The 72,089-nt window shown below is 40.5% G+C and overlaps 1 pseudogene; it reads left to right on the top strand.

Moving 5' to 3' along the window:
- The first annotated feature begins 47,676 nt into the window (after positions 1-47,676).
- LOC101442001 (E3 ubiquitin-protein ligase Mdm2-like) lies at positions 47,677-51,052 on the top strand (annotated as a pseudogene).
- Positions 51,053-72,089: the final 21,037 nt, after the last annotated feature.

The raw sequence follows: 72,089 nt of genomic DNA, 5'->3' as shown, positions 1-72,089 counted from the left end.
ATTTGGGGAGGCAAATGGGGTTTTTTTTTGTGAATCGGGGAATTTTTGATTGCGGACACAAGTAATGGTGCTTCCGCCTGGAGCCCAGCCCCCCCCCCCCCCAAGCCTGGCTGCCGATCTACAGCAGACTTAGATTGCTGGCAATAAATGGATGTAACCGGGAGGCTGTTACAGAGTGTGGCGGGGTGGGGGGGGGGCACACGTCTAGAAGCCAATTGGAGGAATATTTTCTGAAGCTTAGGAATTTTGGCTTTGGACTCTGTTGTTGGCATTTCTGGCTGGAGCCCCACACCCGGGCCTGGCTTCTGATCTGTGTCATTAAATGGGCTGCAGTGTAGAGGCACCCTCAGGTGGCCATTCCGGGGGCTTACAGGGTGGGAGCTGTCCTGAAGCTGAATTGATGATACATCCACAGAATAGACCCTGGTGAGTGAGTGAATTGTGGGGTTCAGACACATAAGATAGTGTTTGCGGATCTGAATTCCCCCATAGGACTGACACCCAGCTGTGGGGATCCCTGAAGGCTGTGTTACACTGTGGTGCTCCCAGGCTCCCTGTTGACCAGATTTGAGGTTGCCAGGTCTTAGTTCCCTAAACCCTGGTGGCCCACACCCCAGAGACTCACACCTCTTGAGTCTTCAATATCTCAGACTTTCCACCCCTGAATCCATCATGCCCTGAGGTCCATCTGAGGTCTTTGAATGTCCTAGTCCTCAACGTTTGTGTTTTTTCTTTTTTGTTTTGTTTTTATTTTCATTTTCTCTTATTTTTTATTTTTTTAAAAGTCCTGATTGTTAACATTGCATTATCTCCTAGACTTTTCTCCCAGCGTATCCCCCAAAGTCTTTTTTTTTTCAGTTATTTAGTGTTTTGTTGTTGTTGTTGTTGTTGCTGTTGTGGTTGGTGTATATCTTTTTTTTCTTTTCCCTACCTGATCTGCGCCCTTTACCCACCCCCTTTTTCTTTCATCCTTTGTTCTCTTTTTTTTTCTGTTTTTTCTCTCTCTCTTGTCCCTCATTTTCTTCTTATTTTATTTTATCTTAATTATACAACAGGTGCTGCAGGGAACACCTCACATTTGCTAGGTTTCCTCATCCTCCACTGCCTCATTTCTGTGTGAATTGATTTTGGCTACCTACACTATGATGTGTCCCCAACATCTTGATATCCTCCATCATCTACTGTCTCTCCTAAATTCCACCTCCCTTTCTTTGATCCACAAAGTGTTTAACTCTTAATTTCTAATACCTTTCTTTTGTTTTCTGTCTGTTACCCACTCTTGAAATGATTACATTTCTTTTCTCTTTCCCTCCCTCACAAAAATACTAGCTTTTTAATTCATACCATATTCCTCCCATGTTCAGTTGACTACCTCATTATCGGTACTCTACCTACTGCTATAACTCTACACAACTTACATGAATCTAATATCTATCCTCCCAGATTGCAGATTGTTGCTCTGTTAACATTTATCACCAATACTACTTTACACTTTTTCCTTGCTTACACGATTGTGTTTCCCTGGCCCTAATATTCTCCTTTAAAGTGAACTCAACCCTCAATAAGAAATTAGAATAAGTAGAACAAAGTGACAAAGAGAAGATATAACACTTATGCAAAAACAACAGCTAATTAATCCCCAAGACTAGACAAAGAAGCTAAGGAACTGATTAAACCTGTGAAGATAAAATGATGATGAGACAGCAACAAAAATCTACAAACCAAACCAGTAATCAGGAAAACATGGCTTAATCCAATGAACAAACTAAAAATCAGGAAGAGGAGCAGAACTTCACACAAGTAATGAAAGATCTCAGAACATTTATCACTGACAAATTTAATGAAGTAAAGGAAGAGGTTAACAACATGAAGACAACATTTGGAGGGGAAATTGCAGACATACGCAAAAAGATAACAGATATGATGGGAATGAACACCACAGCTCAAGAAATCAAAAATACATTTGCAGCAAATATCAGCAGACTAGAAGAGGCAGAGCAGAGAATTAGTGATGTGGAAGGCAGTACATCGGAAATCAAACAGATAGTAGAATTGGTCGATAAAAGGAGAGAAAAAATCCAGCTAGGACTTAGGGGCCTGAATGATAATACAAAACACTCAAACATACATATTATAGGCATTCCAGAAGGAGAAGAGAAGGAAAAGGGGTCAGAAGGTGTGTTGCAGGAAATAATGGCTGAAAATTTCCCAAATCTACTGTAAGAGACAAATGTACATATTCAAGAAGCACAGCACACCCCAAACGTCATAATCCCCAACAGGCCCACCGCAAGACATGTACTTGTCAAATTATCCAAAGCTCAAGACAAACAGAAAATTCTAAAAGCAGCAAGAGAAAAGAAAACTGTCATATACAATGGAAGCTCCATAAGATTAAGTGCTGATTTCTCGTCTGAAGCCATGGACGCAAGAAGGCAGTGGTATGATATAGTCAAGGTACTAAAGGAAAAAAATTTCAAATCAAGAATACTCTATCCTGCTAAACTAGCACTCAAAAATGATGGAGAGTTCAAAATATTCACAGATAAACAAAAACTGAAAGAGCATGCCAACAAGAAACCTCCCCTTCAAGAAATTCTAAAGGGAGTTCTGCAGGAAGAAAGGACAAAACAGGACAGGCAGAGTTGGAGGAGAGTGTAAGAGAATAAAAAGGACAAAAAGAGAAGGAAAAAAAAGCAAACAAAATATGACAAACACAAGTCCAATCAAAATATGGCTAATACAAATAATTCCTTGAAAGTAATAACACGAATGTCAATGGATTAAACTCACCTATCAAGAGATTCAGACTGGGACATTGGATAAGGAAATATGACCCATCTATATGCTGTATACAAGAGACACATCTTAGATCCAGAGACTCATGGCAGTTGAAAGTGAATGGTTGGAAAACAATCATACAAGCAAACAATAACCAAAAAAATGCCAGGAGTAGCTATATTAATATCAGACAAAATAGACATTAAATGCGAAACAATTGTGAGAGACAAAGAAGGTTGCTACATTTTAGTGAAAGGGACAATCTGTCAAGAAGATCAAACAGTCATAAAAACTTATGTTCCTAACCAGGGCACCTCTAAATACGTGAGGCAAACGCTGGTAAAACTAAGTGAAAGAATAGATGCATCTACAATTATAGTGGGGGACTTTAATACACCACTATCAACTCTGGACAGAAAATCTCAAAAGAGAATCACTAAAGAAACAAAATATTTGAACACTATATTAGAGGAGCTGGATCTAATAGAGATATATAGAACACTACAAACAAAGACAGCAGGATATACATTTTTCTCAAGCGCACATGGATCATTCTCCAAGATACACCATATGTAGGCCACAAAGAAAGGATTAATGAATTCAGAAAGATTGAAATCATACACAATAATATCTCTGAGCACAGTGGAGTAAAGCTGGATATTTGCAAGAACCCGAAGCCCAGATTTCACACCATGATTTGGAAATTAAACAGCATACTCTTAGAAAAACAATGGGTCAAAGAGGAAATCTCAAAAGAATTCAATGACTACCTTGAAACAAATGACAATGATAACACAACATACCAAAATTTATGGGATGCAGCAAAAGCATTACTGAGAGGGAAATTTATAGCCATAAATTCATATATCAAAAAAGAAGAAAGAACAAAAATTGAAGAACTAACTGTATATTTGGAGGAATTAGGGGAAAAAAACAACAAAGCAATCCAACAGGAAGAAGAAGGAAGGAAATAACAAAGATAAGAGCAGAACTAAATGAAATAGAAAATAAGAAAGCACTTGAAAAGATAAACAAGACCAAGAACTGGTTTTTTGAGAAGATCAACAAAATTGACAAACCTTTAGCAAGACTAACAAAGAAAAAAAGAGAGAAGATGCAAATATGCAAAATAAGAAATGAGAAAGGAGGTATCACCACTGACCCCACAGAAATAAAGACTATCATAATGGGATACTTTGAAAAACTATATTCCTACAAAAATGACAATTCAGAGGAAATGGACAAATTCCTAGAAACACATAAGCAGCCCATATTGATGAGAAAAGGAATTGATGTTCTCAACAAACCAATCACAAGTAAAGAGATAGAATCCATCATTAAAAACCTCCCAATTAAGAAGAGCCCAGGGCCAGATGGTTTCACAGGTGAATTCTACAAAACATTCCGGAAAGAACTAACACCAATCCTGCTGAAACTCTTCCAAAAAATCGAAACAGAAGGAACATTGCCTAACTCCTTCTATAATGCCAACATTACCCTAGTACCGAAGCCAAACAAAGACACCACAAGAAAGGAAAATTACAGACCAATTTCTCTAATGAACCTAGATGCAAAAATACTTAACAAAACACTTGCTAATCATATTCAGAAACACATTAAACAAATTATACACCACGACCAAGTGGGATACATTCCAGGTATGCAAGGATGGTTCAACATAAGAAAATCAATCAATGTAATACACCATATAAACAGAGTGAAGGAAAAACATCACATGATTATATCTATAGTTGCAGAAAAAGCATTTGACAAAATACAGCACCCTTTCTTGATAAAAACACTCCAAAAGATCGGAATACAAGGAAATTTTTTGAACATGATAAAAAGTAAAAATGAAAAACCTACAGCCAACATTGTTTACAAAGGAGAAATCCTAAAATCCTTTCCTCTATTCTCAGGAACAAGACAAGAATGCCCACTCTCCCCTTCTATTTAACATTGTCTTAGAAGTACTTGCTCAAGCACTGATGCAAGAACCAGATATAAAAGGCAATCAAATTGGAAAGGAAGAAGTCAAAATTTCACTATTTGCAGATGACATGATCCTATACATAGAAAACCCTGAGAGATCTACAACAAAGCTTCTAGAACTCATAAATGAGTTTAGTAAATCAGTAGCATTTCTGTATACCAATAATGAGCAAGATCAGGAGGAAATCAAGAAACAAATACCATTTACAATAGTAAATTAAAAAATCAAATACTTAGGAATAAATTTAACTAAAGATGTAAAAAAATTATACACTGAGAACTATACAAGACTGTTCAAGGAAATCAAAGAAAACCTAAATAAATGGAAGAATATTCCTTGTTCAGGGATAGGAAGACTAAATATTATTAAGATGTCTACCCTACCAAAACTGATCTACACATTCAATGCAATCCCCCAAAAAAATCAACACAGCCTTCTTTAAGGAACTAGAAAAACTAACTATGAAATTTATTTGGAAAAGAAAGAGGCCCCGAATAGCCAAAGACATATTGAAAAAGAAAAACGAAATTGGAGGAATCACACTACCTGACTCAAAACATACTACAAAGCTACAGTAGTGAAAACAGCATGGTATTGGCATAAGGAGAGACACACAGACCAATGGAATATAATTGAAAGTTCTGAAATAAAACCTCACATATATAGCCATATAATATTCGATAAAGCCACCAAACCCTATCAACTGGGAGAGAATGGCCTATTCAACAAATGGTGCCTGGGGAATTGGATATCCATATGTAGAAGAATGAAAGAGGATTACCATCTCACACCTTATACAAAGATCTACTCAACATGGATCAAATACCTACATATAAGAGCCAAGACCTGGGAAATGGACTTTGGCCCAGCGGTTAGGGCGTCCGTCTACCATATGGGAGGTCCGCGGTACAAACCCGGGCCTCCTTGACCCGTGTGGAGCTGGCCATGCGCAGTGCTGATGCGCGCAAGGAGTGCCCTGCCACGCAGGGTGTCCCCCGCGTGGGGGAGCCCCACGCGCAAGGAGTGCGCCCGTGAGGAGAGCCGCCCAGCGTGAAAGGAAAGAGCAGCCTGCCCAGGAATGGCGCCGCCCACACTTCCCGTGCCGCTGACGACAACAGAAGCGGACAAAGAAACAAAAGCAGACAAAGAAACAAGACGCAACAAATAGACACCAAGAACAGACAACCAGGGGAGGGGGGGAAATTAAATAAATAAATAAATCTTTAAAAAAAAAAAAAAAAAAAAAAAGAGCCAAGACCATAAGGACCTTGGAAAGCCGTGTAGGGAAACATCTACAGGACCTTGTAATAGGAAATGGCTTCATGAATATCACACCAAAAGCACGAGCAGCAAAAGAACTAATAAATAAATGGAACTTCCTCAAAATTAAAGCTTTCTGCACCTCAAAGGATTTTGTCAAGAAAGTAAAAAGGGAACCCATACAGTGGGAGAAAATATTTGGCAACCATATATCTAATAAGAGACTTATAACTTGCATATATAAAAAAACTCATATATCTTGAAAATAAAAAATGGGAAAAAGATTTAAACAGACACTTCTCCAAAGAAGAAATGCAAATGGCTAAAAAGCACATGAAAAAATTCTCCAAATCTCCAGCTATCAGGGAAATGCAAATAAAACTACAATGAGATACCATCTTACTCCCATAAGATTGGCAGCTATGAAAAAAACAGAAGAATACAAATGCTGGAGAGGATGTGAAGAAATGGGAACACTCATCCACTGCTGGTGGGGATGCAGAAGGATACAACCATTCTGGAGGACAGTTTGGCGGTTTCTCAAAAAACTAACAATAGATTTGCCATATGACCCAGCAATACCACTGCTTGGTGTATACCCAGTGGAACTGAAAACAAGGACACAAACTGATATATGCACACTAATGTTCATAGCAGCATTGTTCACTATTGCCAAAAGTTGGATTCAACCCAAATGCCCATCAACAGATGAGTGGATCAATAAAATGTGGTATATACATACAGTGGAATACTACTCAGTTGTAAGAACAAATACACTACAAACACAGGTGATAACATGGATGAATCTTGAGAACCTTATGCTGAGAGAAGCAACCCAGGCATTGAAGGACAAATACAACATGACCTCAATGATATGAAATAAGCAACCTGCCTCAGAGAGCTAGAGACTGGAAGATAGGCTTACAGGAAATCGAGGGGTGGAGGAAGGATGTGAGCCGACGTCTGCAGGGGTGGAATCTATGATAAGCTGGCAGTAAGTATGAGCACAAAGAAAAGATAAAATGGGGGCAAGGCTTTGCCTTTGGGTGGGGCTTTGTGGGTTTGAGGGGGGCTGGGGATGGGCGGATTGGTAATAGTGCCCAAAAAATTGGGGGGAGAGAGGGGCAGCATACGAACATAGGAGAGTGTCAGGTGTTGGTTGAGAATAAAATGCTGAGAAAACCGTATCAAAATATAATTAAGAGGGTTTTCTGTTTAGGATGCTCAGAGGGGATGGTCTGTCATGGGACGGACTCCTGGGGAATGTCTGAATGCTCATTTTGCCAGGGTGGGTTGTACCATTGGATAGAGGCACAAGTAGTGAGAGTGGGTGTGGACCCACATCCTGGGGGGGACTAATGCCATCAAAAAAGAGGGAACTGTATCTCTGGAGAGAAAGGATGGCTCCCAGGGCATTAGGGCAGTTGAGCAAGTCAGGCCCTGGACACTGTTGCAAGTATCTCTGGATGTGGCTCCTCGGGAAATGGAGACTGGCTGTCACTGTGGGCCCCAAGGGGAAGGGAAAATGGATGTTGAATGGATGGAACCAAGGTAAATGTGGGGGTAAGAGAGGAGTTTCATGAGAGTACACAAGGATGGATATAAAACAGCTATTATTACACCAAAAACATATAGGGGATGACAGACTAATAATGTAAACCATAATGTAAAACATAGGATAACTAAAAATTTAGAAAACTGTACATCCTAAAGTATGGACCACAATGTAAGCACAGATGTCACCTTGTTTGAAAGCTATTGTCTCAGAGTCTGTACATCAGTTTAAGTAAATATGATATGGATAATTTATAAGAATATCACTGTGGAAGGGAAAAGGTTTTATGGTGGATGTGTGGGAGTACTGTATATTGTATATATGAATTACTGTGATCTAAGGCTCTTGTGAAGAGAAGCTCAATAATTAGGAAAAAAGAAAAGAAAAAGATAGGATGTAGAATTTTTCCAATTCATACAGATTCTATATCTAACCTTTAAACCCATCACTATATCCTATTTTACTAGTAAGGGATCCTGACATTATATTGGGCTTCACTTTTCAGGAAATTTTGGATCACAGAGTGGTTCAACAATGGCAGTGGAGGAATACTGGTATAGGGTGTTATTGACAGGTGATATATGGTTGACAGGCAGTTATACAGGGCATACGTCCAGGGTGCATGGTAATGTTCAGATATACTCATAGTGGCAACAATTAAAAACAACAGCTGGGGGGTACTGGGTTCCTGGCCGGGGGTGCTCTTTCGTGGTCGCTAGGGGAGCATCAGCAGTCCCCCAGGTGCAAAGGTAAGGACCAGGAAGGAATGAGGGTCCAACAGGGAGCCCCTGATACTAATGAGTATGCTTGTGAGCCTATACGCCTAAAATAAGAACAAGGCCTAGAGCAGCACTGTGCCTAGGAGTTTCCTCCTGACAGCCTTCTTGTTACTCAAATGTGGCCAGTCTTGAAGCCAAACTCGGCATGTAAATGCAATACATTCCCCCCAGCGTCGGTCATGACACCTGGGGATGAGCCTTCCTGGCACCGAGGGATCACTACCAAGCACCAGCTGATGATGCAACTAGAAAATGACCTTGAATTAAAGGTTCAATGCAGACCAGCAGAATATCCCTGTCTACATATAATAACAGGAGTTTGAAATGCTGTTTGACCTAATGTAAGGGGGAAATGGAAAGGAGAAATGAGTTTATATGGCTACGAGTCTCTAAAAAAGAGGTTGGAGGTTGTCAGAAGGATTGCCCTTATGCATACCTGAGCAGAGTCTCAGAGACAGATAAAATAGATACAACCCCAGGTATTGGTTCTTTTGAGAGGTAAAGAGACCCACAGGGTCTATGGTCATGGCAGATGGGGTTCACTGCCATGTCAGTTTGCCCTTCTTTGTAGCTGGTGTTTCTGTGTGATGGAGCTGGACACAGATGGGACCTTTTTTCACAAGAGTTTCATGCTACTTTACTGGAATTGTAGTTGATGCTGGGGTTTAAGATATATCTAGGGGATTTGAATCTCTGGACTGACCATATGATAACCAGGCCCTGAGCCTCAACAGACTTCAACTCCTACACTCTGATTTATTGGACTTACCCCACTCAGCTAACATGGAGTTGAAGAATGTCAACCACCATACCATGGAGCCTAGAGTGCCTACAACTGAAAGCAGGAGGATTGCATCCAGCATCCATGTGGAATCTAAGCCTCCTCTTGACATAGATGTGCAATGGACACAACCACTCCAAGGTCCACAGAGAAAATGTGACATTGGTGTCAGAAAAGTGGCCATGGTGGCTGCTGGGTGCGGGGAATGGGGGGAAGAGATGAGATGTGGAGGCATTTTTGGGACTTGGAGTTGCCCTGGGTGGTGCTTCAGGGACAATTACTGGACATTGTAGATCCTCCCAGGGCCCACTGGATGGAACGTGGGGAGTATGGGCTATGATGTGGACCACTGACCATGAGGTGCAGCGATGCCCAGAGACACACTTACCAAATGCAATGGATGTGTTATGATGATGGGAGAGAGTGTTGCTGTGGGGAGAGTGGTGGAGGGTGGGGGGCGGGGTTGAATGGGACCTCATATGTTTTGAATGTAATATTTTTTACAAATGAATTTTAAAAATTTTTTTAAAAAAGAATAGATTTAAACCCAACCATACCAATTTTTGTATTAAACAAAAATTGTCTAAACAATTCAGGTAAAAGAAAGAGGTTGATTTTATTTTAAAGAGCAGAACCAATTATATTATTTCCATAAGAAACCCACTTTACATTTATAAACACAGGTCATCATGTAAAGATCTATAAACAGAAATTTGGAAAGACTGTGTTAACATTAGAAAAATCATATTTTGGAGCAAAGAAAATTGCAAGGGATAAAGAGCAACATTTCAATATAATAAAGTGTTCAATTCATCAAGACTATGTATTGTTTAATTCAAACTACATGAAAAAATGTTGCTACTACTGAATGGAAAAACAGAAAAATCAACAATTTTATTTGGCTATTTCAAAACCCACCCTAAAAAATAATAGAATGTAAGCAGAAAGTCATTAAAAATATAGAGAAGACTGGAGGTAAGTCAACAGTGTAACAAAAAGATATTTATAAAACACTCTACCAAAGAACTGCAGAATAAAATGTTTGCATGTGTGTATGAGATATTTGAAAAGAGAGTATATTCTGAGTCATAAGACAAATTTCAAAAATTATAAGTGATTGAAATCATGCAAAATATACTATTTTAACCAACAGAAATAAACAAGAAAACTATATGGACCTACTTCAGAGTGGCAGGAAGCTCGGAACATAGACAGTGGTTTCATTTCATTCTTGTACTTCTTGATATCTTGTATACCAGTAGTATGTAGCAGCAGGGTCACTTTAGAATGGGCAGCACTCCCTCTGTTATCATGTGAAACTCTACCCACTATGTCAATATCCAACAAACATCCAAACATATGTTTATAACATATGCATGCCCTGGAAAACTCCCTCCCACCCATGCATCCTCCTTAAATGATATCCTACGTCAGTGCTCCTCCTCTGCCATAGTTGAACCCATCTGTGATTCAAAACTTTTTTTCACTTTTTGCCTTTCATCACTATTAGGTGTTGCCCTGTGTGTACAGTGGCAAAGCAATCTTTTCCATTTATTCCTGTGTCTGCATCCTTTTTTAAAATTATGTTTTCAAAACAGTTTTAGATCACAGTAAAGTCACATTTAGAATATATAGGACTCCCATAAACATAACACCAAATCCTTTTCCCCCTTCCCCAGCAATGATCTTTTTACTCGTGGATGTCACATTTGCTGTAACTGATGTACAAATATTGATACATAGCTACTAACCATGGTTTCATTATGGTTTATGTTTTAGACTATACACTTTTATAAATTTTTGGTGAAATTTAACATGGCCTGTATCCATCATTACAGGATCATGCAGAATACTTCCATTGCCACCAGTTACCCCCTCTTCCATCCATTCTATTCCTCTCTCCCTTTCCACTGGGGCCCACAGTGACAACCAAGCTTCACTGCTTGAAAGACAAGACTCATAGATACATGCACCAATGCTGAGGGCTTGACAAACTAGTCTGTCCTTCCCTATTGGGAGCCACCCATGCTCTCAAGAGACACCCTCCCCTCTGAGAATATCAGGCCTACCCAGGATGGAGGTATAACACCTTCCCACACATTGTACTGGTCTCCACCCACTGATATAACACAGTATGGCAAAATAAGCACTCACATACTCCCTAGAAGCTTGCCCCAGGTGAACCCTGTGCCAGTTGTCCCTATCAAGCATATATAAAGAAATCCTGTATCTTGAAAATAAAAAGACAACCCATTTTTAAAATGGGCAAGAGTTTTGAACAGACACGTCTCCAAAGAAGAAATACAAATGGCTAAAAAGCACAGGAAAAGAAGCTCAACATCTCTAGCTGTTAGGGAAATGCAAATCAAAAGTACAATGAGATACCATCTTGCACTCATTAGACTGGCAACTATTAAAAAAACAGAAGACTATAAGTGCTGGAGAGGATGTGGAGGATTGGAAACTCTCATCCACTACTGGCAGGAATGTAGAAGGATCCAACCATTCTGGAGGACAGTTTGGTAGTTACTCAAAAAACTAGTTATAGATTTGCCATATGACCCAGTAATTCCACTGCTGGGTGTATACCTAGAACTGAAAACAAAGACACAAACTGATACATGCACACCAGTGTTCATAGTGGCATTATTCACTATTGCCAAAAGTTGGAATCAACCCAAATGCCCATCTACAGATCAATGGATAAACAAAATGTGGTATATACATACAATGTAATACTACTCAGCTGTAAGGAGGAATACAGTACTAACACATGGTATAACATGGATGAATCCTGAGGACTTTATGTTAAGTGAAGCAAGCCAGGCACTGAAGAACAAATACTACATGACCTTCCTGATAAGAATTAAGCAAATCAAGCTGTCTCAGATAGCTAGAGACTGGAAGATAGGCTTACAGAAAATATGGGGGGGAGAGAAATGTTGTGAGCCAATGCCCACACACGCAAAATCTATGATAAATTGGAGGTAAGTAGTTGTGTAAGGAAGGAATAAGAAGGGGCATAGGGATACTATTGTGTTGGGCTTTGCAAGCTTCAGGGGGGCTAGGGTTGGGGGGATGGGTCAGATGGTCCATGGAATTGGGGGAAGGATTAAGGGGTAGCAGGTGAACACAGGAGATTGTCGGGTATGTGGTTGAAACTATAATGTTGATAAAACTCTTTAGAAAATATAATAAGGAAGTGTTACTGGTTTAAGGCATGTCCTGGCTCTATTTTAACATCTCCTGGGCACTTATCAAAGACCTTCACTGGAACCCCTGGTTTGCTGCCTGCCCTGAAGAATTTGGACTTATGCATTGCCATGGTTGCATGAGGCAATTTTATAAAACCTCAAACTATTTACAGATATCCTCTGTTGGTTTTGTTTCCCTAGAGAATCTGACTAATACAGGCCTCGATACAATTTTCATTTTTGGAACCTTTACTTGAACATGGGGACTTCATAATCTAAATCTCTTTCCTTCTTTCCTGAAAAATTCTTTCCTGAAAAATATCTCTTTTCTCACTGTAGTACCAGTTCATATTTGTTTCTGAATACATGGGTGAATCTCACCAAGGATGACTTGAGTTTGCAGTGGCTACTTGGGGAATGTTTGAATTAACCAAGGACAACCATTTGATGTGTGCACTTGAAAAAGAAACTCCTGGTCTTCAACAAATTAGGGAGTGCATCATTTGATTGATATTCAGAAGTTGTAAAAGACTTAATAATTCAAAAATAGCATCTTTAAAAAGATTCCTTATAGTGTGCTCTTAGATGTTTATGGTAGAAAAAAAATAAGTTTTAACCTAATGAAAGGGAATCAAATTTTGATTTCAACAGTACTTGAGTTTTGTATAAATTGTCAACTTTAAGGTAGAGCTGAAGATCTGTTGATACCTTAAATCCTTAGGCTTATGCTAAATTGAGCTTGGATGGTGTAGCAGTTTCATTTAAATGATGAACTCAAAAAAGAAATATTGGATTAAGCTTGTAATCTGATCTGTATCTGGGCATGATTGAGTTATGATTAAGGCTTTGATTGGGCCACATCATTAGGGCATTGGGTCCCCACCCCTTGGTGGGTGGGGATTCATAGAGAAAGGGCATGGCAAAAGACAGAGTTGGAGCTTTTGATATGAGGGTGTCGGAGTCATGGACCTGAAGGGTATCAGGAATGAAAGACAAAGAGAGATTGGGATCACGGGATCTGAGAGCACTGAAGCCTCAAGCTCATCAGACAAGCTTATTAATCTCAGGGGCTTCTTTATATATCCCAAGCAATCGTGAGAACCAGCAACTATTCTTGCTAACTATTCCCATTACCTCAACCTGTGTAACACAATGGATCAAATGCTATGATTATAATCCAAAGTACAAAATTTCAATGTTCTATTATATTGTTGAGAAAACATACCTATAAATCTTGTTGCCCAGGTTGTTCCATTCTACCTAGTCCTCATTCCACCTGAATGTACACATCTCCTTGCTAGATTTATGACCTGCATGTATAGCTGTGGAGACAGCATGACTCAGTGGTCAAGGAAGTAACTTGCTTCCATGGAAACAACATGCCTTTGTTTCCCACATGTCCCTCTTTTTGTTTTAGTCAGGGTGGCTGTGCTTGTCTTAGGTTGCCCTCCTCTGAGAGTCTTACCCATCATTGACTACCAGCCAAGCACAATGACCATGGGGAACTCATTGCAATGTTCTTGCAAGTACCAAATTATTGGCTTGTCCCATAGCATTCACATGGTGCAGTGTTCAGCAAACACCTTGTCCCAGGCAGGCAACAACATTGAGCAACAAGATTAACACACAAAGTCCTATTCCTAATGCTGGTAAAAAATGTTGAGACTTCCACCAATTTATTGGATTGAACTTATTGAAATGAGAAATCAAATCATTAAAGATATCCTTATCATCACACAAATCTGATTATGAGATATTTCCAATATCTTTTTCTGTAATTCTTCTAATGACATATTACCCTTATGACCTATCAAGTGATTTTTAATCTTTTCCCAGTCAAACATAGAATTATTATAAGCAAACAGAGTAATACAAAAATTACTCTCATTCCAATCACATTTTAAACCTCTAAGTAAATTTAAGTTATATACTTGATCTCCAAGAAGTAAAACTGCTGATTCTAGATCATTAACTCTATTGTTTAATTCTTCATCTGTATGTTCTTGACTATGCCATAAGTCACTAGCATTCTTATGCCAATCATGTGCATATTGCTGAGTCTACACAGTCTCATGTAAGGCCACAGTAGCTGTAGCAGCAGCTGCAATAACACCAATCAGTCCCAATATGCCAACTATTAACAGTCCCACAAATCACTTTTAGCACTTCAGGGTTTCTTGAGCCATATGGAACAGCAGTTAACTCTCAGGTGATGATTGCCAAATTTGGTTCAGTTGCACTGGAACCCACACTCCCCACCACCTTCAAGCCATTGTAATGAAATCTCCATTCTGTAAAATATTCTCAAACAGGTATACAATGCCGCGCTTTTATAAAATAGAGCATTCTTAGTTATAGTTAGTTTTCCAACCACAAACCCATAAGGATCTCTTACACACGATTGAAAATGATGAGTCTGATCTAAATGCAAATATTGACCATTCTCACTATTATTCCCAATCCATTCTATAGTAGGTGCTATTCCCAGAAAAACTTTCCACAAATTCTTTTGACTATGCATAGATGTAATATTACACCATGAAGAAGGGATCCCTTTTCCTTTATATTTCCAAACACTATTATTTTTGGTAAAAATTATTTTTTCATCCAATTCAAGGGATTCATGAAAGGGATAATGCATATTACTAATTTGCTGTCCTTTACTATTTAGACCATACCAAATAAATTTGCCATTATATTTGGTGGGACTCCCCATAGGGGCACTTTCCCACACTATTCCATAGGAATCATTAAAAATGACAGATCCTCTTCCTATATGGCATTCTTGCCATCCTTCTTTATTCCCAATATCTCTTTGTGGACAGTTATATGTAGGTTTTAAGAAAGTTATAAGAAGGAAATAACATCACTAAAGACTTAGTATTATTATTTTTGAAGATTATCATAGTCCAATTTTTAACATATATACATGGAGGATGGTTTCCAATGCATAGGGGTCGAGAATCAAATGGTAATATGAGATTATAGATTCTTCATCCTTCCTCATGGGACTTAATTGGTAACCTATTATCAATTGGTCCTGGGAATATATGGGTCTTATTCAGACAAATAGGAAAGGATGGATCTTTCCAGGTTAACACTCTGACTAACGGGGGATTAGGTATATAGGCCCAATAGATGTAATTAACCATGGCTTCTTCATTACTTACAATCACCATCATCAGAAGTTGTAGGAGACCCCATCTCTTCATTCCATGGTTTAATCCTCTTCACAGGTAGCCAAATTTGCTCTCCATTTTCTGAAATACAAGAGCATAGACTTGCCCCCATACTTTAATCCTGCCTTTTTTCCATTCATTGCTTAAAATATCTTTCCAGAATATTGGTTGATCTTCATTTCCAGTGTCCACTGTAGATGTTTGACATTTTCCAAAGTGACATTCTGCAGGTGTCAGTGAATTATAAACATTAAGAAAATGTAAAGTAAATAAAGCTTTTCCCAACTGATCTTTTGGTGTTATAATACCATCATCTCCCCCTTTTTGTTTTAAAAGCATAATTTTTAGGGTATAATGGCTGTGTTCAACTATGGCTTGACCTGTAGAATTGTAAGGAATACTAGTAACATGCTCAACAGCATACATAGAACAAAAGGAAGCAAAAGGCTTACTGGTGTAAGAAGGGCCATTATCAGTTTCAATTTTCAAGGAGCATCCCATCACAGCAAAAGCAGACCACAAATGGGAACGAACATGATGGAAATGTTCACCACTTTGTGCAGTAGCCCAGAAAAAATGAGAGTAAGTGTCAATACAGACATGAACATATTGTAATTTACCAAATGATGATATGTGAATAACATTCATCTGCCACAGTTGATTAGGAGCCAGGATTCTGGGATTAGTTTCAGCCTGAAAAGGCACTGTGGCCAAGGGTCCACAGGTGGGATGGGTTTGAATAATCTCTTGAGCTTGATGTTTTGTCAATTGAGAAAATTTATATCTAAGTCCCTTAGTATTAATATGAGTCAATGCATGATATTTAGTTGCATCCTGCAAACATCCCACTAACAGATCAGCTTGGGCATTTTGAGTAGCTAGAGGACCAGGAAGGGAAGAATGAGACTGGATATGAGTAATATATATGGGCTGACTTTGCCAAATGAGGGCTTGAATGTGGGCAAAAAGTTGAGACAATTCATCGGTAATAAAAATATGAGCTGTTTCAATATGAGCTACAGTTAAACACACATATTCAGAATCAGAGACAATATTCAAGGGCTCCTGAAACGTTTGTAAAACCTTAATGATGGCTGAAAGCTCTGTGCATTTGAGCAGATGAATATGGAGTCTGCCAAAGCCATTCTTTTTGAGAGGTAACGTATGCTGCTTTTCCATTACTACTACCATCAGTAAATACTGTACATGCATTTTCAATAGGAACAGTTTTCACAGTTTTTGGTACAATCCAAGTGGTTCTTCATAAGAACGTTAACAATTTGGAAGTAAGATAATGATTATCAATAATGCCTTGAAAATTACTAATAGCAATTTGCCATTGAGGATTAGTTATATATAAGTGTTGAATTTCCTCATGAGAAAGATCACAAATAAGCCTGTCTGGATCAGATCCCTTTAATTGTAAAAATCTAACATGGCCTTTTGCTAGGATGGAAATAATTTTTTGGAGATATGTCTGCAATATCTTTTGTTTATTATTAGGGGAAAAAAAAAACATTCCAGTATACCTTCTTGCCAAAATAAAGGTGTAGGAGATTGAGGGGTTGAGAAAATAATCAAATCAACAGATTTGTCAGGTTCTATTTGTGTTAATTGCCCTTGAGAGATTTGATCCTCTATCAATGCCAGTTCCTTTTCAGCCTCTACAGACAATGTTCTAGGGCTATAAAGATGTGCATTCTTTCTGATAGTGACTAGGTTTCCCACATTCAAAACAATTTCCTTTCTTTCTCTCCTCCTGCAAGCTACCTTTAAAGGCTACGGCCAAGACCGCCTTTTTACATTCACTGTTAGCCTGATCAAAAGCAAGCGTTAACAAAATTAACTCTCTTGCTTCTGGTATCTCAATTGTTTTCATCAAAATGCCAGTTAATCAGGCTACAAATTCCACATATGGTTTATTAACTCCCTGGATCACTTTGGCAAAAGATTGAGTAGATTTTCCAGGTACACAAATCCATTTCCAAGCTGCCAAACATGAATTGCACACTTGTGTTATGGCCTGATCATTGTATTGGAGCTGTCTTTGAATTCCAGGCCAATCACCAATACCCAATAATTGTTCAGCAGAAATAAGAACGGGAGGATTCTGTACTGCGTTACAGTGTGCAATCATATTGGCTCCATCTGTCCACCAGGTTTAAATTGCAAAAACTCAGCCAAGCTTAAAACAGTTCTAGCCAGCATATCCCAATCCCAGGGGATAAATTGGTCAGCTTGAGCCAGCCCCTGCACTAAGCCAAAAGTGTAAGGACTATTAGTTCCAAATTGTGCACAAATTGTTTAAGTTCTTTCAGAATTTTAAGTGGCAGGGGTTCATGATGAAAATTATATCCTCATGGAGGGTTATTTGCATCTGGGGAAGCCTGTTGAATATTTACCAGGAAAGCTGTTAGTAATTGCATTGCTTCAGGATCCTCCTGTTGAGATCCTTGCAGGAAACAATGCATTAAGGGAGTAGTTGGAACTGGTTTAGGTACAAATACATTATTAGTGTATGGCCTGGTGTCAATGGCATCAGTATATATTCCCAGGGCTGTATGCATTGTAACCGGTGGGACCGTAGGGGCTACATTACACAAATTAGGGTAAATGCTGGCTTTAGAAATATTCAATTTAGACATCTGCTTAGGCAGAAAGGGGTTAGTTTCTTTCTCATCAAGGGGCTCATCCTTGTCCTTGTCCTCTATTTCCTCCCTTTCCTTACTCTGATGGCCCATGTCATGGGACTCCCTGGAAAAGATGCAATTTCTTCCTCCTCTGCTTCAGACTGCAGCGGATCTAAGGCTGCTGCAATCTGTTGCCCTAAAACCCACACCAACAGTGGTATAGTCTCTCCTTTTTGGTATGCTGTATGTAGCACCTTCATTACCTGTTTCCACTTTTTAAGATTTAAAAGATTTTTTCCTTGTGGCTGAAACCAATAACAGTGTTTTTTGTACTAGAGCAAAAAGTTCAAGTAAATCAGTTTTCACTGAGACTCCAGCAGTATTTAAAAGAGTTTTTAGTACCTGTGAATATTCTTCCAGACGTCCTAGTTGGTTTCCCATACCCTGATGAAAGCAGAAAACAAAATTAATTAAGATTCTTACCACTGTATTGTCAGACTCGAGTCACCTTTCAGTGGATGCCTGAAACTTTCAGGAAGGTTTTCAGTTTCTGTGTTTCCAATACTGCCATGGAAGAATCTCTGCAGCAGTCACTGCTTTGGGCCCCACATTGGGCACCAGATGTTGGAGTCATGGACCTGAAGGGTATCAGGAATGAAAGACAAAGAGAGATTGGGATCAGGGGATCTGAGAGCATTGAAGCCTCAAGCTCATCAGACAAGCTTATTAATCTCAGGGGCTTCTTTATATACCCCAAGCAATCGTGAGAACCAGCAACTATTCTTGCTAACTATTCCCATTACCTCAACCTGTGTAACACAATGGATCAAATGCTATGATTATAATCCAAAGTACAAAATTTCAATGTTCTATTATATTGTTGATACCCATAAATCTTGTTACCCAGGTTGTTCCATTCTACCTAATTCTCATTCCACCTGAATGTACACATCTCCTTGCTAGATTTATGACCTGCATGTATAGCTATGGAGACAGTATGACTCAGTGGTCAAGGAAGTAACTTGCTTCCATAGAAACATGACTTTGTTTCCCTTATGAGGGTTTTTATGTTGGAGTTTTATGCTGAAGCCTTAAGCTGGAGCCCTGGGAAGTAAGCTCACAGAGGAAAGAGAAGCCAGCACAGGAAGAGGGGAATGCTGAGCCCAGGAAGAAGCAAGCCCTTGGAGGAAAGGAACCTTGAACCCAGAGAGAAGCAAGACACTGAAAGGGAGGAGCCCAGGAAGCCTGAACCCTAGCAGCCATCAAGCAGCCATCTTGCTCCAAATACACTTTGGTGAGGGAAGTAACTTATGCTTATGGCCTGGTATCTGCAAGCTCCTACCTAAATAAATACCTTTTATAAAAGCCAACCAGTTTCTTGTATTTTGCATGAGCACCCCTTTGGCAGACTAATACACATGGTATGCAGGATATGGTTTTGTAGAGAAAACAAGAGAACAGTTCTTTCTTAAAGCAAAATCATTGGCTATTGAAAAAATTTTAAAAGAGAAAAATACAGGATAAAACCTGAAAGAATAGGAAAGTTGCAAAGGGTTTGCAGAAAAAGAATTTTGTTTTTCATGGTTATTGCTGGATAAGACATAATGGGTTTTCCAATAAGATTTTTATAAACAGCATATACATGCAAATTTGAGATTTGGTTTTTCCTGTTAAAATGACAGCATTTTCTGGGATTATTGTTCTGCTTTTAGTAGATGATTGAAAGAAGTTTTATTTGCCTTATGAGTAATTGGCCTAGAAGGCATTTATTATGTTTATCACAATTCACTGCCCTGCATGTAGTCTTTAACATGAATGCATTTTTAAGAGAATCAATTCATCTTCCTTTTTAAAAAATTTTTATTTATTTATTTAATCCTCTTCCTCTCTCCCCACTTTGCTATTTTTGCTGTGTATGTCCATTTACTGTGTGATCTTCTGCATCTATTTCTCTTTTGGTTTTCTCTTCTCATTTTTTTCTCCTCTAGGACTCAACAGTATTTGATCCTGGGGACCACTGATGTGGAGAGAGGTTTGATGTCAATTGTGCCACCTCAGTTCCTGGTCTCCACTATGCTTGACTTTGACTCTCCCCTTCATCATTCTTTTGTTGCATCATCATCTTGCTGAGGTACTCACTTGCAAGGGCACTGGCTCACTCTACAGACACTGAATCACCATGTGGGCACTGGCTCATCCTGTGGGGCATGCTTCCTCTTCTTCTTTTTCACCAGGAGGTCCCAGGGATCAAACCCAGGTCCTCCTATATGGTAGGTGGAAGCCCTATAACTTGAGGCACATCAGCTTCCCCTCATCTCCCTTTTAAAATATCTATTTTTGTAAAGGATCATACTACCTCCAGAATATTGCTTTAATCTTTCATTGTCACTTTGGTTAAATAAGGAGCTGAGTCTTGTTCATGGTGACCTATGATCTTATTTCATATACATTACAAACCTCATGGAAATTTTGACATCTTGCATTCCCTCAACTAAATCCTAAATATATCTCCTTGATCAAAGATTTCTGCAGAGGTCCCAGAAAATAAAACCTTGTGGGAAACAAAGGCATGTTGTTTCCATGGAAGCAAGTTATTTCCTTGACCACTGAGTCATGCTGCCTCCATAGCTATACATGCAGGCCATAAATCCAGCAAGGAGATGTGTACAGTCAGGTGGAACAAGGACTAGGTAGAATGGGACAACCTGGGCAACAAGATTTATGGGTATATTTTCTCAACAATATAATAGAACATTGAAATTTTGTACTTTGAATTATAATCATAGCATTTGATCCATTGTGTTACACAGGTTGAGGTAATGGGAATAGTTAGGATAGTTGCTGGCTCTCACGATTGCTTGGAGTATATAAAGAGGCCCCTGAGATTAATAAGTTTGTCTGATGAGCTTGAGGCTTCAATGCTCTCAGATCCCCTGATCCCAATCTCTCTTTGTCTGTCATTCCTGATACCCTTTGAGTCCGTGACTCTGACAAAAAATAGTTAATTTTTTACCTTATAAGAAGAGAAATTTTAAAAGTTGTTAGGATTATTTGATGTTGGGACTTGCATGGGATGTGTTGTCAAATTAAAAAGAATTTTCTAATTTTCTGTTGGTTAAATTTGAGTAGGCAAAAAAGTTATTCATATAAACATTTCAGAAATTATATGAAGTTCTTAGAGAGCTGTCAAGATCTTTACTGCTCATGATAGGCTCTGGTGCAGATTTGTAAGGTATTAGACAAGAGTGCAGTAATATTTTTAATCATTCAAGTTATTCTTTATAAAATGCTCCATTCCACAAAATAACCAAGTTGCCTGGTCAGTTACATTGTATTCTTCTGGTGCTTTTTTTTATCTTCACCAAATAAATAAACTTTAAATGAGAAGTAAGGTTTGCATATTTACTATGCTCCATCTGTCAACTTCACATTTGTAAAACTGAAAGTTCAAGAGGTGTCAAATACCTTGCAAAAGGACCCTTTAAACATCTTTAAATGGACTTTATACAATCTCTACCACCTTCAACTTTAACCTTATACCCAATTGCAATTAAACTTATCATTTCAAGTTTATGAAAATCAAAATATAACTATTAAAATCCCTCACTGGAGACATGGGGAGTGTTGGAGATTTGGGCCCGAAGGGTATCAGGAATGAAAGAAAGAGAAAAAGAAGAATGAAAGAGGAAGAAAGTGAGAGAGCTGGGATCAGGGGGTCTGTGAGTAGAGACTCATCAGATAACTTTATTGTTTACAAGGGGCTCTATATACACCCCAGTCTACATGAGAACAAGCAGCAACATGCAGTTAACTATCAGCATTACTCATAGTCTAAGGAATTTTAAAAAATCTTATCTCAAGGTACAAAGTCTAAGTGTTCAATTTACTATAAATGGTATGTGCTCATCTTTTCTTTCAGCCTTTAACAACTTCCTCCTGTTTGCTGGGAACTCTTTATTACTGTATTCCTTAGGTTGAAAGCATAGCCATGGAAACAGCATGTCTCTCCTTGTGAGACCACTGTGCCTCAGTTTCCAAAATTTCCTTTTCTTTTATTATTTATTATTTACTTATTTATTTACTTATTTATTTATTATTATTTATCTCCCCTTTCCCCTACCCCAATTGTCTGTTCTCTGTGTCTATTTGCTGCATCTTCTTTGTCTGCTTCTGTTGTCAACGGCACCGGGAATCTGTGTTTCTTTTTGTTGCATCATCTTGTTGTGTCAGCTCTCCATGTGTGTGGCACCATTCCTGGGCAGGCTGTAGTTTCTTTTGCACTGGGCATCTCTCCTTACGGGGCACACTCCTTTCACGTGGGGCTACCTTATGCAGGGGACACCCCTGCATGGCACGGCACTCCTTGCATGCAGCAGCACTGCGCATGGGCCAGCTCCACATGGGTCAAGGAGGCCTGGGGCTTGAATTGCAGACCTATCCATGTGGTAGACGGACACACTAATCACTGGACCAAGTCCACCACCCCCTCTTTCTCTTTTAGTTGAGGTGACCATGCCTGTCTTAGGTTGCCCTCCTCTCGAGGGTCTCACTCATCATTGACTACCAGCCAAGCTCTTTGACTTCAGGAGATTATTGAAGTGCTTTGGCTAGCACCAAATTATTTGCATGTCCCATGGCTGTTACACTTTGTAATTTTCTTTCAAAGCACTATCCAGCACAGGCAAGAATCATGAGCAACAGAACAAATATGTTTAGCCCTATTCCTAAAGCTGACAGGAAATGCTGTGATTTCCACCAATTAACTGGTTTAAATTTTGCAATATGTGAAATCTTATCTGAGAAAATATCCTTATCATTTGCTATATGAATTTGATTGATTCATCTCTAATATTTTCCTTTGTAATTCAATTTCCAGAGAGATATTACTTTTATGGCCTAATAAATGATTCTTAATTTTTCCATACTATATCTGATGAATTATATGCAAGCAGAGTTAAACAGAAATTACTTTCATTCCCATCACATCTCAACCCCCTTAACAAATTCAAATTATACAATTGATTTCTAATATGTAACACAGCTGATTTCAAATCATTAACTCAATTATTTAACTGCCTGGAATCTATATGCTCTTGACTATGGCACAAATCACTAGCATTTTTATGCCAATTATGTATATTGTTGTGTTTGTACATTCAAGTAAAGCTATCACAGCAATAGCAGCAACTGTAAGGATACCAATCATCCCCAAAATGCTTATAATAAGCAGTCCAATAAAGCATCTCATCCATTTCAAGAATTCTTGTGCCATATGTAGCAGTAACTGACTTTCAGGAAATGACTGCCAAATTCCACATCATTCTCACAGGTATCCAGACGCCTTTTCTTCTTCTGGCCATTGCTATTGTTTCTTCATTGATGTTCACCTTTAGAGTGGAGCCATTTTTGCCTTTTCTCAGATTTCAGTGGTAGGACCCTGGATCTTCACAAAAGCATCTGTGTCAACAGTCCTAAAAGGGGTGTTAGTGGAGTGGGCAGGGACGTGACAGTCACCTGTTAATACTAGCGGGTATCCCAGATGTTTTTTCATAATCTGAGGGTGATTTACAACAGTCCATCATTTCTGTCTTGATTTTAGTATTTGCAATCCACCCCTGGGTAGGGATGGCAGTCTTTAGTGTGACCAGACACTATTTGGTTAAATCTTTCACTTTTAGCAGGACCTCCCATTGCTGCACACAATTCCTTTTTTATATTGTACTTTTGGCCTCTTTCCAGAATTGTGATTAAAATCCAAGGGATACTTGTTTAGAGTTTTGCTTTTGCCACAAACTCCACCTACAGCCAATATTGGTGCTTGCCACATCCAATTCATAGGCTAAGTTAATGTCCACAATTTACTTTCCTTTTATTTTTATTTAAAGCAGCTTGCTGGAAGTTTTCCTACTTCCATGAAGGACTTTTCCTAATTAATACATACAATGGTTTTAATATTTGAGCTAAGTGAGGGATGAAAGATTTTCAGTATTCCAACCATATTACAAACTACATTAACATGAGAAAACATTGCACTTTATCAATTACAGCAGAGGTTATAGTTTTGTTTTACCCAACTAAACAACACTGAAGAATTTATTAGAGCAGCAGGGACCTCACAGTCCATCCCAACTGTCTGCCCACCCCAGGCTATCAAGATAAGATACCATTGTTTCTGCTGTTTCTTTTAATTTTGAAAAAAGGATTACTTATTAACATAATGTAATCAGTAGCATTTTTTAGCCACAGATTTCTTCTGCACAGCCAGATTCTTTGCCACAATGCCAGAGCAGATGGTTGGGCTATACACACAGCCTTGGGGAGGCACTGCAAAAGTCTACTGTTGACTTTTCCACAGGTAGGAGAATGCAGGCTGGCTTGACTTGCCTAAGGAAATACTAAAGAAAGTCTTAGCACATTTTAAAACAAAGTCATAGTGGCATAGTTGGATATTAATTTTTTGCAATAAACTAGCAATATTTAGTACTGTTCCATACTACAATGGTATTACTTCAATTTATGATAAGAAGTTGTTTCTATGACACACACCATTTTATATTAATTAAAGCCATAATTAATCATATTGTACTTTTGTTTAATATTATGTTGAAATATTGGTAAATTTATACACTCTTAAGCATTCATATGAAACTTCTATTCATACAACTTTAGTTAACAGGGTTTAAAAATCCTGTTAGTTTTATAACACTTTTAAACACCTTCCATTCAATTTATAACATATTAAATGAACTCGACTCTAACTTTAATTTTTCTTTCAAGGTCAAAGAACAAATCTCTTGTAATTAGTTTGGAATAAAAAGCTACTTTTCAGGATTTGATTTTGAGAAAGCAGGTTTGAAAATTAATTTCCTTTAAAAGAGATAAGATCTTTTTTCCTTTGAACACTGAGGAAATGATGAGGTTAAAGCACAAGAAGCTATTTTGATAAAACAGACTTTCTTTGTATACTGATTATTCAAGATGAAAACTTTCCATAACCTTTTACCAAAACAGGCTAATGACTTGAGAAACTTTGAGAAAGAAGAAAATTTTAACTTTGCATTAGTATACTACTTGATACTAAACTTTTTAAAACTTTATAGACAGACCCATCAAATCTTGCTTAACTCTAATCATAAAAATTTATTTTCCATGAACCTTCTACACTTTCAGTATTCATTCAGGTTTTGTCACACATTTTACTCTTTCTTAATAATCATTTTTCTTAGGACAAAATCATCTCCTGTTTCCTTAACAATAAAAACACATTCCATATATCCCACAAAACAATTTTGGAAACTGTTTTCTGGCAAACTTTTTCCAAAATATAATTACTATCAACACTAAACAAACTTGTTAAAATAATGAACTTTTTTCTCTTTAAATACTTAGTAGCATGTAATACCAGAAATAGTCTTTTAGAAGCAAATTGGCAGGGGAGGCTGGCTGCCAACAAGTTTTCTTGTTATAAAATTACCTTTTATTATTATTATCAATTCAGGTTTTGTTTAATAACGACCTTTTGGAATTATCAATTTAAGTACCTTAATTTAAACAATGCTTTGTTAAACTTCTTATAATTATTTGTAACCATAAAGACTATAATTATATTATTTTAAGGCAAATTTTACCTTCACTGAACACATTCCCTTACCCAAACTTACTACAGTACCCTTTGTAACTTATCACATGCATTCAAGTTCCATTCTGCAGATGTTCATTCTGATTTTATGAAGACCAACTGTCTTATTTTAGGACAAAATACACTTTTTTAAACAAACGTATCAACTTTTAGTTAGTACTTCTACAAAATTTTACTTTTCAAAATATTTATTCAAGTTTTACATCCTTTATTTTGTGAATAAAAATAAACTATTCATTTCAACTTAGGCAAGAACCATTTATTATGAAGAGTCTTAGTAATTTCGTTAATTAGTACTTACAATTTTTTATCATTGTAGAGATCCCATTAACATTTGAGCTTAAGTATTAATATAAGCACTTATTTAATTATTGGCCATTTGAATAGAACTCAGAAATTTTTAGGTGGCAGACTTGGCCCAGTGGTTAGGGCATCCATCTACCTCATGAGAGGTCCACGGTGCAAAACCCGGGCCTCCTTGACCCATGTGAAGCTGGCCCAGGTGCAATGCTGATGCACACAAGGAGTGCTGTGCCACGCAGGGGTGTCCCCCACATAGGGGAGCCCCACGCATAAGGAGTGTGCCCCATAAGGAGAGCCGCCCAGTGTGAAAGAAAGTGCAGCCTCCCCAGGAATGGTGCCGCAAACATGGAGAGCTGACACAACAAGATGATGCAACAAAAAGAAACACAGATTCCCAGTGCTGCTGACAACAACAGAAGTGGACAAAGAAGATGCAGCAAAATAGACACAGAGAAGAGACAACTGGGGTGGGGGGGGGAATGGGAGAGAAATAAATAAATCTTTTTAGAAAAGAAATTTTTATTTATTAATTTATATCACCATCCAGAGGTATCAAAATATACACTGACATTGAACAAACAAACACAAAACAATTACAACACATTAACAGAAACTTACAGTTTACAATTGGCTCATAATTCTTACTTATTTACTTTTTTGGTATAGCTGTTTTTAAGTTCTCCATCATAGCCCATCTTAGGTTTTACTATTTTTAAGATTTTTTCTGGAATCCATTATGCCTATAACATGCAAGCTTGTGCTTGGAAACATTTTTATTAGTTATCAGCAATCAGTTAAGGTAACTTGAGCAGCATAAATGTAGTTAAGCTCTTATTTAGCAGTTTAGAACACACATTTCTTGGATTACTACTCTGTGAGACTGCATGGGGACTTGAAGTTCAGGAGTAAACTATTGATTTAATCCTAAAAATTCCTTTTAACACCTTGATAAAAATTTTGTACTAGTTTTGTTATTTTGGTTAAATAGGCCCAATCAGAATTAGCATGGAAACAAAACAGAACACTAATGTTGCTATGTTTATCTCCTTTTCCAGTAGTTTAATTCTATTAACACCCACTAGCCCACAACTACATTATTATGTAGACAGCAGGGGGTTTACAGAGTTGCTGCCAGAATAATTTCCTTACCTTAGTTAACACTTTAACAGAGAGTTTTCTTACAACCCTGATTTCACTAACAAGGACTTTATTTAGTATTTTTACCTGTTTTAAATCTTCCCATAGTTTAAAAGGTATTGGTTCATGATGGAACTCAGCACCTCCCTGAGGATTATTAGCATCTGATGGAGTTGGTCATGATATAACCAGAAAAGCTGGTAAGAATTGCATGGCCTCTGGATCCCCTTGTCAAGATCCTTGCAATAAACAGCACATGAAGGGTGTTTGAGGAGTGAGGTTGGAAACAATTATCTTTTTTTTTAATCATACAGTAATGGTTTATTTTTTTGTCTTTATTTATTTTTTAATATTATATTGAAAAAATATGAGGTCCCCATATACCCCTACCCCCCTCAGCCCACTCCTCCCCCCATAGCAACAATCTCCTCTATCATCATGAGACATTCATTGCATTTGGTGAATACATCTCTGAGCACTGCTGCTCCTCATGGTCAAAGGACCACATCATAGCCCACATCCTCCCATGTTCCATCCAGTGGGCCATGGGAGGACATACAGTGTCTGGTAACTGTCCCTGCAGCATCACCCAGGACAACTCCAAGTCCCAAAAATGCCTCCACATTTCATCTCTTCCTCCCATTCCCCACACCTAGCAGGCACCATGGCCACTTTCTCCACACCAATGCCACATATTCTTTGATTACTAATCACAGTACTTCATGAATAGAATATCAGTAAGTCCACTCCAATCCATATTCTATTCCTCCATCTTGTGAACCTTGGAATGGTTGTGCCCACTCCACATCTATATCCAGAGGGGGCTTAGATTCCACATGGATGCTGGATGCAATCCTCCTGCTTTCAGTTGTAGGCACTCTTGGCTCTGGTGTGGTGGTTGACCTTCAACTCCAAGTTAGCTGAGTGGGGTAACTCCAATAAACCAGAGTGTAGGAGATGAAGTCTGCTGAGGCTCAGGGCCTGGCTATCATATGGTCAGTCCAGAGATTCAGGTCCCCTGGGTATATATTAAACCCCAGCATCAACTACAGTTCTGGTAAAAGTAACAGGAGAGGCTTGTGAAAAAACATCACATCTGAGTCCGGCTCCATCACACAGAAACACAAATTCCAAAGAAGGGCCAACTGACATGGCACTGAACTCCATCTACCATGACCATAGAACCTGTGGTTCTCTGTAGCCCTCAGAAGAACCAATACCCAGGGTTGTATCCACTTTATCTGTCTCTGGGACTCTGCTCAGGTTTGCATAAGGGCAACCCCTCTGATAACCTCCCAGCTCTTTTTTTGGAACTCATAGCCATATAAACTCATTTGTCCTTTCCATTTCCCCCTTGAATCAGGTCAAAAAGCATTTTTACTCCTGGTATTTTATCTAGACTGAGATATTCTGCTGGTGTGAGTTGACTCTTGTATTCAAGGTCATTTTCTAGGTACATCATCGGCTGGTACTTGGTATAATCCCTTGGCACCAGGAAGGCTCATCCCCGGGAGTCATGTCCCACACTGGGGGGAAGGCAATGCATTTACATGCTGAGTTTGGCTTCAAGACTGGCCACATTTGAGCAACACGGAGGCTCTCAGGAGGTAACTCTTAGGTACATTGCTGCTCTAGGCCTTGTTCTTATTTCAGGTGCACAGGCTCACAAGTATAGTCATTAGTATCAAGGGCTCATGGTTGGACCTTCATTCTTTTTTGTTCTTTGCCGTTGCACTTGGGGGATTGTTGCTGTTCCTTTAGGGACTATGATAGAGCTCCCCTGGCTAGTAAATCAGCACTCCCTCAGTTGTTTTTAGTTGTATTCATTATGAAAATATTCAAACATTTTTATGTACCCTGGATATATGCCGTGTAGAACTCTCTGCCAACAATGTGTCCCCTGTCAATAACATCCCAAACCAGTATTCTTCCCCTGTCATTGGTGAAACTCTCTGTGATCCAAAACTCCCTGAAAAGTGAAGCCCAGTATATTGCCAGGTTCCCTTAATAGTAAAATGGAATATAGCAATGAGTTTAAAGGATAGATATAGAATACATATCAATTTGGAAAAATTACGGTAAAAATAAATTGGGGTATCAAAAAATTTTTAAATGCAAAAGGTTTTTTTCAGATATTTTGCCTACTATCACTGCAATAAGTGTTGTCCTGTATGCAAATTGGCAAGGCAACCACTTGCGTCTTTTCCTCAGTGTTTACGTCCTATCTTTTTCTTTTCTTTTTTCTAATTATTAAGCTTATCTTCACAAGAGTTTTAGATCACAGTAATTCATATATACAATATACAGTACTCCCACATATCCAACATAAAACCTTTTCCCTTCCACAGCAATAATCTTTTTACATATTCATACTATATTTACTGAAACTGATGTACAGATATTGAGACAATAGTTTTCAAACAAGGTCACATTTGTGTTTACATTGTGGTTTATATTTTAGATTATACAATTTTCTAAATTTTTAGTTACCTTATGTTTTACATTATGATTTGCATTTTAGCCTATCAGCCCCTGTATATTTTTGGTGTAATTTTACATATCTTATATCCATCCTTGTGTACTCTTGTGAAACACTTCTATTGCCCACAGTGTTACATTGGTTCCATCTGTTCAATACCTCTTTCTCCCTCCCCTTAGGGCCCATAGTGACAGTCAATCTTCATGGCTTGAAGGGCCATGTTCAGAGATACTTGCAACAGTGCTGAGGGCTTGACATGCTCAACTGACCTAATGCCCTGGGAGCCACCATTTCTCTTGAGAGATACAATTCCCTCTATTTGAGGGCATCAGTCCTCCCCAGGATGTGGGTATACCTTCACTCTCATTATATGGGTCTCTATCCAATGGTATAATCCACTATGGCAAAATGAGCATTCACATATTCCCTAGGAGCCTGTCCTGTGTCAGATTATCCCCTTTAAGCATCTTAAACAGGTAACTTTCCTTATTCTATTTTTGAAAAGGTTTTCTCACCATCATACTCTCAACGAAATACCTGATAATCTATGTTTGTATGTTGTCCCACCTCCCCTCAATTTCTTGGGCAATATTACCCATCATCTCATCCCTACCTCCTCAAGTCTGCAAAGGTAACAATATGCCCCCATTTTATCCCTTCTTTGTACAAGTACTTACGTTCAGCTTATCATAGATTTCACCCATGTAGATGTCAGCTTACATCCTTCCTCTACCCCCTGATTTCCTGTAAGCATATCATGCAGTCTCTAGCTCTCTGAGGCAGCTTGGTTTACTTATTTCATACCATTGAGGTCATGCAGTATTTGTCCTTCAATGCCTGGGTTGCTTCACTCAACATAAGGTTCTCAAGATTCATCCATGTTATCACGTGTGTTTGTAGTGTATTTGTTCTTAAAGCCGAGTAGTGTTCCATTGTATGTATATACCACATTTTATTTATCCATTCATCTGTTGATGGGCACTTGGGTTGATTCCAACTTTTGGCAATAGTGAACAATGCTACTATGAACATTGGTGTCCATATATTAGTTTGTTTCCTTGTTTTCAGTTCTATTGGGTATATACGTAGCAGTGGAATTGCTGGGTCATACTGCAAATGTATGGTTAGTTTTTTGAGAAACCGCCAAACTATCCTCCAGAATGGTTGTATCCTTCTGCATTCCCACCAGCAGTGGATGAGTGTTCCCATTTCTCCACATCCTATCCAGCATTTGTAGTCTTCTGTTTTCTTCACAGCTGCCAATCTTATTGGAGTAAGATGGTATGTCATTGTAGTTTTGATTTGCATTTCCCTGATAGCTACAGATTTAGAGCATTTTTTCATGTGCTTTTTAGCCATTTGCATTTCTTCTTTGGAGAAGTGTCTGTTTAAATCTTTTTGCCATTTTTCAATAGGGTTGTTTATCTTTTTATTTTCAAGATATAGGTGTTCTTTATATATGCAGGTTATAAGTCTCCTATCAGATATATGGTTACCAAATATTTTCTCCCATTGTGTAGGCTCTCTTTTCACTCTCCTGACAAACTCCTTTGAGATGCAGAAGGCTTTAATTTTGAGGAAGTCCCATTTATCTATTTGTTCTTTTGCTGCTCATGCTTTTGGTGTGAAGTCCATGAAACAATTTCCTATTAAGAGGTTCTATGTGGAATGGGTGTGGGAATGGTAGCCATGGTGGCTGCTGGGTGTGGGGAACGGGAGGAAGAGATGAGATGTGGAGACGTTTTCGGGACGTGGAGTTGTCCTGGATAGTGCTTCACGGACAATTACGGGACATTATAGATCCCCCCAGGGCCCACTGGATGGAACGTGAGAGAGTCTGGGCTATGATGTGGACCATTGACTATGAGGTGCAGTGATGCTCAGAGATGAACTTACCAGGTGCAATGGATGTGTCATGATGATGGGAGAGAGTGTTGCTGTGGGGGGAGTGGGGGGCGGGGGCGGTGGGGTTGAATGGGACCTCATATTTTTCATAATTTAATTTAAAAAAATAAATAATTTTAAAAAAAGAGGTTCTTTAGATGCTCCCCTACATTGCTTTCCAAAGTCTTTATGGTCTTGGCTCTTATATTTAGGTCTTTGATCCATCTTGAGTTGATTTTTGTATACGGTGTGAGATGGTAGTCCTCTTTCATTCATTTATGTATGGATATGCAGTTCTCCAAGCACCATTTGTTGAATAGGGCATTCTCTCACAGTTGAGAGGGTTTGGTGGCTTTATCAAATATTATATGACTATAAATATGAGGATCTATATCAGAACTCTCAATTCGGTTCCATTGGTCGGTGTGTCTCTCCTTGTGCCAATACCATGCTCTTTTCACTACTGTAGCTTTATAATATGTTTTGAAATCAGGTAGTGTGATTCCTCCAATTTGGTTTTTCTTTTTCAATATGTCTTTGGCTATTCAGGAGCTCTTTCCTTTCCAAATACATTTCATAGCTAGTTTTTCTAGTTCCTTAAAGAAGGCTGTGTTGATTTTTATTGGGATTGCATTGAATGTGTAGATAATTTTGGTAGGATAGACATCTTGATAATATTTAGTCTTCCTATCCATGAACAGGGAATATTCTTCCATTTATTTAGGTCTTTTTTTATTTCCTTGAACAGTCTTGTGTAGTTCTCTGTGTATAAGTTTTTTACATCTTTAGTTAAATTTATTCCTAGGTACTTGATTTTTTACTTACTATTGTAAATGGTATTTGCTTCTTGATTTCCTCCTGAGCTTGCTCATTATTGGTGTGTAGAAATGCTACTGATTTTTATGCATTGATCTTACTATCTGCAACTTTACTAAACTCATTTATGAGATCTAGAAGCTTTGTTGTAGAACTCTCAGGGTTTTCTATGTATACGATCATGTCATCTGCAAATAATGAAATTTTGACTTCTTTATTTCCAATTTGTATGCCTTTTATATCTGGTTCTTGCCTCAGTGCTCGAGCAAGTACTTCTAAGACAGTGTTAAATAGAAGGGGTGAGAGTGGGCATCCTTGTCTTGTTCCTGATCTTAGAGGGAAGGATTTTAGGATTTCAACACTGTAAATGATGTTGACTGTGGGTTTTTCATATACACTCTTTATCATGTTCAAAAAATTTCCTTGTATTCCAATCTTTTGCAGTGTTTTTATCAAGAAAGTGTGCTGTATTTTGTTAAATACTTTTTCTGCATCTATAGATATAATCATGTGATTTTATTCCTTCAATCTGTTTATATGGTGTATTACATTGATTAATTTTCTTATGTTGAACCATCCTTTTGTACCTGGAATCAATCTCACTTGGTCATGGTGTATAATTTGTTTAATGTGTTGTTGAATACGGTTTGCAAGTATTTTGCTGAGGATTTTTGCGTCTAGGTTCATTAGAGAAATTGGTCTGTAATTTTCCTTTCTTGTGGTGTCTTTGTATGGCTTTGGTACTAGGGTAATGTTGGCATCATAGAAGGAGTTATGTAATGTTCCTTCTGTTTCGATTTTTTGGAAGAGTTTCAGCAGGATTGGTGTTAATTGTTTCTGGAATGTTTTGTAGAATTCACCTGTAAAGCCGTCTGGCCCTGGGTTCTTCTTAGTTGGGAGGTTTTTAATGACTGATTCTATCTCTTTACTTGTGATTGGTTTGTTGAGATCATCAATTTCTTTCATCAATATAGATGCTTATGTGTTTCTAGGAATTTGTCCATTTCTTCTGAATTGTCATTTTTGTTGGAATATAGTTTTTCAAAGTATCCTCTTATGATAGTCTTTATTTCTGTGGGGTCAGTGGTGATATCTCCCTTCTCATTTCTTATTTTGTGTATTTGCATCTTCTGTCTTTTTTTCTTTGTTAGTCTAGCTAAGGGTTTGTCAATTTTATTGATCTTCTCAAAGACCAGCTCTTAGTTTTGTTTATCTTTTCAAGTGCTTTCCTATTTTCTATTTCATTTAGTTCTGCTATTATCTTTGTTATTTCTTCCTTTCTTCTTCCTGTGGGGGTACTTTGTTGTTTTTTTAATAATTCCTCCAAATGTGCAGTTAGTTCTTCAGTTTTTGCTCTTTCTTCTTTTTTGATGTATGAATTTATGGCTATAAATTTCCCTCTCAGTACTGCTTTTGCTGCCTCCCATAAGTTTTGGTATGTTGTGTTATCATTTTCATTAGTTTCAAGATAGTTATTAATATCTTTTAGATTTCCTCTTTGACCCACTGTTTTTCTAAGAGTGTGCTGTTTAATTTCCGTATCTTAGTGTGAAATCTGGCCCTCTGGCCCTTGCAGATTTCCAGCTTCACTCCACTGTGGTCAGAGATATTACTTTGTATGATTTTGATCTTTCTGAATTCATTGAGCCTTTCTTCATGGCCCAGCATATTGTCTGTCTTGAAGAATGATCCATGCACTTGATAAAAATGTATATCCTACTGTATTCAGGTATAATGATCTGTATATGTCTATTCAATCCAACTCCTCTAATATAGTGTTCAAAGTCTTTGTTTCTTTAGTGATTCTCTTTTGAGATATTCTGTCCAAAGTTGATAGTGGTGTATTAAAATCTCCCACTATAATTGTAGAGGCATCTATTCTTTCACTTAGTTTTTCCAGTGTTTGTCTCATATTTGGAGGTGCCGTTGTTAGGAGGATAAATATTTATGATTGTTTGTTCTTCTTGAGAGATTGTCCACTTCACTAATATGTAGTATCCTTCTTTGTCTCTCACAATTGTTTCACATTTAAAGTCTATTTTGTCTGATATTAAAATAGCTATTCCTGACTTTTTTTGGTTATTGTTTTCTTGTAAGATTGTTTTCCAACCATTCACTTTCAACCACCATGAATCCCTGGGGCCAAGATGTGTTTCTTGTAGACAGCATATAGATGGGTCATATTTCCTTATTCAATCTCACAGTCTGAATCTTTTGATAGGTGAGTTTAATCCATTCACATTCGGTGTTATTACTTTCTAGGAATTATTTAAATTAGACAAATATTTTGATTGGACTTGTGTTTGTCATATTTTGTTTGTTTTTTTCTTCTCTTTTTGTCTTTTTTGTTGCTCTTACACTCTCCTCCAACTCTGCCTCTCCTGTTTTTTCCTTTCTTCCTGCAGAACTCCATTTGGTATTTCTTGAAGGGCAGGGTTCTTGTTGGTATACTCTTTCAATTTCTGTTTATTTGTGAATATTTCAAACTCCCCATCATTTTTGAATGCTAGTTTAGCTGGGGAGAGTATTTTTGGTTGGAAATTTTTTTCTTTTAGTACCTTGACTATATCATACCACTGCCTTCTTGCCTCCATGGTTTCAGATGAGAAATCAGCACTTAATCTTATGGAGCCTCCCTTGTATGTGATGGTTTTCTTTTCTCTTGTTGCTTTAAGAATTTTCTCTTTGTCTTGAGCATTGGCTAATTTGACAAGTATATGTCTTGGGGTGGATCTGTTGAGATTTATGGTGTTTGGGGCGCATTGTGCTTCCTGGACATGTACATCCATCTCTCTCAGTAGATTTGGGAAGTTTTCAGCCATTATTTCCTCCAACACTCCTTCTGTCCCCTTTCCCTTCTCTTCTTCTGGGATGCCTAAATATATATGTTTGTGTGTTTTGCATTGTCGTTCAGGTCCCTAAGTCCTAGCTGGATTTTTTCTTTCTTTTTATCGATCAGTTCTACTATCTGTTTGATTTCAGATGTATTGTGTTCCAGGTTGCTAATTCTCTCCTCTGCCTCTTCTAATCTCCTGCTATTTGCTGAGAGTGCATTTTTTTATTTCTTTAACTGTGGTGTTTATCCCCATCATATCTGTTATCTTTTTGCATATGTCTGCAATTTCCTCTCCAAGTGTTTTCTTCATATTGTTAATCTCTTCATTTACTTCATTATGTTGGTCTCTAATATATGTTTTGAGATCTTTGATTACTTGTCCAATGTTCTGGTCCTCTTCCTGGTTTTTAGTTTGTTCATTGGATTCAGCCATGTTTTCCTGATTATTGGTTTGGTTTGTAGTTTTTTGTTGTTGTCTGATCATCATTTTATCTTGATGGTTTTAATCAGTTCCTTAGCTTCTTTGTCTAGTCTTGGGAATTAATTTGTTTTTGTTCTTGCATAAGTGTTATGTCTTCATTTTGTCACTTTGTTCTTCTTACTCTATTTTCTTGTTGCTGGCTAAGTTCACTTTGAAGAAAAATATTAGGGCCTGGGAAAGCAAAATGAGTAAGAAAAGAAAATGTGTAAAGTAGTATTGGTATTAAATGTTAACAGAGCAACAATATTAGATCTGGGAGAATGGATATTAGACTCATGTAAGTTGTGTAGAGTTATAGGAGTAAGTAGAATACCTATAATGAGACAGTCAACTGAATATGGGGAGGAATATAGTATGAATTCAAGAGCCAAGCCTGTGTTTTCATGATAGAGGGAAAGAGAAAGAAAGACAATAATATCAAAGTGGATAAAAGACAGAAACCAGAAGATACATTAGAAATTAAAAGTCAGACAATTTGGGGGCCAACGAAAGGGAGGTGGAATGTAAGGGAGACAGTAGATGATGGAGGATAACAAGATGTGGGGGAAAGGGGATAGTGTAGGTGGCCAAAATCAATACACACAGAAAAGAGGAAATGGAGGATGAGGAAACACAGCAAGTGTGAAACACTCCCTGCAGCACCTATTATAGAAAGAAAATAAAATAAAATAAGAAGAAAAAGAGAGAAAAGAAAAAAAAGAGAAGAACAAAATTAGGTGGGCAAAGAAATGGGAGGGAAACAAGCAAGAAAAAGAAAAGGAGAATAAAAAACTAAATAAATGAAAAAGGACCTTGGGGATTAAACTGTGAGAAAAGACCAGGAGATAATGCAATATTAGCAACCAAGACAAAAAGAAAAAAGAAAAAAACATAAATGCCGAGGGCTAGGATAATCAAAGACCTCAGATGGAGCTCAGGGTGGGGTGGATTCAGGGATGGGAAGTCTGTGATATTACAGACTCAAGGTGTGTGAGTCTCTGGGCCACCAGGGTTTAGGGGACACAGACCTGGGAACCATGCATCCAGTTAACAGGGGGCCTGGGAGCACTGCAGTGCAACAGAGCCTTCAGGGATCCCTGCAGCTGGGCACCAGCCCTAGGGGGAGGGGTCCCACCCACAAACTCTGACCTCTGTGTCAGAAACCCAAAATTCCACCTCTCACAAGAATCTCTTCTGTCACTGTCTCACCAAATTGACATCCAGACACCTACCCTGCAAGCACCCGAAACAGCCTGCTGGGGGCGCTGCTGCACTACAAAGAGTTCAGGTACTGCTGCAGATGGGGTGCCAGCCCTAGTTGGAAGGTTTCCTCCTAGAACTTCTGACCTCCGTGCCAGAAACTGAAAGTCCCACCTCTTGTAAGAATCTCTTCTGTCACTGTCTCATCAAATTGACATCCAGGCACCTCCTGCCCTGCAAGCCCCCAAAACAGCCCACTCAGGGTTAGGGAACACCCCACACAGCAAAGATCCCAGGGATCACCATGGCCCAGCCACCAGCCCTAGGGGGAGGGGCTACAGCCAGAACCTCTGACCTCCAAGTCAGAAGTCCAAAATTCCACCTCTCTCAAGATCTCCTCTGTCACTGTCTCACCAAATCGACTACCAGACACCTCCCACCCTGCAAGCCCCCAAAACAACCAGCTCAGGGCTTGGGAACTCCCCAGCACAGCAAAGCCTCCAGGATCACTGCTGCTGGGCCGCCAGCTCCAGGGGGAAGGGTTCCACGCACAACCCCAACCTCCATGAAAGAGACCAAAATTCTACCTCTTACAAGAATCTCCTCTGTCATTGTCCCACCAAATCCATGTACAGACACCTCCTGCCCTGCAAACACACAAAACATCCCAGTCCAGCAGGACTCCATCCCTACACAGCTACTTCTTTGCAGGAGAGATTATAAGGTGCACTCACTCAGATGCCATCTTGCCTCCTACCCACAACTATCTTTTTAATATAGGATAAAGCATCTGCCATATCTGAAAAGATTCCAGGTGCTGATGTTGGGGCAGCATAATTGGTGGCTCAATAGGTGCATTAAGTTGAACTGGATATAAGCTAGGATAAGCACCTGGATGATTTATGCAGACTGGATATTTCATTAGAGTAGATAGTTATTTTCTTAACTATAAAAGGGTTAGTACTAGGATTAGGCATAAAGCCAGGAAACTCTCCTCTGCCTTTTGGCTCAGAATTTATTTCTTTCAAATGGCCCTCCACTTTCTGTTTGTCTATGGGTTTTGAAAATATAGTCATTTCTTCTTTGTCATCTTCCTCTGATTGTAAAGGATCTATGGTGGCAGTAATTTGCTGGCACAAAGCTCACACAGATAAAAGGAATGGATTCCCCTCTTTGATATGCTCTCTGTAAAGTTCTCATTACACATCGCCACTGTTTCAACTTTAAAACATTATGCCCCTGAGGCTGAAATGAACCACAATGCTTTTGTATTAAAGCAAACAATTCAATTAACTCACAACTTTTTACTGGCACCCCACTAGCTTTCAACAAAGTTCTTAATACTTGCAAATATTCTTCCACACTTTCCATTTGAATACCCATTACTCTGATGACTTCGTGGAAATGTTACTTACCTAAAAGAAGACTTGAATCACACTGCTTTGGACGTCATTCACGACCCTCCTAGGAGTCCTTTCCATGGGTCCCAATACGGTTTTGGAAGACTCACTTCTTTGGGCCCTGCATTGGGCACCATTTGTTGGAGATTTGGGCCTGAAGGTATTGGGAATGAAAGAAAGAGAAAAAAAATAATGAAAGAAAGAGGAAGAAAGAGAGAGAGCTGGGATCAGGGGGAATGTAAGTAGAAACTCATCAGACAACTTTATTTTTTACAAGGGGCTCTATATATACCCCAGTCTACATGAGAACAAGCAGCAACATGCAGTTAACTATCAGCATTACTCATAGTCTAAGGAATTAAAAAAATCTTTTCTCAAGGTACAAAGTCTAAGTGTTCAATTTACTACAAAAGGTATGTGCTCATCTTTTCTTTCAGCCTTTAACAGCTTCCTCCTATTTACTGGGAACTCTTTATTACCACATTCCTTAGGTTGCAAGCATAGCCATGGAAACAGCATGTCTCTCCTTGTGAGACCACTGTGCCTCAGTTTCCAACAGGGAAAAAGCTATAGAATATTCCAGTCTGTAATTAGATGCAGTAGTTATACCATACTCAGCCATGAAAGGATAGTAGCTGCGGTTGCAACATTACATGACGTGTCAGCTGACTTGGGCAGGGGGCATACTTTTTAGTTAATAGAGCCCATGATTTGCTGGTTGCTAATCTCAAGAAAAACCCAGCATATGTCAACTCACAGACTGACCTTTTTTGAAATCATACTGCTCTCTCCTTAAAATATCCAAATCCTCTACTGTGATACCTTAAATCCAGCACTCTGTTGCTCATGCCTGAAAAAGATGATTCTCAAGATTGTGAGGTTCCTGTTTCTCAATTATTATCCCCAGGACCAGATTTACCAAAAATTAAGCAAAACAAAACAAAACACACACACACAAACAAAACAAAACAAACCACAACATAAAAATCCTTGATAATGCTGCCTTAGATGTGTCTTACTATAAAACAGAAACAGATAATTATGAGGCAGACTATGAAGTAACCACTACAGTAGAAGCAATTACTGGTCAACAAGCCCCTGGCCTCACCATGCCCTAGTGAGCTGTGGTAAAACTTTTAAATAGAGGCAGTCATTTAGCTAAAAGAAAATCACAATATTTATACTGATCGTAGATATGTGTTTGGAGTAGTGCATGATTTTGGAAGTTTATGAAAACAAATGGGCTTCCTGAAGTCATTAGGAACCAAATAAAAAATGGTAAATATCTGAAATAATAGATGTATTTCTATCACCTAAGGAAAAGGTAAAACAAAGAAAAAATGCTGTGATAAAAATGGAAGCCCACACTCACAAAACTTAGAAGAAAAATGCCAACCTAGCAGCTCAACAATATGTGGAGACAACAAAACATTTTCCTTGTATAATGTCCCTCATAAGCCCTCTCCAAATGAGTTAGCTCACAGTTAGGAAAGTGTTTCCGTATTTGAAAAAGAAAAATAGAGTCGATAGGGTCACCAATTAAATTCTGGGGATAGAATCTAGGAAGTGCTGGATGGTGCCCTGTTTGCCCTAGAGTCCCTAGAAGAAACTACATGTGAGCCCTCCATGAAATTACCCATTACAGAATGCAAAAAATGAAAAAGGACAAGGAAATATATTGGTGGGCAGTCTTTGATAAGGTACTTTAAAAAATCTGTAACCAGATTCACACATGACAGGCTTGTAATCTAGGCAAAATTTATTAATGTATGTATCTCCATAAACTTAACCTCCACAACCGGACTATTTGAACATCAGCTGAAGGGCTTTACCAGCCAGTTCTTTCAATGGATTATAATTATATATAGTTTATGGCTTACAGGTATTAAGAATGGGTTGAGGCATTCTCTTGTCAAAATAAGAATGCTTTAACTGTAGGGGAAAAAAAGAAAATGGTTTTCCAAAGCAGGGAGTACACTTTGAACTCTCAAGCAAGCTTCAAACTCACTTCACTGGAAAGGTTATAAAAAAAGCATGTCAATAAACATTTGTGTAATCTAAGTATCTTTTTAAAAATTTATATATATATATACATATATATATATATATTTAAAGTTTTTGTCAAGTGGTTCCCATCCAGCAAATCACCCATCACCCATACCATCCAACACCTATGATAAGGTCGAAAAAATCCATGAGGTATTTCAATTAAAGTTTAAATACTGACTCACTGGTGCTGTCTTGGCCAAAACATTCCCTTTGGTCCTCATGACCCTGAGGTCTATGCCATCAGGCAAACACCACTGATCCCACCAGAGGTAATTATAGGGCAGCCCATTATGGGGAACAGTTCACTAGAGAGGATCTGTAACAGTTTGACACTGGATGGATCCCAGAGAATTATGTCCTTGGAGCCAATCCATTCCTGTGGGAGTGGACCTATTGTAAATGGGACTCTTTGATTAGATTACTTCTGTAAGGCATGCCCCAGGGTGGGACTTAATCCTCTTACTAGAGTCCATATGAAAAGAGATAGACACATGTGCTCATAGTGAAATGCTCAGAAGTTGAGAGAGAAACCAGAAGCTGAAAGCAACAGAGTCCAGAGGAGAAAGCAGAGACTGACAGATGACACCATGTACCTTCCCATATGTCAGAAGAGTCCAGGATCACCCAAAGAGAGCATTGCCAGAAGATGTCTTGATTTGGACTCTTTTCTCAGCTTCACAACTGTAAGCTTGCAAGTCAATAAACCCCCTTTCGAAAAGTCAACTCATTTGGGGAAATATTGTTTTCATCAGCCTTGGTTAACTAAAACAGGATTCAATATAGTGAAGTGAGGTTTTTTCAGGATTGTAGGAAATCAGTGGAATATTCTCAGGGATTTTTTTTTAAGTTACTGAAGATTTACAGACCCTCTGCCACCTAAAGACAACATTCCACCACCTGCAAACTGATGACATTATATTCTGGAAAAGAAAACAGTGAAAAACCAATCTCTGACCTACTTGAAGTAAACTTATCATATTTTAATAACTTCACATATAGCTGTCAAATTAGAAGGAAATAAGATTTGGGTATAACACATGCAGCTAAAACTGATGTCACTTCCAAGGTGGGTATATGAAATGGTATATGATCCAAAATTAAAAGTAACCAAAATAATCCAGAAGCAGTGGACATTGTGTGTGTATCTGATGTGGACAGGTACTGCCAAGATCATGGAACAAGAACCCATTCAACCAAGTGTTTTGTAGGTTATGGTGAAGTTTTTTCAGTGATGAGGTACAAACACAGATACCTAGCAAGATTGCATGAAATGAGAGGTTCATAACATCAAAGAATCTGGAGGGGGAGAATGGAGAATCTTGGCATGGCAGGTCCCAGCTTACCTAACCTAGCTTCCTGGTAGGGTTCATGGAGGGTCAGGTTGGAGCACATGTTTATTCCAGGCTCTTGTCTTTACTGTGACCCAGATGGGAAGGATCCAATGGATCCTATGCCTGGCAGTTTCACAATATATGGTACAAAAAGCAGATGTGACTAAGGCCATGTGGAGAAGCTGAGAGCAGCTTCTTATCATCCAAGCCACATGGAAATTGATGCCTTGCAAATAAATTATGCAGCAGGAAAGAGCTGCAGTGGCAAGGGAGCAATTGAAAAGAAGTGGCAGAGGCTGATCATAGAAGCTGAGGTTAGCTCTTATCATCCATACCTGTGAAGGTGCAGGTGTTGCTAGTTGTGGTTATACCCAGGGAAGGGTTAACTCAGGTGGTTGCTCAAAATGACTAAGTCAGGACAAGGTGAAGATGTGTCAAAATAATTTTTTTAAAATTTCATTACACCAAAATTCCCTTGTTTAATTGACACCTGTGCTTTTATCTATATTTACAATTTTGTTTTTATGCTTTTGTTATCTTCCTCAAAAGCCAATTCTCCATACTTTCTCTAGACATCAAGATAAAACCCTTAGTTTAAATAACACTATTAGGAGCAGATGTGGCTCAGGTGGTTGAGCGTCCACTTCTCACATTGGAGATCCTGGATTCAGTTGCCTCATGCCTCCTAAAAATTTAAGAAAAACAAACAACAAGAAAAACAAAAGAAAAAATCAATTCAGTGAAGCCTATGTGGCTCAATGTTTGAGCTCCAGCTTCCCACATACGAGGTCTCTGGTTCAAACCCTGACCTTGGTACCTCAAACAGACAACAAAAACAACAACAAAAGTCCCAAGGGGACTGCACTTCATCAGTCCAACAGTGGTTTACATGGACTAGTATCCAGGTAACCCTTCCCAGGGGAACAAAAGGCAAGTCAGCAAAGCCAGCATCAGGTGGCCAAGGGTATTGGCTCTTCTAGGTTTGAATTTCCTAGTCTGAAAAGGCAGACTGTGGTTAGCACTCATTTTGTTTTCCTTAAAAAAAAAAACTTTGTCCTGAGAAAGGAAAAAAAAAATCATACTTTCTCTCATTTTTTAAAAGCATCACTACATAAAATTATGGTTTTAAAATTAATAAAATTTGACATCCAAATAAAATAGTTTTTCTCCCAGGAATTTCTCAAATTCTTCTTGTGTCATATATGATGCTAACAAATATAAAGCAGGTAATCTAAATTTCAGTTTCATGACAAAATACATGTTTTTCCAAAGCTGCACAGAAAGCTCACCTAAACCCTTGGGCCCTGAGAGAGTGGCCTTTAGGGAGCAAGCTGGGCACCCCGGCAGCCTCTGGGGCTGAGGTCCAGAAGCAGAATCCCCTGTGAGTGGGGACTGGACCTTGAAGGCAGCAGAGAAGCCACAGGAGCCCAGAGGCTTGGTGGGAAATAGTCTCCATTCAGCCATGCTCCATTTGGTGTTCTCTGCACAGACCAAAGGCACCTGGATCCACTGTGTGAGGAGAGTGATTAAAGCACCTGGGGAAGTGGCTGCCTCCAGGGAGAAGACCAGGCTGGGGGAGCTCTCACTTACCTCCATGGAGCAGGGAAGAGCCTGAGGGCCATAGAGGACCACCTGCTCACAGGGCCTCTATTCTCTAATCACCGAGCTCGAGCCCTTGCCAACCACATCCCTCCAGTATAAACCACTGATCTCCTTCTGACTGCACTCACAACTGGGGAGGCATTACTACTGCCCATGTGCAAAGAATGGCTTGTCAGGTCAAATCCTCCAAAACTGCAGGTTCTCTGTGTGAAGGGGAGGTGGACAGGAGAGGAGTTACCACTGAAGTAGCTAGCAGAGCAGCACACCAACCCCAGACCCCACTTGCAGGGTGTCACTGAGCCACAGATGTGTGTGCAGGTGGAAGTGATGGGGGAGAGGGTGCAGGACTCAGGTTCCCAGGAACCTCTTGCCTAAACAGAGGTCCACAGTGCCCCTGACATACAAACACCATGACCACCACAAAGCTCTCTGCATATTCTGTGCCCTAAGGTTCCCAGTCTTGTCATGACCCAGCCTCCCATTCAACCTCCCTATGTCAGTGACAAACAAAATAAGGGCTATTTATACAGGGTCATGAGCTCAGCAGTTTTAGAAGAGAAGACAGAAGCCCAATGGCTCCAGAGAGCCTTCTAATGGGCTTCTGTGTAGTTTAAATCACTCAGAAAGGAACAAGGCTATGTTTACCGCAGGCTGACAAGCAGGCTCATGCACTGGTGTCTCCCAACCACAGCCACAACTTTACCAACCTACTTAAATATGACCCTTTTTCTAAAAGTGTAAAGGGAAGAGACCACATTTCCCCAGAAAAAAAAAATTGGATGAACTGTCTTCAACCACACTCTTTAATTTCGTCAGGAAAATTATTGAAGCTTTATAAGGAAGAACTTCAGTGTCCTTTTAGCTTGTTTCAAACTTCATGGAATGCCTTTATATTAGGTAATATAAGGCAGTAATTTTATATTTCCAGAACTTGATTTGAATATACTGTTGACTAAAAAACTAAACAAACAAACGATACCTAAATTTCCTCTAAGAAAATAAGTGAAAGCAAAAACACCCTATTTTTGGCACAGCTGATTATTTTTAAGTAGCTGTAATAAGATGTGAACAGCAGATACATATTTCTCAAAGGACTATAGTTAATACTATGTATACTAGAACAGCACAATGAATATCAGAAACGCTGCTTATTTAAAATAGGCAGGCTTGCTCTAAATACTTTAATTAGCTGACTGAGAAACACCCAGGAAGGGAAAGTCCAGACACTGGGCTCCCAGATGTGGACTCAAATCCTGTGTCTGTCCTATGTAGTGTGATGGGTGAAGTGCTTAGACTCAGCTCTGGTTCCCCAGCAGCAACACTTATCATGGACTGAAGACTGGATGGCAGGTGCTCAGTGGGGGCCACTGCACTCAGGACAGCCACCAGTGCCTCCCAGCCACTGTGACCCTGAAGTTGAGGCTCAGTCAATGCCACAGCCATGCAAATGAAGGGCTGGAATTCATTCTGTGAATTTCCACTCTAAAAGCAAAGCACACTGGGGAGGAATGGAAGGGCTGGATGTGGCAGTTTTGTCCAAAGAGGATCAGGCAGAAGCCTGTCAGGGTGGCAGGTGATGAGGACACCACAGAACCTTCTCCCTCAGCAAACAGCTGCTGCTGCTCTGAATAATGTAGGGTGGATGCGATCTCCAATGGGACATTCCTAATTTATAACAATTTAATGGGATATCTGACTTCCTTTATAGTCAACTTGACTGGACCTCGATCTACTCTGTAAAAAGAGAAAGACCCACATGCAAAAACGTTCACCAAACCACCTAACAAAGCAAATGGTGTTGCACCCACCCTTCAAGGCTGATTTTTAATATTAGCTTTCCCTTCCCACCTTATAAGGCCCAATAAAGGTTCTCATGTTCACAAAGGCAATGATTTTATTCCAGTTCTTTTCCCCTGACTCGGGCTTCATGACAGTGTGGGGTCCAGAAGCCACACTTGGTAGCATCTGCACATCCTTCTTTAACCAGCAGCAGCTTCACAAGACTGGAGCCCAGCTTGTTATTTCTAATGCACATGAAATAGCTGACAAAGAATTTATGAGGAAACTATGACTGCAATAAGTTAAGCTCACATTTAAGTTTCTAAATTCCTGCCATATGCATTTATTCTTAAAATTGAAAGCTTAAAGCTAAGAATGGACTGGTTTTCTTAAATACCAACAAGACCTCATCTAAGATAAGATAAGCTATTTGGAACAATTTTTCTTTCAATCAGTGGGGGATTGACAAGGAGTATAGCAGTAAATAGTCCTCAAACTAACCTCCAACTTTCTCTGTAATACCACATAGTTCTTGAAGCAGCACTCCTTAAATGGAGAAAATAGGTTGTAAACATTAAAAGAAAAATAACCCAATCTTTGATTTTGTAATATAAATGAAGCTATGTACTCCTTTCATCTTCTGTACAATTATAGAAATGTTTCAGACATACTTGTGGAGAGGGCAGCTAGTAAATGGAATATGCCATGCAGTTACCATGCATGTCTCTTCCCCCAAACAAAAATTTAAAGACCAAATAAAATAAAGACAAGTGACACATCCAGTGTGTATGAGGCATTATCATTTCCCTGAGGTTTCATTAAGCAAATATGGCATTTTTAGAAGACAAAAAGATCAAGGTTGAAGAATAAAGGACAGCTTTCTTTTGGTAAAATGAAAGAAATATATGAAAAGGAGAATGCAAAAGAACTTTAAAGAAAATAATCCTAACCCCCTGAAAAACAACAAGAAAAATTTCTTATTTCTCAGTAAAACATTGTTTTACATTACTTTCTCTGGATAAGTAGAAAATTAAATGTTGTTTTCCTTATTGTACAGTAAAGAAATATGCACAAATATAATTGAACACTGAACACATTTCAGCAAGTGCTAAACTGCCCAGTGCTGCCCTAAGTTCATAATAACTTAAAAATATTTAGACTTGGGCTGAGATTTGTGACAGAGATTACATACATTGCTAACATTATGGGGCAAAATAAATATTTTCTTTTAAAAAATGGTGCTTGAAAATAACCTAGTCTGATGTCTACATGATGCCTGTGGAATCAGTCGCTGACCCCCATGTTAGCACAAATCTGAAAAAAAGAACTTTCAGAGAGAAATTCTTGATGAAGTTACATTGTTATAAATGATGACATATGCAGTCTATTATTTAGGTATCATATTGATAATGTATCATCTTATGTTGTGAACCTACATATATTGTGAATACCATGAGGGTCATATGAACAACTGAATATACTCAATTGGGGAAAATTGTCGGTGTCACATAATTTAAACCCACAAGGTTAGTCAGCCAATTGAGAACTGGGCTGTTTTATCATTGACATGAGCTGGGAAGACACTGGTGTGCTGAGCCTGTACTGAGTCTGGCCATGGTATATTATACAGAACAGATGCGAGGATGACTGAGCAAGAAAGAGAATTGTCATTTCAGCACAAAAACAAAACCCAAACAAAAAATATCATGCTAGAAAGGAAGAGAAAACTTTTGCTACATGGTAATAATATTAAAAGAGCCACAAGATTCCTTTTTAGAATCTTTTAGAATGGAGAAAGGTGTTTCACATGGGTGCTGACCAGACAAGGACCTGGTGAAATATAAGTAGCACAGCCTTGGGCTGGGGAGGATGGGAGGGTGGAGGGTCACTGCCATCCTGAAGAGCTGGGTGGGAGCCCCGGGCTTCTCCAGGCTCTGGGCATTCATACAGACCATGTGCCAGCTTCAGGGGGACAGGCACATCCTCTTACCAGTCTAACCACACAGTAGTAAAACTGAGAAGCATTTTATTATCTGTAAGCAACTGCTTCATTTCTGGCTACATACAGGAGGATAGGCCAGATGCGTGTGTACATTTCCAAATTCTGCTTCTTTTGTTTAAAAAGATAAGAGCATCTAAGAGCTTAAGTAAAACAGAAGAGCTCTAATCTTCTTCCCTTTTAGTTAGCAGAGACAACAAGCATGTCTCTCAAGGCATCAAAGCAGAATGTTCTGATCCATTTGGGATCTCAAGAGGTTGGGGGGGGCCTCCACATATAGCTTTCCAGACCCAGTGGCCTCCCACTATCAAGAGGACAGATGGGAAGAGGGGGGAGCATGGCTATTAGCAACCTTTGTTCCTTTTGTTTGGGGCTTGTGTTGCCCTGTGTGACTGGAAGGGGGATGGAGCAAGCAGCTGAGCCTTTTTCTGGTCAGAACCTCTGACTCAGGTTCTGATGCTTTTGCCTCAAGGGATCTCCTACTCCCAACCTAATGTGTTGGAGTACAATAGTGGTGTGAAATTGACACGAAGGCTTCCATGTGCCCCATGAACAGAACTGGGGAGCCTCGAAAGATCCCACTGTAGGCATGAAAAACCCTGCATAGCAAATGTGCAATACCAACAATTATCTATCTACTGATATGCTATGAGCACCTCACATATTCCTGTTTCAGAACCACAGACCCTGGTTAGAACAAAACAATCATTACTGAAGTTGCTAAAGTCTGTTGGTGCACAAAAAGACACACAATGAAAGACATTATATTTTATCTTGGTCACTATATTATGACCAAGTGATGAGAAACAACAATATATTGTATATTGTTCAAATTATCTTCTAGGGGAGTTGTTTGTAGTGCCAAGCTCCTCTGTGAAAGAACATAGGAAAATGTCTACAGAAACTTGGTAGTAGTCAACCAGCAGGAACCATCAGATTCAGGTGCATCTCTAAGTGAAAACAGGTGTCGCCTTCAAGATGGCAGCCATCAGGAAGCGGACTTGGCCCAGTGGATAGAGTGTCCATCTACCACATGGGAGGTCTGTGGTTCAAACCCCGGGCCTCCTTGACCCATGTGGAGTTGGCCCATGTGCAGCACTGATGTGCACAAGGAGTGCTGCCCCATGCAGGGGTGCCCCCCGTGTAGGGGAGCCCATGCACAAGGAGTGCACCCCATAAGGAGAGCTATCCAGCCTGAAAGAAAGTTCAGCCTGCCCAGTAATGGTGCCACATGCACAGAGAGCTGACACAACAAGATGATGCAATAAAAAAGAGACACAGATTCCCATGCTGCTGACAACAACAGAAGCAGACAAAGAACACACCGCAAATGGACACAGAGAACAAACAACTGGGGCAGGGGAGAGGGAAGGGGAGATAAATAAAATAAATCTTAAAAAAAAAAGATGGCAGCCATCAAAGGGACCCTGTGCAAGAGGTGTAGGAGAAGAAACCTTCATCCTCAAATTTGATTTTTAGACCTTCATCTAAAGGAGAGTAATTAGTGAGACAAAAAATTCAGAAGACTTAGCTGGTGGACAACAGAGAAAACACCACAAATCTGCTAGCATTTACCTTTCCTCTGATGAAAGTCTTGCTCTATGTATAATAAGGAAGATATGGTGTAAAAGATTCTGTAGGAGTGAATCAATGGAGACTATCGGATCTGCATCTTGATGCTGGTATAAGTGAACATTCTGGTGGTTGGTTGAATCAGGATTCAGTTTCAGATCAACTCAGTGTATAATTTGAAGTTGAATCTCTTGATTCAGAAGATTAGTGAAGAAGGACAAGAACTCTCATATGAAGATGATCAGGTTTATCAAGTTATTGTATATCAAGCAGGGGAGAGTGATACAGACTCATCTGAAGAAGATCCTGAAATTTCCTTAACTCTCTTTGGGAAATGTACTTTATGCAATGAAATGTATCCTCCCCTTGTGGAAATGCATTACAACAGATGTAAGAATTGGCTTCCTGAAGATAAAAGAAATGATAAAGGGAAAATACCTGGGAAAGCCATACTAGAAAACTCAACACATGTAGAAGAGGGCTTTAATGTTCCTGATTTCAGAAAAATGACATAGAGGAAAATAATAAAATCACACAAGCCTCCCAATCCCAAGAAAATGAGAACTATTCTCAGCCATCAACTTCTAGTAGCAACATTTATGCCAGTCAAGAAGATGTCAGCCATCTGCCCTTTGGGATTTAAGCCCCCTCTCAAGTAGAAGCAGAATGGGCTCACCATCCCGAAATCCTCAAGACTGGGGATTGAACAATGGACTAAAGTAGACTTAGTATTATTCTATTATAGACTTAATATTATTCTAGCAATGGAAGAACTTTTATCATTGATGTAAAGGTGGTGGCCACTAGAGGTTCTGAGGTGAGGGAGAGGGAAGAATAGTTATAATATGGGGACATTTGGGACATTGGAATTGTCCTGCATGACATTGCAATGACAGGTATAGGCCATTACATTTGGTCATAACCTATAATATTGGGTAAGGCAGAGTGGACGCTATAATAGAAACTACAGTACATTGTTAATAACAATGCTTCAATATGTGTTCATCAATCGTAGCAAACTGACCACACTAATGAAAGATGTTGTTAATGTGGGAAAATGTAGGAGGGTTAGGGTGAGGAGTTGGGGAATATGGGAATCTCCTATATTTTTTATTAAACATTTATATAATCTAAAGCTTCTTTAAAAAATAAGAAATTAAAGCTGTCAGAGAGTTTGAGAAGAATGAAACACAAGATAAAGAAAAATGCATAGAATCTAGTTTCCATCTTTGTGCCATTGAACCTTGTGACCTAAAATTGACTGTATCATCCATGACAAAAAAAAGGACATCTTATGGCTTGTTTTACATGTTCAAAAAGCTTAAAAAAAAACAAAAAACAAAATAAGGCCTGCCCAATATGTAGGCAGCCAGTTCAAATGATTATGCTAACTTATTTCTCCTTAGTTGACTTGTTTGTAAGAGTAGAATTATATATTTCTAACTATGTAACCCTAAAAACTCAGACAGTATTTTGGCAACATTAAATTTATTTTTATGTTTTTATACATATTGAAGTATAAAAGTATCTCAGTCCATGTAGAATTCTTCTCCTTAATGTAATTTACCTACTTGGGGAGGGGATGTGGTTTAGTGAATATTCATTTCATTTTAGGAAAATTTCACTTCTCTTTATAGTTCATATTTGGGTTTTAATGTAATTTGAATTGGCTTTATAGCTGGTTATTTAATTCTGTCCTTCATATTTTAATTCATTTCCACCTTCACTTAAAAATATCTGATTTTTCAAAATATATGTAGTGTATTCACATATAAGTTATTTAGTATCTTTCCTTTAAGGAAATAAATTTTGTGAGAAAGATTTATTATTTAAATTCTAGATACTCTTAAATCTTCTCATCCTTAGTTACTCTGCTCTTTCAGAGTCTCTTAAAATATCCTTTACAGGGAAGCAGACTTGGCTCACTGGCTAGGGTGTCTCTCTACCACATGGGAGGGCCACAGTTCAAACCTCAGGCCTCCTTGACCTGTGTGGAGCTGGCCCATGCACTGTGCTGATGTGCACAAGGAGTGCCACACCACACAGGGGTGTCCCCTGTGTAGGGGAGCCACACGTGCAAGGAGTGTGCCCCGTAAGGAAAGCCACCCAGCATGAAAGAAAGTGCAGCCTGCCCAGGGATGGCACCACACACATGGAGAGCTGATGCAGCAAGATGATGCAGCAAAAAGAGACACAGATTCCCATGCCACTGAAAACAGAAGCCGACAAAAACAAGAACACATAGCAAATGGACACAGAGAGCAAATGACTGGGGCGGGGGGGGTGGGGGTACAGGGGGCAGGAAGGGGAGAGAAAAAAATCTTTAAAAAATATTCTTTACAGATAAATAGAAATTGGTAGTTATATTCTCTGCTACTGAAGTAAAAAATGTACCACTTGTTCTCCAGGTATAGGTGGTGATGATGTTGTCCATTGAGAGTCTTTCAGAAGAGCCAATACAACTGTTTTAAAGTGCTAGTAAAATGTGGAGCTGTCCTGGGAGGTCCAATGTGACATACATTTTCAGGGTTTGGTGGGAATTGTTTGTTTCTCTCAAGTGAAAAACAGTTTAATTCACTTTGAAGTGTCTTCTTAGACAGGGTTACGCAGTCTCTATTAATTGCCTAGATACCAGACCTTTGCTTAAGACCAGTTTCAGACACCAGTGAATTCAGAAAGTGTTATAGACTAGCGATATTGACCAGACTCAGACTCAAAAGTTCCAATTGAGAGCTTTATTAGCCATGCGGCGACTGCCTCGTCCTACGCAGAGGGGAGAGCAGCCCCGAGTGATGGGGGAGTTTGCTTATATAGGCCTTTAGTTTCAGGGCAGGGGGCAGTAGCTCAGCAAGCAAGCACGTACAGAAGCAGGTGTTTGCAGTTAATCAAGTGCTGGGAATTCTATCAGGGGAGACAAGCAGTCGGGGAGTTCTTGTTATTTACAAGGGTCTGGGTCAGGTTGGTCTTTTGGCAGGGGCTGACGACACTTTCTACAGGAGGAGGCCTTGAGATAAGGTTTTACAGTCGAGCAAGCTTGTTACAGAAGCTAGATATAGGCAGTTAGGGGGCTGTGGAATTTTCCTCTCGGGTGGGGGTGGTCACAGGCTCCTACTTCTTCACAAGAAGATTAATTCATAAATTAGTTAAAAGGAAGAACTGTTCATTTTTTAAAAAATAGCTGGAAAGGTCAACATTTCTCTAAATTATTTAGAAAATATACATCACTTCCTTCAAGAATTACAGGGTCATGGGATTCTAATATTGCTGTCAAACTGCACAGATTAACTTATTGATTTATATATACATATGAGTCCTTCAGCTAAATAGTATGAATAAACAAACCTTTAGACAAGTGGAGTTGAGTTTTAATTTAAAGTTCCAGTGTTTTGCTTCTGGTTATGACAGGTTGAGGGCAATAAAATAAACTGAACTATGAGTTTAGAATAGAACTGAGGGCCAATTTTAAACAGCAACATAGTGTGTCTGTTACTAGCAGTAGATTGTTATAGATAGACTTCATAAAAACAATAAACATCCACATATGACTTACCCATATACATGTATGTAAATATAAAACAAATGGCTGAAGGTATTGGTAATTAGGCCAAAGCTATCCTCAAATACAATAAAGCTTCATTAATTTTTAATTTATGATACTTCCAACTAGAGCTAAACAGAATACATTGCGGCGGCTTGCTCAGTCGGTAGAGGTGGGGTCTGGCTGCGGACGAGGGGTCGGTCCAGCTCTGGACGAGGGGTCGGTCCCGCTTGGGACGAGGGGTCAGTCCCACTTGGGACGAGGGGTCGGTCCGGCAGCAGACGAGGGATCGGTCTCACAAGGGGTTGCGCGGTTCGGCTGACGGGGTCGCCCGGCGAAGCCGGCGACGAAGGGGTCACCCGGCGAAGCCGGCAACGAAGGGGTCGCCCGGCGAAGCCGGCGACGAAGGGGTCGCCCGGAGAAGCAGGCGACGAACTGGGGACAAGGGAGGCCAGGCCCTTGTCGGGGGCTCTCAGGACTGGAGGGCGCATGGCAGAAGAACTACCGCGGAGACAAGGTAAACACGCAAGTCCACCTTATTGAGGGAGAGGCAACAGTTTTATAGGGGCTGGGGAAGGCTGATTGGTCGAAGCCATGCCCTGTTCTGATTGGTTGCCGGTGAAAGGTCAGTGGGCGGTACTGGACGGGGGAGGGGTGGTGGTTAGGGATTGGCTGTCGCCGTTGCTGGGGGAAGGGGCAGGGTTTAGGGATTGGTGGCTGCTGTTGCTGGGGTGGAGGGCAGACTTGAGTTTCCCGCCCATGCCTGGCTGTTGCTGCTGTTGGGGGAAGGGAAAAGGGCAGACTGGATTTTTCCACCCACGCCTGGCTGTTGCTGCTGTCGGGGGAGGGGAAAAGGGCAGACTGGAATTTTCCGCCCCGCGCCTGCGCAGGGAGAAAGAAGAAGAAGGGTGCCGCCCTACAGGCATCGTGTGGCGCCATCCGGGAGGAGGGGCGGCCGCGGAAGCATGGCTGCCGAGAAGGGGAGACCCGAGGGCACTCTGCGCCCATGCCAAGCTCCCTTCAGGGGTGGCGGTGAGTCCGACCAGCCACCCCATCATGGGGGCAGCGGAACTAGGCCTACCGCGGCTGCTCCCCTGCCAGGCCAGCAAACCACACTTCAGCCCGAGGGGTGACCGCATTTCCCCCTTCTTTTCAAATAAGGACCAGGATGGCAGCAGCAACAAGTAGCTGAGGCCCAAGAGGCAGTAAGCAATGAGGGAAGCGGGGCTGAAGAGGGAGGTGAGTATGATGGGGATATAAATGTACAATTTAGGGGGTGGTATCTTGCCATTGCAAGCAAGGGTGGCCAATATCCAATTCTTGTTGATCTCGGCGGCTATAAGATCCATCTGTTGTTAAAAGTCCAGGATGACAGCGCGTTGCAGGTAGTTGATCTCTCCTTGGCAGCGAAGACATTGTAGGAGAGGATTACTTTTTCCTGCCAGAGGCTTACTGTCCAATTAAAAGGCTGATGGCTGGGGTTGGTGAGTGCAATGGGGAGTGTGAGGAAAAGAAGGGTGATGGTTTTGGACAAGAGGAGGCTTGGTGAAGTCATTATGGGAGGAAGATAAGGAGTAAAGCATAAAAGAGGATAATAAACAGAAAGGCGATGGAGAGTAGAATTTGTTGGCCGAGGTTCCAATCTTCTGGTGCGGTAGCGGCTAGACAGATGGTGGAAAATATTATCAAGAAAGCAAAGGTTATGAGGAAGAAATAAAGTATTAAAGGCTGTGGGGGAAGTGAGAAGATCATTTAGAGGATAGGGTTGAGAATGGTATGTTTAAGACAGAAGCTTTGTGGTTTGTAGGAGACTGCTTTATAAACGAAGGAGAATGAGGGCAGTAAATATAGTAACGATAGATAGGAAGATGACAGTGAGGAGGAGTCTTTGTTTAAGGTTCCAATCGTCCGGCGCAACAGTGGCTAGGCTGATAGCGAGGGGTGTTGCTAAAGAGACAATGGCTGCAAAGACAAAATCATCTTCTGTTTCCTTAAGAATAACTTTTCTTTAAATACTTAGTAGCATGCAATATTAGAAACCGCTTCCTAAAAGCAAGTTGGCAGGGGAGCTTGGTTGCTGTTAATCTTTCCTGTTATAAAATTACCTTTTATTATTATTATCATCAATTCAGTTTTACATATATATATTTAAGAATGACCTTTTGGAATTAGCCATTTAATACCTTAATGTAAACTATTGAAGATAAATTTTATCTTTACAGAACACATTCCCTTACGTAAAGTTATCACAATACCTTTTACACTTGCCGCATGCAAATTAAGTTTCAAGAGTTTATGAAAAATTAGCCATCCTACTTTAGGACAAAATACGTCTTTTTGCAAAACTTATTACATTTCCGTTAGCATTTTTACAAACTTTTAACCTTTTTAATATTCATATAAGTTTTACATTCTTTATATTATCCTGCGAAGAAAAATAAGTTATTCATTTTAATCTAGGCAAGAACAACTTTTTATGAAGACGTACAGTTAATTTTGTTAATTAAGACTTACAATTTTTTAAAATTGTAGATATCTTATTAACATATAAACTTATGTATTAATATAATAAACTTAAGTATTAATATAAGCGCTTATTTAATTTTTGGCCATTTGAATAGAGCTCTTTTAAAGATTTCTAGTAATTTATATTTACCATCCGGAGGTATCACAATATATGTTGACATTGAACGAACAGACAGACAAACACAGAACAATTACAACACATTAACAGAAATATATAATTTATTTACAGTTGACTCATAATTCTTACTTTCTTGGTATAGCTGCTTTTAAATCCTTTTTTATATAGCATATCATAGATTATACCCTTCAAGATTTCTTCTGGACTTCATGTTGCCTGTAATAAGCCAGGAGGGAATCTTTTACCTTCCTGCTCCACAGCAAAAGTGACCCTATCTATAAGGCGAGTATAGGTGTCCGGGTCCCAAAGCTGACACATGGTAAGCCACGGATTAAAGGGGAGAAGAAGGTCCCAATATACTTGAAACTGTTTGAAAGAGATCTTACACCGGTGAGTGTCTAGGAGACCGGCGAGGGCCCGAACTTGTGGGGCTTGCTTAGCAGATAGGATGTTACCCATTGCTAATGGCCTTTTGGAGCCGATAAGAAAAGGGGCCCTTACCTTGAGAGCGCGGCGATGGGAGCCGAGGTGCGCGGTGAGACGAGGGGTCGGAGCCATGGGACTCCGACGGTGGTTGCGGGCCAAGAGAAGGCCCCGACGAGGGGAGGGCGGAACGACGAGCAGTGGAGCAAGGCAAAGGGGAGCAAGCATGGAGGGGAGGAGGCAGAGGTGAAGGCAGGGGTGGAGGTGCTCAGGCATGCGCTCCTGAGAGTTTTATTGGCACCTCTTAATCATAGCGGGTCGGTATAAGCCCCCGACATGGAAGGAGAAAGCCATCCAGCGATTCTCCCAGACCGCCGTGGATCATATGAGGTCACCAAGGTTCAGGAGCAGCAATGCAGAGTGAAAAGATAGGGGTGAGAAGAGAGGAGAGCGTAGGGCTATGGTAGGGTTACTTCAGACGTGCAAGCGCGTGCTCCCGAGAAATCCAAGGCTCCTCTTAATCATAGCGGGTCGGTATAAGCCCCCGACATGGAAGGAGAAAGCCATCCAGTGATTCTCCCAGACCGCTGTGGATCGTATGAGGTAGCCAAGGCTCAGGTAGCAGCAATGTTGCACGAGAGAAGTCCCAAGGTGAGAAGAGAGGAGGGGGTAGGGCTGTGGTAGGATTACTTCAGACGTGCAAGCGCACGCTCCCGAGAAATCCAAGGCTCCTCTTAATCATAGCGGGTCGGTATAAGCCCCCGACATGGAAGGAGAAAGCCATCCAGCGATTCTCCCAGACCGCCGTGGATCATATGAGGTAGCCAAGGCTCAGGTAGCAGCAATGTTGCACGAGAGAAGTCCCACGGTGAGAAGGGGGGGGGCTGCCAGGTTATGGAGTGAGGCTGTGGTGGGGTTGCTCGGCCCCACGTTGGGCGCCAACTGCGGCGGCTTGCTCAGTCGGTAGAGGTGGGGTCTGGCTGCGGACGAGGGGTCGGTCCAGCTCTGGACGAGGGGTCAGTCCCGCTTGGGACGAGGGGTCAGTCCCACTTGGGACGAGGGGTTGGTCCGGCAGCAGACGAGGGATCGGTCTCACAAGGGGTTGCGCGGTTCGGCTGACGGGGTCGCCCGGCGAAGCCGGCGACGAAGGGGTCGCCCGGCGAAGCCGGCGACGAAGGGGTCGCCCGGAGAAGCAGGCGACGAACTGGGGACAAGGGAGGCCAGGCCCTTGTCAGGGGCTCTCAGGACTGGAGGGCGCACGGCAGAAGAACTACCGCGGAGACAAGGTAAACACGCAAGTCCACCTTATTGAGGGAGAGGCAACAGTTTTATAGGGGCTGGGGAAGGCTGATTGGTCGAAGCCATGCCCTGTTCTGATTGGTTGCCGGTGAAAGGTCAGTGGGCGGTACTGGACGGGGGAGGGGTGGTGGTTAGGGATTGGCTGTCGCCGTTGCTGGGGGAAGGGGCAGGGTTTAGGGATTGGTGGCTGCTGTTGCTGGGGTGGAGGGCAGACTTGAGTTTCCCGCCCATGCCTGGCTGTTGCTGCTGTCGGGGGAAGGGAAAAGGGCAGACTGGATTTTTCCGCCCACGCCTGGCTGTTGCTGCTGTCGGGGGAGGGGAAAAGGGCAGACTGGAATTTTCCGCCCCGTGCCTGCGCAGGGAGAAAGAAGAAGAAGGGTGCCGCCCTACAGGCATCGTGTGGCGCCATCCGGGAGGAGGGGTGGCCGCGGAAGCATGGCTGCCGAGAAGGGGAGACCCGAGGGCACTCTGCGCCCATGCCAAGCTCCCTTCAGGGGTGGCGGTGAGTCCGACCAGCCACCCCATCATGGGGGCAGCGGAACTAGGCCTACCATGGCTGCTCCCCTGCCAGGCCAGCAAACCACACTTCAGCCCGAGGGGTGACCGCAATACATCCTTTCTAAGAAGAGTTAATATAAATGAGATAATTTAATATAAATTCAGAGTATATCTATGCAGTGATTATGCTGCTTACAATGCAAAACTATGAGCAAATGGAATCTCATTCTAAATGCCTATGGATTATTAATGTGGTCTTGATTACCTAAATTTTAAAGCATGGTGTAAAATATTATTGATTGATTTACAAAGAAACAACTTATTAAGTGATTTTAAAAATTTAAAAAACAATGCTATTAATCACTGCTACTTCTCTAAGGTTAGATCTGTCTCAACCCCAGTTATTTATAGGGTTTCTAGCATTATAAATTTAACTGATTGCTGGGTTTGCCAATATCTAGATGATAAAGATGGACCTAAAATAATGTTCCATTCAGGCAAAAGTGATCATTGGTCAAAAAAAGAGGTAAATGTTTAATAAAAAGTTTTGGTATCCTGTTAAAAATTAGTCAGCCCTTGTTACAGAGCAATAAGTTAAATGTATTTGGCATTGGAACACTTTATTTGAAGCTTTAACTAGCTTTTCACAACTTATAATTTGGTGACTATAAACTCTTCTTTATGCAAAAAAAACTGTAATAAGACAGGGCCAAAATTGGATATATACAAGACTGGTTGTATATATTGGTTGTATATAACCAATCAATCAGGTTAGATTCAGACAATAGAGATGGGACTCCCATATTCAAAGACAGCTTAAAAGTGACTCTGATAATGATACTTCTACTGACATAACAAAGAAAAGCACTAAATTAGATATTGATTCAATGATAAGTATCCCACTTGCATGTGTAATGCCTGCATTCTCTCTTTACCCAATACAGATAAAATTATATAACATGATTTAGTCAATATTCAGGTTATATTTAAAATGGAAACTCAACATACTTAATTGGGAGTAATATACATGAATTGTTACATCATTTAAATAGGAATGCTTTCTTCTTTCTCAGACTAATGGACTCTTGTAAAATGGCAATGTGCTGATGCTTATATGACCTCCTTAAAGGGTAAAAAATTACAAACAGAGAGACATTCAAGGTGGTTTTCTGGATCTAATCTTAACCTATTTTAGATCATATTGGATTGCTTATTTTCCAAGTGGGAAAATATATAAAACTTTTCTCCATGTTTGGTCAGGAAGATGTGTACTAGGTTATCTTGTTCCATGTATACCAAAGATATTTACACTAGCAAGGGAATTTCCAGGAAGATGGCAGAGCAGGGAGATTCAGGACTCACTTCTCTTCCAAAAGAGCTAGTGAAGAGTCAGAAACTGTCTGTAACAACTGTTCTGGAGCTCAGGAGGTCAAAGGAGCATTATACAGCATCCAGAGAATGGTGTATGGAAAAGGCTGAGAAATTGTGCTAAAAACTGTGTGTACAACATTATGATTATAATAAAAGCCATTGATTATACACTTTGGATAGATCATAGTGTATGTGAATCAATCTCAAAAAAACAACTTAATGAACTAATAAATAATTGTGCAAGAATATAGCCAGAAATAGCAACTATGTACAGCAGTGGAATCATAGAGAGGTTGAGAGGTGAGGAATTTTCTTGTTTGTTTTTTATTATTACTGAAATAACGGAAATGCTCCAATAATGATTGAAGTGATGAATGCACAACTATGTGATCATACAAAATTCCACTGTTTTTGTACTTTGTGTGAATTGTAAGCTTTATTAATATGTATAAATAAAATTGACTTGTTAAAAAAGAACACTACACAGTCTAATTACAATTTTTATCAAGTTTAAAAAATACTGAGTAGCTCACTCTGCAGTGACAGCTGGCACCCATCCCTCATTCATGATATGGGCTATCTTAGGATCTGGCCCCTGGCTGGCTGTTGTGGGTGGAGAGGAACATGGAAGTCTACCCCAAGAGTGGTGGGGTTGAGCATATCTTTTGATCAGCAAGTTTTGATTACTGAGTTCCAGTTTTGAGCTGCTGTTTTAGCTAACCCAGACAAGGACAGCCACTGCCATTGACTCAACCCCACTGCTGACATGGAGGAAGGCAGTTAAGGCTTAAAGACACAATGCCTCCTTAGGGTTGCAGGGAACAGTTTTCTAAAGGATGTCATATTTTTGGCAGGCCAGGGATTCAAACTTCACCAAGTTGTGAAAAAGGCTTCTGGTGTCTTACCTGTACCTCTCTACAGGGCTCATTGGGGATTGTCTGAGCCCTTTTTGTGAGTCTCTGGTCCTCATTTGACTGGAAATACTGACTTCAGAAAGTCCTTTCTGAGGTGACCATCCTCCAAGATTTTGCATATCATGTAAAACAGAGGCAATGAAAAGAGTGTGTAAAAAAACTATAGAGACAAAAATAAACAAACAAACAAACAAAAAAAAGAACAGATCAATATTCTTGGAGAAGGAACTAGGAAAGAATATTTTTTCTTGGGGTGAAATAATTACACAAATAGTACAATCTTAAAAATTATACCAAATATCCAGGGCTAGAATGAGATGAAGAACTGGAAAAATTTGATCAATTAAATACAGCCAAGTCTAAGTGTCATAGAAGAGTTTTAATATAAAGCCAATCAACAATAAAATACTAGGCAAGAGAAAGAAACTGACCTTCATGTTGGGGTGCTTTGAAACTTTATGTGGAGCCCAGGAAAGATCACATATTCTTGGAGCTAATTCATTCCTGTGGGCTGGAGAACTTGAATTGGATTCAATTTGGGTCTTTGATTGGATTGCTTCAGTGAGTCTAGGGTGGGTATTGATCCTCTTGCTGGAGTCCTTTATAAAAGAAGGACTGAAAGCAGCAGATGTAATATAGCCTGTGCACAAATCCAAACTTATTTTATATCCAATTTTTCCTAGAAAGCCAATTGAGAAGTATAAACTCTGTAGGCTTTGGATATTCAGGGAGGATGTAAGCTGGAATGTGGGGGTTCGTGCTAAATGCTGACTTGGAATGTGGGGGATATGCATTAATTCAAGCTTACCTGGGGGAAATAACCTATCCAATACTCAGATAAAACACTTGAAGAAATGAACAAAAAGTCTTTTTGCATACAACAACCATTTGTCTCCTCACTCTTATTTCCTCTGCATAAAAGGGGCCTAAAAATTCTATTTGGGGCTTGGTCTTTATTAGGACAGGAGTCCGCTGAGTCTGGCTGGTCAAAATCAACTTCCTTCTCAGAGTTCTCGTGTCCTGGCCTTCAACACCACATACACCTGACTTCTCTGCTACTACAATTCTGGGGCCTTGTCCAGGATTGTGTTGAGAAGGTCAGAGGTGGCAACAATTGTTTGCCCCTTTCAGATGTCTCTGAGGAGGCCAGGAGGGCCCAGGTGAAACCCAGCCCTGGGTGCCCCTGAACTCCCCTTTTAGTCCAGAAAGAGGTTGTGGTCTTAACCAGAGCCCTCCTGGAAGAACCAGAGCACCAGTGGGTTTGAGAGACCCTGAGAATGAAGCAAGGAGCACCACACATCAGATGGGTAAGACCCCCAGGGGCAGGAAAAGCCTAATTCTAAAATTAGGAGGGAGACTGATCAGCTCTCTAAAAGGGGAGGCCCCAGTACTCCTGAGAATACAGGAGGAAGCTGCCTTCTCTCCAGGTCCAAGAAAAGGAAAGGGGGGTGGTTGTGTGTGTGTGATTGTGGCAACTGAGTGAGATGCAGAAAATCACTTCTGCAGGGCAAGTGCAGAGTCCTGATGTTTTGTGGTGACCTCATATGATCAAGGGCAGTCTGGTGGGGTCCCTGCAAAGGAACCCTCGTCCAAGTCGGGGGCTTATACAGACCCGCTAAAGTTAAGAGGTGCTGAAAGTTCCCGTGAGGGTTGCAGCTGGAGAGGGACTAAGTGTAAGGCTTGAGTGACTGTTGTGTACCATCAGCACAGGTTGGAAACATAGGAAACACACAAAGTAGGATCCTGTTAGGTTGTATGCTGAAAAACTTCCCCCGTGCATTCTGTGAAGATGTATACAGCATAAGGTTCCAGCCAGGAAAGCTTAGGATGCTTTGTGAATTAGAATGGCCAACTTACAGCATGGGCTGGCCCCAGGATGGCATTTTAGATTCCTGAATCATACATAAAGTCCATGATGCAGTAACTGGAAACTGGGTCAGAACACCCAGACCAATTCCCCTACATTGATGCTTGGGAAAACACTGTGAGCCAAAATGCACCTTGGTTAGGGTAATGCATGACTAAGGAAGCTAGAATTTGCCTAATACAGAAACCAAGGAGTGTTATTCCAGGGACCAGACCAAATAATCACTGTGCAAAGGGCCCAGAGAAAGTGTGCCCCAAGTCCCATGACAATCTGCCATTTTAGAAGGGCCATATGAACATGAGTTTCCACCACCTTATGTGATGACTCCTGTCCCAGCAGTACTAAGGAATGAAAGTGAGCTAGTCTCCCTAAGCAGTGCCCCATTGTCATCATCCACATGAGGAAGTGTGATGCCCATTCCATCCCTGCTGCTGCTTTTATCACCATCAAAGAGGGCACCTATACCATCCCTGCAGTTGCTTTTATTGACATCTGCACCAGAGAGCCCTACGCCATCCCTGTAGCAGCTTTTACCATTTCCTTAATGGTCTTTGGCAGCTTCCGCAATGGAAAATACAGATCAGCTGCTTTTACAGCCCATTGCCCCTGGCAATGCAGCTGCAGTGCTGCCAGTCAGTCAGGGGGAGATGCTGAGAAGTGGCAACTCAAACCACGGGAAGCCCCAGGGGCAGAGGGAGCAAAGAGAAAGCCTGCCTTCCAGCTACCTCTCCATGAAGTCTGGACCCCAATTTTTTATGATGCACATGGCCATATTTGAGGGGGGAACTGGACATTCCCATAATGGACCTTTCCCATAATGGACCTTTTTAACTGGAAAAGCCACACCTCACCATTCTCAGAGAAGCCTCAAGCCATGATGGACCTTTTCCAGTCCATCTTACAGACCCTCAAACCCACCTGGGTTGACTGTAAACAACTTATAATTACTTTATTAAACTTTGAAGAAAGAATGTGTGTCATGCAGGGAGCTCTAACCTGCCTTAGAGAGCACCCACCTGAGGGAACATTGGACAGTGACCAATATGTCCACTTGAAGTTCCCAGAAGAGGACCCCCTGTGGGATCCAAAGAGCACAACCAGGCTCAACTGACTAGAAACTTTCCATAGGGCCTTGGTTGAATGATTCAGTGTGGGGAGCCACAAGACAGTAAATATGGCAAAAACTACTCAAATTCTACAGGCTCTGGATGAGAATCCAGCTCAATTCTATGAGAGGTTGTGCGACATGTTTTGTGTATGCACACCCTTGAAATCCAGATGCTCCTGAGAGCCAAACAATGGTCAATGCAGTGTTCATTTCCAAATCACAAGCTGACACCCAAAGAAAGCTGCAGAAGTTGGATGGGTTTGCTGGAATGAATCTCTCTCAGCTCATGGAAGTAGCTACTAAAGTCTATGGCAACAGTGATGTAGAAACAAGGAGGGAAGAAAGTCAGAAGATGAAGAAGAAGGCAGATCTTCTGACAGTGGCAATCATGGAAAAATCCATTCCTGTGTCAAGGAGAGTAAACTGGGAAGCCCATACCCTAAGGAGAGGGAAGGGCTTACGCTTAAGGCAAAATCATTGTGTGTACTGCAAAGAGGATGGGCATTGGAAGCAAGAGTGTCCCAGCTGGCCAACTGACCCTGCTGCTGCAGCCAAAACATTAGCCAGGAAAGCTAGTCAGGCATCACAAACCAAAACCTGGGTCCATAAAAGTTCAGGAAAAAAACCTGCAAATTAGGCCATTGGGCTGGCAGGAATAGAGGACTCTGATAGAGATTATTAGGACAGACCGGGCTCCTATTCTCCCGGCCCTGCTGAGCCTATGGTCAGAGTCCAAATTGGGGGCCACACCATACATGTGATGGTTGATGCTGGGGCTCAACATTCTGTAATGACCAAGCCAATTGGGCCTCTCTCAAGAAGACAGGCCATTGTCAAAGCGGCAACTGGCAAAAGTACCCGATGCCTTTCCTGCAAACCAGGACCTGCAACATTGGGGGAAAAGAGGTCACTCACAAATTCTTTTATCTTTCAGAGTGCCCAGTCCCCCTCCTGGGTTGAGATCTGCTGTCTAAACTGCAGCTCAAATTGCCTTTGACATCACGGGGCAATCCACACTGGCACTGGGGCCACAGGACCCTATAAGAATAGCGCTAACCCTTCCTCTGCAGGAGGAATGGAGACTGTTTTGCCTCAGTGAAACTGGCCAATCCATGCCCATGCAGCTCCCTTTTGAAGATGTGCCTGAAGTATGGGCAGAGGGTAACCCAACGGGGATGGCACATGACATTCCTCCAATTATTATTGAAATAAAGGACACAGCCAGTCCAATAAGCATAAAACAATATCCAGTTCCATGCAAAGCACAAGTAAAGGTTCAGCTACATATTCAGAGATTACTGAATGAAAGCATACTGAGGCCGTGCCCATCTCCATGGAACACCCCACTCTTTTCAGTTAAAAAAGCTGATGGGGATTACTGTCCAGGCCAGGACTTATGAGCAGTAAATTTGGCAGTAATAATCCTTCATTCTGCAGTTTCTAATCCATATACTTTTCTCAGCTTAATACTCTCATTGGCAATCTACTTGTCATGCCTAGACCTTAAGGATGCCCTCTTCTGCATTTGGGTAGTGCCCCACAGCCAGCCAATTTCCACCTTTAGGTAGGGCGATCTGAACTCAGGTGAAAAGCAACAGCTAACATGGATGCGATGGCCTCAGGGGTTTAAAAATGCACCCACTATTTTTGGACAAGGCCTGGCCAGTGATCTCAAATCCTTTAAACCAGAAAGCCATAACTGTTTTCTCCTCCAATATGTAGATGACCTCGTTCTCAGAAGTCCCACCTACCAAGACTGTGCTGACAGAACCCATGCCCTCTTAATGCATCTACAGCAAAAAGGCTATCGGGTGTCTAAGAAAAAAGCCCAAATCTGCCTATCACAAATCAGATATCTAGGTTATAAAATAATGCAGGGGCACTGTGAGTTGGGACTTGAAAGAAAGAAAGCAATCTGTAATCTCCCTGAGCCCAACACCCACCATAAGCTGCAAGAGTTCCTCAGAACAGCAGGATTCTGCTGCAGTGGGATCCCCAATTTTGGGGTCCTCACATGCCCTTTATATGAAGCCACAAAGGGGGAAGATCATGATTCCCTGCTCTGGGAAAGCCCACAGAAAAATGCTTTCATTGCTTTCAAACAAGCTCAAATGGAAGCACTGAGCCTCAGACTTCCAGATCTCAGTAAATCATTCTACCTCTACATTCACAACCACCAAAGGATTGCAGTAGGGGCACTCACTTAATACCTCGGTTCCTGGCAAGAACCATAGCCTATCTATTCAAGCAACTGGACACTAGCCCAAAGACAGGCTCTCATGTCTGCAAGCTGTAGCAGCTGCAGCCATTTTTACACTAGAAGCTATAAAATTAACTCTTGGGCAGCCTTTAATTGTCTGGGTTCTGCATGCAGTAATCACAGTCTTAGAAGCCAAAGGAACACACCAGGTAACTAACAGCTGCCTCGTTAAATATCAAACCTCATTACGTGAATATCCATCCCTTCAACTGGAACTTGTAAAAACCCTAAATTCTGACACCCTGCTACCCGTGGAGCTAGGGATTCTAGCCCATAACTGCCTGGAAACATCACAAGAAGTATATTCCAGCAGGCCAGGCCTCCAAGACCAGCCACTGGCAAATTCTGACATGGAATTCTTCACGGATGGGAGTAGCTTTATGCAGGGCAGCAATCAGTGAGTGGGATATGCTATGGTATCAGGACGCCCAGAGCCTCCTGGGTAACACATCAGCACAGAAAGCCAAACTCATTGCCCTCACCCAAGCCCTACAACTTGCAGCTGGAGCAAAGGTTAACATCTATGCAGACTCCAAATATGCCTTCTTTACCCTTCACACACATTGAGCCTTATACAAACAAAAAGGACTCATTAACTCAGGAGGAAAGAGCATTAAATATGGCACACAGATTCTTAAACTACTAGAAGCAGTTTGGGAACCTATCAAAGTAGCTGTAATGCACTGCAAGAGACACCAGACAAGTCACAGCCCCATCATCCAGGGAAATCAGAAGGCAGATGCTGAAGCAAAAAGAGTGGCATGGGAAGAATCCCTATCTGAAAAGCTGGCCACTGTTCTCATTCCTCAATCTCTTAATTATCAGAAACTCCAGTATACGCTGCCTGCTCTTGTCCCACAGCCTTCTGAATCACCAATAGCTGCAATACACTCAAGCCAAAAGAGAGTGGATACTCTCTGAGGGTGGGATATAAGGAGAAAATGGATGGTGGGCATTGCCCAATCACAGAATAGTTGTGCCACAAATATTAGCCACAACTCTAGTTCAACACTATCATGAGAACACACACTTGGGAAAAACCCATCTTAAAGAAGTGTTAGAAAGATTCTTCTACATCCCAAGTCTAGCTGCTATCACCTATGACATATGCCAGTGGTGCATCACATGTGCAAAAATAAAACCTTCAGCAGGGGCCTACGGGAGTCCTAGGAGTCCAAAGAATTGACAATATGCCTCTTGAAGATCTAGTAGTTAATTTCACTGAAATGCCACACTCTGGAAGTTATAAATATCTCCTAGTCCTTGTTTGCACCTTTTCTGGCTGGGTGGAAGCCTTTCCCACTTGAACATAAAGAGCTGAAGAAGTAACCAAAGTTCTCAGGGAAATCATTCCTAGATATGGGCTACCCCTCTCAATTGGCTCTGACAATGGACCCACCTTCATCTCTGAAATCACTCAAAAGATTGCCAAAGCACTGCGCATCTGATGGAAACTGCACACCTCTTCCCATCCTCAAAGCTCAGGAAAGCAGAGTGAATGAACCATGCAATAACGACTTATATTGCCAAGATTTGCCAAGAAACTGGGCCAGAATGGGTGCAAGTACTTCTGAGTCCTCTTCTCCAAGTTCAGGCAAGCCCAAGCTGAAACCTAAGCCTAACCCCTTTTGAAATCCTCTTTCAGAACCCCCCCACCCTTAATCCAAAATATAGAAGGGAATCTAAGAGAAAGAGGAAACTTATCAATAGGTCAGCAAATGATCAGCTTAGAAAAACATTACAAAACCTGCAACACTAGGTCCAAGAAAGGGCCCCCATTAGCTTAAGCAGCTATATACACCCATACAAGCCAGGAGATGCAGTCTGTGTCAAAGACTGGAAATCAGCTCCACTAATCCCTCTATAGTGAGGACCCTATCTTGTCATTTTATCCACCCCCAGTGCAGTTAAAGTAGCTGAAAGTACCCCATGGATAAACCATAGCCAGGTCAAGTGAGCTGCCCCAGAGTCCTGAACCCGTATTCCAGAAACCCACAACTCAACCAAACTCATCTTGCAAAGGAACAAAACACCAAGCCCTGCTCCAGCCACACCCCGGAAGCTGACTTGTCCATGCATGGCCAAAGGTTGAGGATGGAACACTGAGCTCTGCTCCAGTCACACCCCAGAAACTGATAGGTCTACATACAACCAAAGAATAGGAATCCAGTTTAATCCCAGTTACAATGCCCCTTTGGTTAATCTCCCTACTCCTGGCCCTGACCCTCTCCTGGTCCCAGGTTGACATCACAGAGTGTGAGCCATTATCCAAAAGGTGCAAATGGGGGCCTATGTCAATACCACATTAATATATCATAACCATTACACCTGCAAGGGCCATATAGCCACCTGCCAGTTTCAAGGAATCTCCTATAGTGTCTGTAACATATCTGGTCAAATAACCTGCTATGACCTCCAACAGTCTCCCATAAATGGGAAATAAGGGTGCTTAATCAAAATGGGGAGCTACTTAGCTCTACCCCAGTCACTAGCCAGAACCAATGAGTGTCCCTCCTATTTGACGCATGTCAAATTATAGACTCTGGGATACCATGGAACAACAATTGTGGAGGGCTTAGCAGGGAGCAAAAATATACTCATAACAATAAGTATATGTGTGCTCCAGAAATGAAAAGTGCAGCCCAAGGTGGGGGGGGGGGCTTCTGGTTCAAATACATAGGTGCATACTACTGTCCCTCCTGGTTCTGTGTCACCTGGGCCATGTGGAACACAGCCACAAATAAACAAACAGACATCCTCACAAAAGGAATGGCCCTGGCTAACTGTTCATGCTGTCTTTGTAACCACTTAAACCTCACCATCCTTAAACCTGAATCCCGACAGACTCAGGGAGTCCAAATGAGTCTCTGCATTGATGGTAGAGGAATAGACTCAGGAGCCTATATCTGGGTTGGGTATTGGGAACACCCACTCACAAGTAAAGCCCATTCTGTGTTCCAATTCTTCTATGAAGAAATGGAAAAGCCCTTTTCCATTCCACAAGGAGTGAGAAACCTCTTCATAAGCCTAGCTGAAGTAGTAGGGGCAGCTTAAATGTCTCCTTGTGCTATGTATGTGGAGGTACTAATATGGAAGACCAAAGGCCCTGGGAAACTAGAGAATACAATTACAACCAAACATATAATGAAACTGGCCTCTCAGCTGTCCCCTAGATAGTATGTGGCCCTTGTAAACTTCTGTCATAGGAAAATATTGTGCTTCAAGGGCCTGCCTAAACTCTTCTATATCTGTTGGAAAACTAACATGTACAGGGGGAGAATTCAAAAATTATACCACCAATACAACAGAGCCTTGGGGAACATGGAATGAATCTGACCTCATTCTCATAAATTATACTTTTCCCAAATTAATCACAGTGAGGAACTCCACTGCAAAAGGCCCCTTTAATGCCCCAAATGGTCTGTACTGGACTTGTGGGAAAGTTGCATTCTGAGAACTTCCCCAAAACTGGTGTGGTATTGTATGCTCAGTACAATAAAACCATCCTTCTTCCTCATTCCCTTAACAAAGGGGAAAGAGATAAACCAGCCAGTGTATCAAAATATAAGAAAGGGCTGTTGTTGTTACCTAGAGCAGTGAAGAATGGCCCCCTAAATGTGTAATCCTGTACTATGGGCCAGCATCTCAGGCAGAGGATGACATGTGAAGTTATTGAACCCTTATTTATATGCTAAACTGAATCATCCACTTGCAAGCCATGGTGGAAATAATAACAATAACTAATGAAACTGCCCATGCACTAAACCTACTAGCCCAACAGCAAACTAAATTCAGAAATGCTATCAAAACCATCTCAACCTAGACTATCTCCTGGCAGCTAAAGAGGGAGTTTGTGGAAAATTCAATCTCTCTAACTGCTACCTTGAACTAGACAGCACTGGAAAGGTTACTGATGAAATTACAAGCAAAATGGTAAAAATTGCTCATGTTCCAGTGCAGAACTGGAATGGGTGGAATTTAAGTAATTCCATTGGAAGCTGGCAGTCAATAGTAAACAATTTCAAGCTTCTACTGGGAATAATTGTCTTCATCATAGGAGGATGGACCATAATTCCTTGCCTCCTCCCTTTCATCATAAACAGAATGCACACCCTAATAAATGGTATAGTAAAAAGGCAGACAGCTGCCCATCTCATGGCACTATATACATACCAGCCACTCCAGAGAGATTCTGACAATAGTGATGCCAAAGCCTAATAACCTTAAGCAGGCATCAAAGGGGGGAAATAATATAGCCTGTGCATAGATTCAAACTTATTTTATATCCAAATATGTCTAGAAAACCAATTGAGAAGTATAAACTCTATAAGCTTTGGATATTCAGAGAAGATACAAGCCAAATGTGTCAAGCCTACCTGAATGTGGGGAATATGTGTTAAATCAAGCTTACCTGGAGGAAATAACCTATCTAATACTCAGGTAAAACACTTGAAGAAACTAACAAAAAGTTCTTTTGCATACAACCACCATTAGACCCCCCCCCCCCTCTTATTTCTTCTGTATAAAAGGGACCCTAAAATTCTATTAGGCACTCGGTTTTTATTAGCACAGGAGTCCATCAAGTCCAGCTGGTTGAAATAAACCATCTTGCTTCCAGAGTTCTCTTGTCCTGGCCTTGGATACTGCATATACCTGACTTCTCTGCTACTATACCTTCTTGCCAAAGACCAGCTGAGTAGGTACAACCACAGGTACTGGTACTCCTGGGGGCTAAGGAGACACACAGTCTACGTTCATGTCTGATGGCTCCAGATTTCAGTGCCCTGCAAAAGGCAGGCCAGGGCTAACAGATACCAAAAGCTGTGACGGAGGAGGTCCCAAGGACTGAAATTTTGCAAATTGCTTAAGAGACTGTTAGAAATAGCTTCAGGATTTAAGGTAGCAAGAAGAGTTAATTGGAGGGCCAGGATCTCATCATGTAGGTTCCATAAATCTATACTAATATGTTCATGATTCCAAATCCCTTGTAAATGGAAATGGCCAGCCATCCAATTCTGTATTGTATCATTGAATAATATGGGGGTAAAACAAACAAAAGCATATTGAGGATGACACTGTAGGTGCCTCCAATATTGCAAAGCATCAAGTTGATTACCCAGGGAGATAACAGTTTCCTCTAAAGCATTTAGCCATGGGTTGATTAAGTGTGCAGGAGACATAATAAAAGTAGGCTGATGAACTATCAAAAGATCATCCCAATTACCAGTAACACATTAGTTAAATTACAATGTAAACAGTGTACATAAAAATACCCTTCTACTTTTGTAATTTTCAGGCCTCCCCTGCCCCAATACCAGACATTAAGAGATGACCACAAACCCCCCACCCCTATCCTTGCACAATCATAAATGAAACTTGTTGTTTTTACATTAACAGAACTTGTCAGGTAAAAGAAAATCTTAAAGTCTTAAGAAAAATATAGAAATCATTCAGAAAACCCAAAATAATAATTATGAAAATCAATCATGGCTATCCTCATTCCTTTTTTATTTTTCATCACCCATAAAATCAATCCTTTTACCCATTATAACATTATTATTAACAGTATTGCCTGCTTATTTTTGGTCCTTGTCTCTTACAGCTTCTTGTCCAATTCATACACCAAATCATACAGTCAATAACCCAGGAATATGTAAATGGTGTCTCTCTGCTATGTGAACAATATCAATGCCTACAGGACCTAAAACCACAGCTTGCTATACAGGATGGAAGAGAACTTCTTTTCTTTGCCCCTTGACAGCAGGAAGTAGCCAGACAGAGCCAACACCCCAAATCCCCTCCCCCTCCCATCCTGCCCAGTACCATACACCCCAATACCCAGTTCCCCTATATATATATAAACAAAGAATTAGGAATATTAGAGATTTACAACAATTAAGCTGTAGCTCAGTTTCCCCTGATATGCATTGGGAAAAGGCAAACTCCCTCCCCTGGGTCTGAGGGCATAGCATGACACTTGCCCACAGGTTAAAGAAACCTCATAGAGACAGGAATAAAGGGAGATAGAGATCTTCACCATCTGCATATCAGAGGTAGATGGAGATGTTTACTATCTCGGCCTGCATATCAGAGGGAGAGGGAGATGGAAGCCTTCAATATTTATGTATCTTTTAATCCCTACAGATGAAAAACATATGCTCCTGCAGCATTCCAAAAAGCCATAAACTCCCTCAACCCCTTCCCACTACTTCACTCAGACCCTCAATCCCCCGCCCACTAACTATCATTGCCCCTCCTAGGAAAGTTCTGTATAAATTCAAGCCTCCCCCTTCCAGGAGTGCACTGAAGCCTCTCTTCAGACCCCACCATGCTAGTGCGGGGGTTGAAGTCTGTTCTTCAGACCCCCTCCATTGGGAAAGCTTCTTAATAAATTATTTTTCTGCCTGTGGTCAGTCTCTATGTCCCAGTGAATGCCATTTTTCTCCAACAGTAATATTAAGAGTTCCTTCTATAATAACATAAGGAGGCACACAGGCCTGAAGTCCATAAGTAGACTCAAAGGGCTAGTTTGCAGTTCCAGGATCTGTAATGTTAATAATATGATGTGTGACAGCTACCAATTGCCACAGTTCTCAATGAAGTATTTTAACCTCCAACCATAACTACATATTTTCCTCTTTGTTTTTGCAAAGTATTGAATATAGCTTGGGTGGTTTCTTGTTGTATTATTCCCCAGAGGGTTTGTAGCATGCTGCTGAAGGCTCATCCCTTTCAAGACCAGGAGGGAACCAATGTCATAGTCACTGAAGTGAGCATGAAGAACACTCATAGATGATGTTTATGAGTTGTTGGTAGGTAACAGGCAGCAGGAACTGCTGGACTAGGCACCATAAGGTTTGGTACTCATGATGTTCACCTTTTTGGTGGAGCCACTTTGCCTCTTCTCAGGTTTTTTGCCACCAGGCCAGGACAGATGGTTGAGTTATGCCCACAGCCTTGGGGAGGCACTGCAAAAGTCCATTGTTGGCTTTTCTACAGATAGGAGAATGTAGGCTGACTTGATTTCCCTAAGAAGATACTAGTAAGTTTTAAAACAAAGTGATAATAATATAACTGGATATTAATTTATTGTAACAAACTAACAATATTTGGGACTGCAGCATACAGCAGTGGTATTACTTTAATTTATAGTAAGAGGTTGTTTTGGTGACACATACTATTTTTAATAATAATTAAAATGATGATTAACCATATTATACTTTAATATTATGGTGAAACACTATTAAATTTTCAGGAATTTTATATACTCTTTAAGTATTTACATGATTTTTTTACTCATACTTATGTAGGCTATGGGTGGGAGGGTCTGTTCATCTCTTCTTAGATAACCTGTGCTGTATGTGTCTTGAGCTGTGCATTTGGGACAGTGAGTACTGCAGCCCTGCCCTTGGTAACCATGACAACTGCAGTCCCAGAGAAACAATTTAGCAATACAAACTCTACAAACTTTAAACATTCAGGGGTAATGCAAAACAAATGTGCTAAAAGCTTACTTATAATGTATGAAG

Source organism: Dasypus novemcinctus, chromosome 20 (assembly GCF_030445035.2).
Source record: "Dasypus novemcinctus isolate mDasNov1 chromosome 20, mDasNov1.1.hap2, whole genome shotgun sequence".
NCBI classification, from domain to species: domain Eukaryota; kingdom Metazoa; phylum Chordata; class Mammalia; order Cingulata; family Dasypodidae; genus Dasypus; species Dasypus novemcinctus.
Note: the sequence above shows the minus strand (reverse complement) of the source record. Positions and strands in the feature narration are given on the sequence as shown.